Source organism: Nelumbo lutea, chromosome 1 (assembly GCF_056320005.1).
Source record: "Nelumbo lutea isolate HS-2025 chromosome 1, American lotus-T2T, whole genome shotgun sequence".
NCBI lineage: Eukaryota > Viridiplantae > Streptophyta > Magnoliopsida > Proteales > Nelumbonaceae > Nelumbo > Nelumbo lutea.
Genome location: NC_142684.1, coordinates 129,629,207 through 129,701,295, shown reverse-complemented (window position 1 = coordinate 129,701,295; position 72,089 = coordinate 129,629,207). Strand labels below are relative to the sequence as shown.

The following is a 72,089-nucleotide window of genomic DNA, read 5'->3' as shown; positions in this document are numbered from 1 at the left end:
ACTTTATTTTATGGAATTGCACCGACTTTTTGCCTTTTAGCTTTGCTTCTGGCGAGACAGGTCCTCAAGGAAACTGAAAAGAAAGCGCGTGGCCGCGTGGGGTGGACCGGTGGAGCCCCAAGGGTTCCACAGCAGCCTCCCTTTTGTGGCGGGTAGAAAATTCCCTTTTTCAAGGCCACTAAGGAGCTTCCACCTGTGCAGTGTAACCAATAGAAACCTGCCACGTTATAGTAGGCGCCTTTTCCTTTCGTTAACCTTTTCTCTCAACGACAAGTGGACAACATAGAAAGAAGACATGAGCAATGTTTGGTTGAGGGCGGGGGGAGAAAAAGGTGGAATACAGTTGGGCAATAGACCGTTGGAGAGTGTGGAGGCAAGTGGGTGTGGGTTTGAATAGAATTTGAATCCTCTAAAGTTGTATAATTCGTAATGCCACATCATCATCTCCATAGTATAGGTCCCACATGTCAGGCTGATGTGGCGTGTCATATTCCTCAGAGGATCCGAATCGGGTTGATGTTGGGAAATTTACATGAAGGTCACTCGGTTTTGGGATCGCTTGTACAGATTGTATTGTGTATGCATGGATTATGGAAAATTAATTCAATGACATCTGCAACGTACTTATCTGTCCTCCGCTCCCACAAAGAAAAAACCCATTCAATATATATATTCAAAATTTCAAACTTTAGCCCGGTTAAATTAATACATTTTGTAAAGAGAAAGGAAAGTTAAAGGACTCAATGACCATATATTTCGGCAGCAATTATTGACCCGACCCACTACCAGACTGAATGCCCTTAGCCGTTCTGAATTTGGGTTGGCAAATGGGAGCTGGCTCAATTAGTCGGACTCGGATCAGCTTCGGACTTATTCACATCCCACTTATTTGTGTTTAAAATAACAAAAGAGCTTAATACTTCGTTGCTTTTATTTATTATTTAATAGCTTGTTTTATCATAAGTACGGGATAACTAAATGTGTGTATAATTTAGTTTGAAGTTTATCATTCAGTTATCAAAAATTAAATTAAAAAAAAACTGGGTCTTGCATCTTTGTAATTGGCAATCTATTCTGACCTATTTTATTTGAAACCCACTATTAATTTAAGTTTTTTTTAATTTGATTTAAGATATTAAATGAGATCTTATTGGTAAATAATAATCCACTTTATTTGCTATTTACTATTTATCTAATAAATCTATTTTGAGTTATTTCTTTTTAAAAGTTAAATTAGGTTGCTTACTAAAAGTTAAATCAAGTTTGTAATTAATAAATTATTTTCTTTATTAATAACGATTGTAATTCTAACTATTAATGAGTATTGACAATGATTGTAAACTTCAAACTAAATTAAGAAATAATATATTCTTATTATGTATGTACTTAATTTGTGTATATTAATTAAATAATTTGTTATAGTTAATTTCTTTGGTTAATTAATGAAATAATAATTGCTTTTATAATAATTGTATTAATTATAATAATAGCATTAATTATAATTACTTATAATAATAATAATGTAAACAATTAACACTAATTATATATTTATAAAATAACTAATAGGAATTAATATAAATATAAAATGATTATATCCCAATTAATAATTGACATTATTAAAATACTTATTAATTATCATTAATTAATTAACATTCTAAAGTAATAATTATCATTATTATAAATAAGGAATAAATTATCAATAAGTAATTATAATCAGTAATTAATTTTTATTAGAAATCATTATTATTACTAATAATTAATTATAATTATTGATAATAACAATATAATTAGTTATTTCATATAACTGTATGAATTATAATTTCTAATAATAATTCTAATGTAAATAGTTAAGATTAAATATTTATTTTCAAAATAATTAATATGAGTTAATATAAATATAAATGATTATTTACGATTTATTAATTACCATTATGAAAATCATTATTAATTATCATTATGAATTAATAATGATCAATATTATCAATAATAAATTAATTTCACGAATTAAGTATTACAAATAATTATTAAAAGGAATTATTATCAGTAACTGGTTATTATCAGTTGATGAGGGGTAAGTTGGCCCGACCTCGCAACCGAGGTACACATGGACGCGATTAGCCACTAGGATGACAACTCAGCAAGGGAGCCTCGCCAGCAGCTCGGGAGCTCGGGATCTTGAGCACCTCGCCATAAAGGCACAACCAAAGAATTGAGGTGCAAGTTCGGGGCCAAAGAACTGAAGCGCCACATAATCGACTATAGGAGCTTCTCCAACGGACTCTGAATTCCTCGGGATCATGGCGTTTATTAACAAGACTCATCCTCACTTCGTCCGAATCGGAGGGAATTGATAAACCTTATCAACTAGCACATTGCTCTCCTTTGGAAATGGAACTAATCTTATCTACGCAGCCCAAAGATCCCAGAGACTTTTTGTAAGATTCACAACTACACAACTATATAAGGGCATCAATCCTCAAAGTGAATGTATGCGTGATTATTTGCTCACTAGCACTCTAGCATTCAAGTATTCAGTTCGCATCCATAATATAGTACTGACTTAAGCATCGAAGCGACCTCGCCGGGTTAGCCACCCCGGGTTCTCTTATCTATTATGTTGTAGCTTGGTCCAGCTCGCCACCTGACTGGCGTTCAAATCATCTTCCAGCTAGGAGTATCCAAATCGCACACTATCAATTGTTGCCGTCTGTGGGAACTGATCAAAAGGTCACCCCAATTTCAGTTGCAGTTCTATCTTTCAATTTATCTCAATGGATTCTTCCAACAACACCAGGAAAGCATCGAGATGAACGTCACTGGGGGAAAAGATCAACAATCAACCTTCCCCTAAGGTCCCATGGTATGCATCGGCTAGTTTACTATTCCCCTTACAGCTTCAGGGGTCCCGTCACTGTCCGTACCACAAGGCACTATGCAAGTGAGCGTCCCGCTTCCCCCAATGGGCGTAACTTTCTCTAAGCCATCTGTAGTCCCACTTGGAATCGAGCACTCCCAATTCCAACAAGCAGTACTACCTGTTCCAGTAGTATCAATAGTAGTTCCCACCACTGCAGCCAAACCAACAACCAATTCCACCCCGGCACCCAGGGTTGCGTTAGGGCCAGAACCAAAATCAGCCTGGAACTAGCCAGAACATCCAACGATCCCCCCATCGGGGTGAGGGGACCTTGCAGGTTTCGGTGGGGTCAGGCTTCACCCCGTGAGAGGAGAGATGGTCAGCACACTCGTCCAGTCTCACAAGGAAATTTTAGAAATAGGGCCGAGGATGTTCAACTCAACAGGGCCAATCTGACACAACACTCTCAATAGGAAAACTACGGATCGCGAGGAGATAACAACCAATGTAGAGTTCATGGGGCGAACTCGAGGTAGGATCCCTCAGTGCCTCATGATAGCCGGTGCGAACTCCACAACTAGGAGAACTCGGCAAGAAGGAATCAAGATCCACCTCGCGACAATGTCCGTAATGATGCCGATATACCAGATCAAATCGAGGTCAGCAGCACCAACGCTGAGCCAGTGATGAAGCAACAACGACAATGCTGCAAAACACATCGCTCCTCGGCTAGAAACAGTTTGCCAGTGAAGCCAAGGCAACAAGCATAGCGAGCTAAAGAAATGGAAGAAGTGAGCTCGGTGGCAATGAAGACTGCACTTCCCTTGCTTTGCTGGCCATCTCCTTTATCTCTCGAGCTCCTAACAATCCCGATGCCGAAAGACTTCAAGGTACCCCCGTTAGATAAGTATGAAGGGTCGTTTGACCCCAACGATCATGTAGATTCATTCCAGTCTTAGATGCACCTAGCTGGGGCTGACAAATCCTACATGTGTGTGGCTTTCTCCACCATGTTTAGGGGGATAGTCCAAACCTGGTATCGGAACCTCATGCCGGGCTCCATCCAAAGCTGGGCACAGTTTTCTGATTTGTTCACTGCGCATTTCATTACCAGTAAGGAATGCCCAAAGTTGCAAGAAAGCCTTCTAAACTTGGTTCAGAGGGAAGGAGAATCAATCAGAAGCTATATAAAGCACTTCAACGATACTTGCCTGTAGATATCGGACCTTGATCCAGTAGTCCAACTCATTGTGGCAAAGAAAGGAATCACCCATAAAGAGTTCAAGTGGCACGTGGTAGCCAACAAACCAAAAGATATCATCAAGTTCCTTAACTTGGCAGACTAATTCATTGGTACCGAGGAGGAGATCAACTAAAAGATTGGCAATCCACCAGCGGAAAAGAGGAAGAGAGAGAATAAAGGGCGAGCAACGATGTGCAGAAAAGAAAGAAGTTGGGGAAGAAGCAGGTCAAGAAGCCGATCCCCATCATGTGGGCACAACTCAGGTCGGCGTTCCAGGACCTCACCGGTGGAGAGAACAAACTATACACCTTTGAGTGCTAAGCGAGGAGAGATCTTAATAGCTAGTAAGGATTCCTCCTTCGTCAAATGGCCTCCCAGGCTAAGGGGAGACCCAACAACAAGAAACCCAAATGCCTACTGCCATTTCCACCGAGATCATGGACATAGCACGGAAAATTGCAGGAATCTCCGCGATGAGATTGAGGAACTTATTCGTCGCGAGTACTTGAAGAATTACATCCTACGAGAAGAGAGGGGACAAGTAGACCGGAAGGGGAACCAAAGGAGGAATGCCCCCGAGACTAGCAGGCAGAATGAGTAGCCACCTCGACATCTGCCAGAGGAAAGGCCAGTTCGTGGAGTGATCAATATGATCACCGGCGAGTCCATCATTGCTGGATGTACATCAACATCTGGGAGGACCTCAGTCCATGAATTAGAGAACGAAAGCGAAAACCCTTCAAAGTGACACTGGCTCAAAGAACCAATCTACTTTACAGAGGACGATGTGCATGGGATCTAATACCCACATGATGATGCTTTAGTGGTGAAACTAAGGATCAACAACTTTGAGGTGAAACACATCTTAGTAGACTCAGGTAGTTCAGCAGACATAGTCTTCAAGGAGACCTTTTACAATTTACAGTTAGAGCAGAGTGACCTGAAATAGGTAGATACACCCTCGATAGGGTTCAGAGGTGAAGAGGTCATGCCTCTTGGTCGAGTCACAGTACCCATGGAAGCAGGCACGTGACCAAACATTGTACGATTTGAGCACACGTTCTTAGTAGTCACGACTCCCTCCCCCTACAATGCGATAGTAGGTCGGCCTATCACGCACGTTTTACGTGCGATAGTGTCCACTTACTACTTATCAATGAAGTTCCCAACTAACTACGGGATGGGAGTTGTGCGAGGTGACCAGCTTGAATCCCACAAGTGCTACGTGGCTGCTTTGAAATGAAAAGCAAAGCTAGCAGAGGACGTCGAACTCGAGCAACTAGCAAAGTAGACCAACGAGCGAGCTATCCCGAAAGAAGAAATGATCCACATACCAATCTTTGCCGCCAAACCATCCAAAACTCATCAGATCGGTGCCTTGATCTACGAACCACTTCAAACCCAGCTAGTAAGTTTTTTATTTGAAAATTTAGATATTTTTGCTTGGTCTACGACAGAGATGTCCGGGATTGATAAAAAAAATTATAACTCACAAGCTTAATGCCGACCCTTTAGTCAGGCCAATAAGACAAAAGAAACACAACCTCGCCCCGAAATGTTGGAGGGTAGTCGATGAGGAGGTTGGGAAGCTCCTTGTGGTAGATTTCGTTAGGGAAGTCCATTACCCGAGTTGGGTGGCTAACCCAATTCTGGTGAAGAAGGCCAATGGCAAGTGGCGCATGTGCGTCGACTACACCGACCTGAACAGAGCCTGCTCGAAAGACTGCTTCCCGCTGCCCAAGATCGACCGCCTAGTGGACATGAGCTCAGGGCACGGGTTGCTGAGTTTTCTGGACACCTATTCTGGTTACAACCAGATTAGGATGGATCCTGTTTATGAAGACAAGACCGCTTTCATAACTGAGCTCGGACAATATTGTTAGAAGGTCATGCCCTTTGGATTGGTAAATGTTGGGGCAACATTTTAGCGCCTTGTAAATAAAGTTTTTGAGCCGTTGATCGGCAATAAAGTATATGTTATGTTGATGACATGGTCGTGAAGATCCATTTTTCAAACTCTTTGTTGAATGATTTAAATGATGTTTTTCAAAATTTAAGAAGATATAATATGAAATTAAATCCGAATAAATGCGTCTTCGGAGTCACTTCGTGTAAATTCCTAGGCTATATAGTCAACCGACATGGCATCGAGGCCAACCTAGAAAAAATAAAGGCAATCCTAGATATTATACCACCCTGGAAAATAAAAGAAGTCTAGAGGCTAACTGGCCGAATAGCTGCTCTAAGCCGCTTCATGTCTAGATCGACAGCCCGATACCTACCATTTTTTAAAGCTATAAAAAAGAGCAAGAACTTTGAATGTACTGAAAAGTGCCAACTCGCTTTTGACGACCTGAGAAGGTACTTAAGTACCACTTGGCCTGAAGAAGGGGACATGTTAAAACTATACCTCTTCGTAAGCGACGAAGTAGTTAGTTCGGTACTGATCAAAGAAGTAGATTGGATCCAACGACCCATCTACTATGTTAGTAAGGTTTTGCAAGATGCAGAGACTAGGTATCCGAAGATCGAGAAACTAGTGTACACACTGATCATAGCAGCCTAAAAACTTTTCCTATACTTTCAGGCCCTCACTATCGTTGTTCTCACCAACAAAACCCTGAGGCAGATTCTACTTAAGCTCGAGGTGTCTGGAAGATTAACAAAGTGGTCCATTGAGCTGAGCGAATACGATATCTGGTATGAGCCCCGACTAGCAATCAAAGTCCAGGTCTTGGCAGACTTAATAGCAGAGTGGACGTTCGGCGCAATGACCCCCGAATTGACTTAGCTTGCTCACACGATGGAAGCGTCAACCAGTGCGGCACCAAGCCTAGTCAGAGTGGTACCAACCTAGGATGAGGTGCCCTAAATCCTCCACATTGATGGCTCATCCAACTAGTGCGGAAGTAGTGCATGACTGATACTATACGGCCCAAGCGAGGTGAAGCTGGAGTATGCTCTCCGATTCGGATTCAAGGCATCGAACAATGAGGCAGAGTATGAAGCACTGATCGCCAGGCTGACCTTAGCAAGGGAAATGAAAGCAAAGAACCTTATCATATGCAGCGATTTACAACTAGTGGTCAACCAAGTCACTAGAAAATACGAAGCCCGCGGCCCAACTGTGGCAGCTTACCTGGCCAAAATCAAAGAAATCCTACATAGCTTCATCTCCTACTTTATCAAGCAAATTTCGAGGTCCGAGAACACTGAAGCCGATGCCTTATCACGTCTAGCGAGCACGAGCGATAACACTATGCGAACTGTGTACATAGAGGACTTACCTCAGCCCAGCATTCTTGAGGGGGCAGAAGAGGTCGCTCCCATGTTGCAAGCAGAACTGAGCTGGATCAACCTGTACGCTGGTTATCTACTCCATAGGACCCTACCTGCAGAACGCAATGCGGATCAGAGGGTAGAGCGTCAGTCAGCCAAGTACGTCCTCATAGACGGATAGTTGTACATGAGATCCTTCATGCTCTCCTAACTGCGCTGCCTGTGACCCTCAAAAGCTGAGCACGTACTTCGCGACACATATGAAGGCTTGTGCAATGGACACTTAGGGGGCAGAGCCCTTGCATAAAAATTGTTAAGGCAAGGCTATTATTGGCCAACAATGAAGGCAGATGCACTTGAGCTTGTCAAGGTGTGACAAATATCAGAGGCATGCCAATATCCACCACCAACTTGCTGTTGATTTGAAATATCTTACCAGCCCATGGCCCTTCGCGCAGTGGGGAATCGATATCCTTGGTCCTTTCCCACCAGTAACAGAGCAGAGGAGGTTCTTGGTTGTAGTCATAGATTATTTTACGAAGTGGGTGGAAGCCGAACCCCTGGTAACCATCACAACCTGTAATATATAGAGTTTCTTCTAGAAAAGCATAGTATGCCGCTTCGGACTACCCCGGGTGCTGATATCCGATAATGGAAAGAAGTTCATAGATGTTAAGTTTCAAAACTGGTGTGCTGGTGTGTCCGGAAGCGCGTCGTTAATCACCGCGAAACACCGGTTTAAACATTATAATTTTTACCATTTCTCAAACAATTACTAACGTAGTAAATGGGTGAGAATGGGTCGTATCCATAGAGAAGCAAGTGAAAAAATAATATATACTTAGATCCGGACAAGAGAATGCAATCGGGAATGGTAGAAAATACAAAAAAAAAATTATTAATGCTGAAATTAAAAATTTGAAATTAAACAAGACAATAACTAAAATTCAGAAATTAAAAGAGTACTAAAATTAACAAAAGAAATAAATAAAAATGATCCAGAATCCGGATCCGATGGCGGTAGTTGCAGATTGGCCAAATAGCTTGCAAAAACCCTTCCTGACAAGAACCGGGCTTCCGTCCTTTCTACAACCCTCGAACCCCTCGAGACACCTTAGTCTTGAATCGAACGAATTCAGATATGCAAAATAGAGAAATGAAGAAGAATTAAATCTAAAAGATTGCAAAAATAAAAATAACAGAAAAGAAAATAAAGACAAGAAAAGAATGGTTGATCAGATGCAATGGCGGTAGTTGTAGAATGGTTGAGCCGCTTGCAAGAACCCCTCCTGACAAGATCTGGGCGTCCTCCCCATCTACAACCCTTGAACTTCTCAAGAAACCTTAGCCTTGTTAATTGGGTGAATTAACCAACCCCTTCTATAGGGCCCTTGGGGTCCTTTTTATAGAGAATGGTGGATACAAGTAGGAATAGAGAGAAAGAGGGGGCGACAACTAGGTTTTATCAAAAATATGGGTGCCCTATGGTTTAGAATGAATGGTTAGGATGGTTCCATGGTGATCCTAAGGCTGAGAAGAAAAGGAAAAGGCACCTAATATTATGTAAGGCTAAGATTTAATGGATAAGGGCTGAATGGTGAAGATTAGAAGTTAGGTGGCTCCTAGGGTTAGAATGCTAAAAACAAAGTAACCAAGAATGGATGGAGGAGATTAGAAGGGATGGAAGGTGAGGACTTACCAGTTAGGGGAGTCTAGGGTTTGTTTAGAGTGAAAAGAATGGGTTAAAAGGCGCCCTAGGGTTGGCTAAAACGTGGGGAGCATGCTAATACAGTTGGAGGCGCCCTCCTACTTTCATTTTTTCACAAAAACACCCCCTTTCTCAATTGGACTTCACACCAAATTCCCAAAATCTGTATTTCAGCCATGAAAGCTTCTTAGTTTTGCATAGAATTTGCACAAAGACCCTCAGATGTCACAACATTGAAATTAAATGGGAAAATGACACAATTTGACTACTCTAAGACCGAAAATACCCCTGAATTGATGCCCTTAAGGCATCAAAATGCAGAGTTATCACACCCCCAACTTAAACATTGCTAGTCCCTTAGGAATGCAGCCTTAAAATTACACTGAGTATGTCGATCTTTCCCATTACAAGGTCATCCCTAACAAAATTAATCAAGCATCTTGATTCTAGCATTCTCAAACTCTGTATAGATCAATATTGGGCTTTAGGGGTAAAACTGTCTTATTTTGAATATTACCGAAACATGGCTTAAAAATCTTATTTACCCTTCCATTTGTTGTCTGTCTTGATAAAATGAGATTGATTTTAAAATCAAACAGGTATTATTCTTATTATTTCTGATAGCAGATTTCTACCCCTGAACTTATTATTTTTGTTACCTTTCACCGTTTTACGTGAATCCTAAAACATGCCTTAGGTGAAGAGACCCGGTTACTAAGTGTTAGGTAAGTGTCTTTGTCATTTCATTTTCTATTTGACGTGAATCTCGACACTTGACTTAGGTGAAGAGACTCAGTTACTAAGTCTAGGGTGTCCACTAACCTTTTATTCCTTTTTGTTTTTGCAACACTATTTAGAGTAGTCCACTATCTCTTAACAACGAGTAGGGTTTTCCTGAGGGGTTCAAGGTATACCACCTGGTCTTGAATCAATAACATAAAAAAAAAAAACTCTAATCCTAAAAGTAGAAAAACTAAAAATTATGTTGGGTTGCCTCCTAACCAGCACTAAGTTTAATGTCTTTAGCCGGACATAACTGGACCACCCAAACTAAAGGTCTCAACTCCTCTACTCTCAGATACTCCTTCTATGTATGGTTTAAGCCTTTGGCCATTGGCCTTGAACATGGTTTTATTCTTGGGATCAACTATTCTAACCACACCATGCTCGAACACTTTATGAACAACAAACGACCCATCCCATCTGGATTTTAATTTCCCTGGAAACAACCACAACCTAGAATTAAAGAGCCAAACTTTTTGACCATGTTCAAATGTTTTTCGAGAGATGTTTTTATCATTAAATGCTTTTATTTTGGCTTTATAAATGTGAGAGTTTTCATAAGCTTCATTGCGAAGTTCTTCCAGTTCACTTAATTGTAGAGCTCGGTGGGTTCTAGCTTGGGTTAGATCGAAGTTAAACTTTTTGATGGCCCAATAGGCCCGATGCTCTAATTCTATAGGAAGATGACAAGCTTTGCCGAAGACTAGCCTATAAGGAGACATTTCAATAGGAGTTTTATATGCCATCTAATAAGCCCAAAGTGCATCATCCAATCTGTCGGGCCAATCTTTTCGGTCTGGCCTAATAGATTTTTGCATAATACTCTTAATTTCCCGATTTGAAACTTCAACTTATCCATTTGTTTGGGGATGGTAAGGGGTTGCTATCTTATGAGTGATTCCGTATTTGTGGAGCAAAGCACGGAATTGTACATTAGTAAAATGTGACCCCTCATCACTAATGATTGCTTGCGGGCACCCAAACTTAGAGAAGATGTTCTTTTGAACAAATTTCATTACAACTTTGGGGTCATTGGTCCGAGTTGCTACCACCTCAATCCATTTTGACACATAATCAACAGCCACCAGGATGTATTCGTAACCGGATGATGGCGGAAATGGTCCTATGAAATCAATACCCCAAACATCGAAGATTTCTACAGTTAGAATGGGATTAAGTGGCATCATATCCCTATGGGACATATTCCTGACAGCCTGGCATCTTAAGCAATTTTTACTGAAAGCATGGGCATCCTTAAATAAACTTGGCTAATAAAAGCCACTTTGCAGTACTTTGGCCGTCGTTTTCTTCCCTGAAAAATGCCCCCCACAAGCAAGAGTGTGACAAAAATTAAAGATATTTTGGTGTTCAAACTCGGGGACGCATCTTCAGACTACTTGATCTGAACAGAGACGAAATAGCTCAAGGTCTTCCCAGAAATAGTATTTGAGCTGTGAGAAGAATCTGTCATTCTCATTCTTGGACCACCCCTCAGGAATTTTACCCACTACTAAATAGTTGACAATATGAGCAAACCACGGTGGTGTGCTTATGGGAGACCACCAAGAGGTGTTCATATAGAAAAGAGTAGTCATGCACAGTTTCACTCTTCTCAATTTGGATTCTGGACAAATGATTAACTATTATATTTTTAGAGCCCTTTTTATCCCGAATCTCAAAGTCAAATTCTTGTAAAAGAAGGATCAATCTGATGAGCCTAGGTTTGGCCTCTTTCTTAGACAACAAATTTCTTAAGGCCGAGTGATCAAACAACCACTTTGGTGCTCAATAGGTACGGGCTGAATTTTTCCAAAGCAAACACTATAACTAACTATTCTTTCTCTGTGGTGGTATAATTCTATTGGGATTTTGAGAGTTTACGGCTTGCATAATAGATCACCACAAGACGTTTATCCACCATTTGTCCCAAAACAGCTCCAATGGCATGGTCAGAGGCATCACACATGATTTCAAAGGGCAAAGACCAGTTGGGAGGTTGCAAAATTGGAGCTTTGGTCATTGCCCCTTTCAAGTACTCGAAGGCCTTAAGACATACGTCATCAAAGCTGAATGGGACATCTTTTGCTAGGAGGTTGCATAATGGTTTGGAAATTTAGGAGAAGTCCTTAATAAATTGTCGATAGAAGCCGACATGTCCAAGAAAAGAACGGATTTCCTTGACAAAAGTGAGAGGTGGAAGTATAGAGATTAGGTCAATTTTTGCTTTATCCACCTCGATACCCTGTTCGAAAACTATATGGCCTAAAATAATGCCTTCTTTGACCATAAAATGACTCTTCTCCCAACTAAGGACCAAGTTTGTCTCGATACATCGTTAAAGAATTTTTCGTAAGTGTTCGAGACATGATTCGAAGGAATCCCCAAAGACCGAGAAATCATCCATAAATATTTCCAGGAAATCATCCACCATTTCTGAAAAAATTGCCATCATGCACCTCTAAAATGTTGCTGATGCATTGCATAATCCAAACAACATTTGTTGGAAGGCGAATGCTCCATAAGGGTAGGTAAAAGTTGTTTCTCTTAGTCTTCGGGGTAAATGGCCACTTGGTTGTACCCATCTAAGAAGTAAAAATATTTCTGCCCAGTGAGTTTTTCTAGAATTTGGTCAATGAATGGCAAAGGGAAGTGGTCCTTTTTTGTGACTATGTTGAGTTTCCTAAAGTCGATGCACACTCGCCATCCCATGGTAAGTTAGGTAGGGATTACTTCACCTTGATCATTAGTGACCACGGTGAGTCCAACTTTCTTTGGCACCACTTGCGTAGGACTTTCCCAATTGCTATTTGAGATCGGGTAGATAACACCCGCATCTAACCTCTTGACTACTTCTTGTTTGACCACCTCTCTCATATTTGGGTTCAACCTTCTTTGCATCTCCCTACTAGGTTTGACACCTTCCTTTGTGTAAATATGGTGCATATAGATGGACGGACTAGTACCCTTCAGATCAACTACTGACCAACCAATAGCACCCCTATACTCCTTTATTACCTCAATTAGTTTCTCTTCCTGTCTAGGGGTTAAGTCTGTGGCTATGATCACCGACAGTGTTTGGTCGGATCCTAAAAACACATACTTAAGGGAGTCCGGTAAGGGTTTTAGTTCCACTTGCGGGGAGATTCCAGAGAAGGCATAGGTGGTTCACCCTTTAGTTTTGGTAGAGGTTCAACAGTAGGCCAAGATTGAAATGGGCGAGGAGACTTCATTAAGGCATTAGATTCCTCCGTCAGGTCATCTACTGTGACCAGATTGGTTTCTCTGGGGTTTCTTTCTACATTTATCGTACAATAATTCTTATTCTTTTTTGGGTAGGCAGAAGGACTTCCACACTCATACATGTCTTCACACTTTTCCTCCCTTTGAAAAGCTGAGGTTTCTTTAACATTTTCTTATTTTGGCGTATTAAAGGTTGTAGGATCTTGGTATTGGGGAAGACCTAAGGATTCATCTCTGGGGTTTGCAACCAGTTGACTAGGCATTGAATCATTTTTCCAATGCAGGTTAGCTTCCCTAAGCTGCATTATTTGGCTCTCTAAATTTAGGATTGACAGATGCTGAGCTAAAATCAGCTGTTGGAGCTACCAAAACCTATCATCAAATAAATCGGTTTGATAAGGCTGAACCGGTTGGGTCCCAAAGTAATCATTATAGTCACAATGAGCCTGGGTTGTGAACTTTAATTCAAATTCAGATTCGAATTAAAATTTAAATTTAAATTCAGATTTGAAATTTAACCTTAAATTTGAAAAGTTCAACAATTTCCTAATTGAAAATTAATTATTCAATTAAACAACTAAAAGAAAGGAAATTAAATAAAACAACAAATAATAATTGCAAACAGAAAATAAAACAACAATTAATTGTGCTAAACAAAATTAACAACTACCAAAAATAAATTCTAACAAACTAATTGCTAATCTAAAAATTAAAATGAAAATAAAATGATCAAAAATAAAACTATGGAAGAAATAGATAAAATAAAAGAAAAAAATACAAATCTAAAAAAAATTAAACTAAAAATAAAATAAAGTAAAGAAAAAATATGCTGAATTTTATTTATTTATATATTTTTCTTTTTTTAATAAAGAAAAACACAAATCTAAAATTTAATATGAAAATAAAAATACGCTGCAAAAAAAAATAAACAAAAAATTGTATTTCTTTTTTTGTTTTTTTATCTTAAATAAAAGAAAAATTAATCTAAAATTTAAACCAAAAAATAAAATAAACAAAAGAAAATTATGTTGCAAGAAATAAAATAAAATAAAATAAACAATTTTTTTTTGTTTTTTTAAGTCTGAAATAAAAGAAAAACACAAGCCTAATAAAGCAAAAAAATCAAACAAGTAAAGAAAGAAGAATAGATCTAGAAACAAAATTGAAGCATAAGGATTTTTAAAAAAAATTCAAAAATGAAAAATTATTTAAAAAATTCAAAAAATCACTATTCTACTAAAAAAAGGATTTTAAAAATTAAAAATTAAAAATAAAAAACAAAATGGGGCAACCACCTAAAACGCAATCCAATTTCTCTTCTCTTCTCTCCCGCAATCCCGCAATGCTCCGGTACCCCATCTTTCGCTATTCCTTGTTGCGGGATCAAAGATAGACAAGAATTAAACTAAGAGAACAGATCAAGTAATAAAATGAAAATAAAATAATAATGCAACAAATTTGGATAAAGCAAATAAAAATTTTTCTTCATTCTTCCCTGGCTACGACGCCAAAAACTTGGTGTGTCCGGAAGCGCGTCGTTAGACACCCCAGAAAACTAGTTTAAACATTTATAATTTTTACCGTTTCTCAAACTACTACTAATGTTGTAAATGGGTGAGAACGGGTTGTATCCATAGGGAAGCAAGTAAAAAATTAATATATACTTAGATCTGGACAAGAGAATGCAATCGGGAATGGTAGAAAATACGAAAATAAAATTTATTAATGCTGAAATTAAAAATTTGGAATTAAATAAGACAATAACTAAAATTTAGAAACTAACAAAGTATTGAAGTTAACAAAAGAAATAAATAAAAAGGATACAAAATTCGGATTCGGTGGCGGTAGTTGCAAATCGGCCAAACAACTTGTAGAAACCCCTCTTAACAAGAACCGGGCGTCCGTCCTTTCTACAACCCTCGAACCCCTCGAGACACCTTAGCCTTGAATTGAACGAATTCAGATATTCAAAACAGATAAATGAACAAAAATTAAATCTAAAAGATTGCAAAAATAAAAATAACAGAAGATAAAATAAAGATAAGAAAAGAATGATTGATCAGATCCAGTGGGGGTGGTTGTAGAATAGTTGAACAGCTTGCAGAAACCCCTCCTGACAAGATCTGGGCGTCCTCCCCTTCTACAACCCTTGAACTCCTCAAGAAACCTTAGCCTTGTTAATTGGATGAATTGACCAACCCCTTCTATAGGGCCCTTGGGGTCTTTTTTATAGAGAAGGGTAGATACAATTGGGAATAGGGAGAAAGAGGGGGGTGGCAATTGGGTTTTAGCAAAAATATGGGTGTCCTAGGGTTTAGAATGAAGGGTTAGGATGCTTCTAGGGTAATCCTAAGGCTGAGAAGAAAAGGAGAAGGCACCTAATATTATGTAAGGCTAAGATTTAATGGTTAAAGGCTGAATGGTGAAGATTAGAAGTTAGGTGGCTCCTAGGGTTAGAATGCTAAAAACAAAGTAACTAAGAATGGATGGTGGAGATTAGAAGGGATGGAAGGTGAGGATTTACCAGTTAGGGCAGCTAGAGTTTGTTTAGAGTGAAAAGAATGGGTTAAAAGGCGTCACAGGGTTTGCTAAAACGTGGGGAGCATGCTAATATAGTAGGAGGGGCACTAAACTAGGTTTAGTAGCTTGGAGGCGCTCTCCTGCTTTCAGTTTTTTCACAAAAGTACCCCCTCTCTCAACTGGACTTCACACCAGCTTTCCAAAATCTGTATTTCAGCCATGAAACCTTCCCAGTTTTGCACAGAATTTGCATATAGACCCTTAAAGGTCACAACACTGAAATTAATTGGGAAAATGACACAATTTGACTACTCTAAGGCCAAAAATACCTCTGAATTGATGCCCTTAAGGCATCAAAATGCAGGTTAACATGTGCCGAGATGGGGATTCAACAAAACTTCACATCAATGGCACACCCCCAAGCGAACGGACAAGCAAAAGTAACTAACAGGGTGATACTTCGTGGACTGAAAGCTTGCCTAGCTCGAGCAAAGGGATTGTGGGTGGACGAACTAACCAGTGTCCTTTGGGCTTACCAAACTTTTATCAAGACCATGGCGGGTGAGACCCCCTTCATCCTCACATATGGTATAGAGGTGGTGATCCTGGCAGAGATCGAGGTAACCACATTACGATTTGAGGAGGAAAAAAATGACGACGAGCTCCATACCAACCTAGACCTGGAAGAGGAGGTTTGAGACCTGTCCTATATTTGGATCGCAACCTACCAGTAGAGAGTATCTCGATACTATAACGTCTGGGTCAAGAAGCGGCAGTTCCATGTCGGCGACCTGGTTCTCCGAAAAGTTATGGTACCTAAGCCCAGTGTAGGTATGTTCATACCAAACTGGGAAGGTCCGTACCGAGTAAGTCGGGTGTTCGGGGAAGGCACGTACAAGCTCGAGACTTTGGAAGGGAAGTGAGTACCTTGAGAATGGAACAGTGACAACCTAAGAAGGTACTACTTATGAGTCCACCACTCCATGGTGAAATTCCTATAAGACCATGGGACCACCGAACTGGACAAAAAGATGACGAGCTGGAGAGAGGACTTTGAGTCATTCCTAGAAGCCTAAGGGCCATGGTGCCTAACTGATAGAAGATCTCAACACTATAATAAGTCCTAGTCTCCTCTTCAGCATAGGCAAACAAGTCCTAGTCGCCTCTTCGACATGGGCAGACAAATCCTAATCGCCTCCTCGGCATAGGCAAACAAGTCCTAGTCGCCTCTTCGACATGGGCAAATAAGTCCTAAACGCCTCATCAGCATAAACGTGACAAGTCCCAATTGCCTCTTCGGCTTGGGCAAGTGAGTAGCCCGTGCATGGACAGGTTTGTACATACCCTACAGTGTCCATCCACCTCGGCATACAACAATACTGGGTTATTCCTGCTTGGAGTCCAGCTCGTTAACTTGACACTTCGGGATAACGAACACTTAAAAAAAATTCAGGATAACTAACACTTAGGAAAATTTTTTACACATAAAAGGTTCTGTGGATCATTATGTTTCATTAACAAAAAGTTCCAAGTACATGGCAGAAAAAAAAAAAAGAAGAGAGAAGAACAACTACAACTGAGCTTAGAGGCTCGGGACATACACTATGTATGTGGGGTCCAAGAAAAGAGGCAAGAGGCATCAATCATCTCGGGGCTCTTTACCCCTAGTAGCAGTGTCAGTGGGCTGATCAGTCTCCATGAGATCATTGGTGGCATCACCTCCCTCATCCCCTTCCACAGTCTCCTTGCCGAAGAGGTTCGCTCTCCTCCTCCTCGGAGTTGGGGTCCTTAGCTACCTCGAGGGCCATCTCCTCGGTGATCTATGATGTGGTAATGGCACTGAGGTCGAGGTGAGGAAACTCATGTTGGGTCAACCGCCTGTTGAGTTTGAAGCCTTTGCGGTAGCTTTCCGTCTCAATCTCAAAAAAGAGCTCTCGTTGTTCCACAGAAGACTTATACTCCTCGACGGCCTTAATCTTCGCCTCCTCCATCGAGCGAAGCATGATGTCAGTCCGCTCCTTCACCAGCTCCTCGAGGTTCTGGACTCTCTCTTAAGGGTTGCCTCACGCTCCTTCGGCTCCTCCTTCTCCGCCATCAGAACGGTCAATAATTCTTTCTGAGCTCGTACATCCCTCAATAATTTGTTGTTCTCACTACGAGCCAGGTTTAGATTGGAGTGAGCCTTGCGAGATGATTCCTTGGCTTCGAGAGCCCGCTTCAAGTTCATCTCGGATTGGTAGACTTGGGCATGGATCGAAGAGTTCACCTGACAAGAGGAGAAACAAGACATAAGTACAGAGAAAAATCTAAGAATAGAAGGGTTAAAGGTTGGTTACATACCACCATGCAGTGTGTCACCGCTCTTCCTCCGAGCTGAGTAGCTGGTAGCTCGGCCCACCGAGTAACCTCTTCAGGGAAGACTGCGTCTTTGCTCTTGAGGAGACCAAGCTTCGGGCTCAAGATGCTCCGAGTTGGGATGCCACTACATGATGGGATGGCCTCCTGCGCTTGTTGGGCCTCGGAGGATGTAGTTTCCTTAGGCAATTGGCGTGGGGAATCCCTATCTTGGTCCTCCTCGACCAAGTCAATTACCAGGGGCTGTTTGGTGTCAGTTGGAGGTTCGGAGGAGGTGGAACCAACACCCAAAGTGGGAATCTCCTCTTAAATATGGGCTTTCTTGGAGGCCCTCTTTTTCTTCTTGCTCTTCTGCATGCCTTTGAAGAGCTCGTCGGCAGAGAAGTCAGCCATGATAATTGCAACAAAGCAACAAATAGAGTCAGATGCAATATTATCGAAGTAAAACAAAATAAGAGAAAGAGTACAATAGTTAGCGACCTACTAGGAGGACTTAGGTCAGCCTGCACGAGCTTCTCTTGGTTACGAAGTTCTTGAACTTCAAGCCTAGCTTCACCCAAGCCTAGACTTCCTCCCGCACTTTTTGTTCAGCCTAACGCTGGGGTCTTGGATGGCAGGTCTCCAGTGAGTTGGAAAAGGCCACCCTTCCGCATTACGAACTACAAAGTAATGTCTCTCCAGGTCGGGACTTTGTTGGGGAGCTCGTGTAACAACTTGTACCTAGGGCATAGAGACATGTAGTATATGCCTATGCTCGGGTAGAACATAGCCAAAATTCTTTTTGATGGAAAGGATCGAGGAAAAAATGTCAAGGTCAAGAGGTCAATTATAGTCATGAAAAAGGGAGATGGTACCTACAATATTATGAATGGAGTTCAGGTGGAGCTGTTCTATGGCAATGTCAAAAAATTTGACGATCTTGACTATGAAAGGGTGGAGTGGAAAATGAAGGCCAGCTACATATTGTTCCTCGAAGACCACAATCTTGTCGTGACTGTGATCCCAAGGAAATTGGCCTAAGGGGGTACTATAAACAAGACCGTTAGGAAGTTTATAGTGGTCAACCAAGGATAGGAGCATGCTCATTGTCATTGTAGACAGACCGAATCTGTCTAGCAAGAGACCTCGGTGTAAGGAGGAGGCTGATTTGCTAGAAGCTTCTCGCTCTTGATGAGGTGAGTTTACCTCGGACAGATTGGGGTCCTCATCCTATGCCGAAGTGTCCACCTCGACAGGATGAAGCCCCACAGTCTGTGCCGAGGTACCCACCTCAGCCCTAGCGGACTCACCGCTCCCATCTAGAAGGCTATCTAAACTAAGGCCAGACATAATGAATAAAAAGGAACCAACGAACTTGAAGTAAAAAGGGGCAGAACAAGGCAAACTCACCAAAAGACGAAAGAGGAAGCGAACTACTCCGGATACAAGACGCAAGATGGAGAATGGATGCGCGACCTCAACTCTCGAATGCACTTTAAAGGATGAAGAAAAGGGGACCTGGGTCCCCCCTATTTATCGCCACCATATCCAGGAACTGATGGTTTATATCGATGCGATCCTATGACTCTCGTGAAAACCAGCCACACTCCCTTCGAGGAGAGATTTTGGTTGAGCGCGGTTTTTGGCGTCCGTGAAGTTTATAAACCGCATCGAGTCCACACGTCCTCGACACTCGATCTGGTTTTTTTCCACTGAGCCACATGGGTTACATCGGTCCGACCAAAAAATCGGGAGGTGAACCAAGAAGAAATCAGGCCAACCTGCTTGTGCTGACCATGAACTCCCCTTACCGGGGCTGCAACCCTTGGCACGGGGAGTGGGGGGCAATTGATGAGGGGTAAGTTGGCCCGACCTAGCAACCGAAGTACATGTGGACACGATTAGCCACTAGGATGACAACTCAGCAAGGGAGCCTCGCCAGCAGTTCGGGAGCTCGGCGTCTTGAGCACCTCGCCATAAAGGCACCTCGGTACCTAATCCAGTTTGGAGCCAAAGAATTGAGGTGCAAGTTTGGGGCCAAAGAACCGAAGTACCACGTAATCGACTCTAGGAGCTTCTCCAACGGACTCTGAATTCCTCGGGATCATGGCGTTTATTAACAAGACTCATCCACACTCTACCCGAATCGGAGGGAATTGATAAACCTTATCAACTAGCGCATTGCTCTCCTTCGGAAACGGAATGGATTTTATCTATGCAGCCTGGAGATCCTGGAACCTTTTCGTAAGATTCACGACTACTCAACTATATAAGGGCATCAATCCTCAAAGAGAAGGTACGCGCGGTTATTTGCTCACAAGCACTCTAGCGTTCAAGTATTCAGCTTGCATCCATAATATAGTACTGACTTAAGCATCAGAGCGACCTCGGGTTAGCCACTCCAGGTTCTCTGATCAATTATCTTGCAGCTTGGTCCAGCTCGCCATGCGACTAGCGTTCAAATCATCTTCCAGCTAGGAGTATCAAGATCGCCCACTATCATCAGTGAGTTATTATTAGTGAGTTATTATTATTAGTAATTAATAGCTAGAATTAATTAATTAGAAGTCATTAGTTATTATTAGTACCCCTCTATTTCAAAAAGTTGACTCATCATCATTGTCATCATCAATGACAACAACTTGATAAATACATAATTTGATAAAAATAGGTAAATATCATTAATTTATTTTCTAATCTTCTGGAAAATTGAATAAGAGAAAAATAAAATGGTTAGCATTGCAAATGAAAAATTATTTGGATTTTTGCAAAAAACAATTATTGAACATAAAAAACCAATTATTCAAAATAAGTTTGTTAACCAAAGAGTAATTAAAATTATTCACTAAATAATAATTTTAAGAAATTAACATTAATAATCAATTATCTATCTGAATTAAAATGGGTAATTTTATCAAATAATTTTAAGTAATTAAATTTTGCTATTAACATTTTTTTATAATAATCAGTATTATTAATAAATTAATAATATATTCTTATTATGTGTGTATTAATTTTGAAACCAGTAATATTAAAGTACTACTACTACTACTACTATCATTATTATGATTATTATGATTATATTTTTATTATTATTAAGTAATTAATTTGTTAGAATTACGATTTTTAGTTAATTCAAGAAATAATAATTTCTTTTATAATTGTTTTAGTTTAACAATATTGAACAATTGAAAGTTTTATAATTTAACTTTCACTAAATGAAATATTTATTGGAGAATAATAATAGTATTTATTATAATAATATTGTTAATTATAATTACTTATAATAATAATAACAATAATGTAAATAATTAATACTAATTATATATATGAAATAATTAATATGAATTAATATAAATATAAATTGATATGAGCGAATAAGTCATATGAGTGAATAAGGGAGAACATACCATGCAGGTTCGAACTCTCGTGGTCGGTGTGATCCTCAGGTCAATGGTTGCCCAAGTTGGTGGTCATAAATATTTTGTTTTTTACTTTATTTAAATTACTATATTTTGTTTTTTACTTTGTTTAAATTATTATATTTTGTTTTTCTTTTAAAAATTTATTAATTTTTAAATAAAACAAGTCGGATCAGATCAAATATGAAGACCTGACTTACCGTTAGGATTTGAATTCAAATTGAGTCCTATAAGATCCGAACGGATCAGATTTGACACGAATAGTGTCGGATCATATTCAAGTATACCCTAATTCAAATCCAATCCAATCTGTTTGCATCCCTATATGAGATCATTCATAGCTCATCTTTATATTTAAATCCTGAAATAAAATAATATTTTTGCTATATATAATGCTATATAAAGACTTGAAAGTAAACAATAATTTAATAAGATATTAATCTAAAACTCACACAATGTATTAGATAATAATAAGACTAATTTGGGCAATGTTATTGACTTGTGATTGTCAATTTTCCATCCACCATAATAATTGTTGGCATTTTTTAAATTTTTAGTATTTTTAGTATATAAAATGCCCCTATTCACACTTGGCAACATTTAGCATTCCTTAATTTTAAAGACTTATCTCCTTTTTGCATTTAAAATGCTCCTATTCACACTGAGTTTTTAACTACAAAACGGAGATAAGTCCTTAACATAAGGAATGCCAAATACAGCCTTATTGGGATGGTAAAATCTTTGGGTGATTGAGAAGTCTGAAACGTATTACATAAGTTCGAGTGTAAAAGCAATCCTTTGCAAAAAGAAAAAAAAAAAGAAGGTAAAATTGCAAAGACCCCCTTGCACTATAGGGTCAGTGACAAAAACTCTGCACTTTTTTTGCAATAAAGACCCCCCGAACTATTGTGTTGCGACAAATACTCCATTGGCCATTAAGTCAAATGATGTAAGGCATTAAGCTACTAAAATACCCCAATAAACTTTCTCTATTTTCTTTTTCTTGCCATTCTCCCTTAAAACCTAACTGACCCAAAAATACCTTTAATCTTTGTTGTAAAAGGAAAAAAAATGATTTTCTCACTAGTGATCATAGTTAGAAAAGGAAAAAATCTCCGATAAGTTTATAAGCCTCTTTTAATGGTTGCATACATGCTGCACAAAGAATGCAATAAGTGTAGTGCGGAACATCTCATCATTCACGCAATAAAACTTGAATCCTGCGAATTGTTTTATTTTAAGAGAGAAAAAGAGAGGAAGGAGATGAAAATGAGATGTGGGGGGAGTGTCAAGTGTGCGTGTGAGACTAAACCGACTAGAGCTACTGTCATGGTCTCATTCTCACCTCTATGACGTTAAAACAACTACAGCCTAATATTTCCATAAAAGAAGATATTAACAATATAACTTACAAAAATTCCAAAATGGTTCTCAAAGGGGGTAAAGAACACAACAATCTAAAACATGATTGCTTGTCATTTGAACCTTTCAATCAGGTATCCTCATGTTGCCATGATTCAAAAGAGAAGTGAATCTCTATATAATTTCTGTAGAACGATGTGCATTTTTCGAGATATGGAATACCAACCATGGCTCCACCAAAATTTTGCTCCTATGTACAAAAAATGGTCTAAATAGTTAGATTAACAAATGGCAATTAAATTTAGAGAACTAATATTCACATAGACACTCATAATATATTTATAAAAAGAAAGCACTCATAATATATGAATGTATGTAAATCACCTACTATTTCAATAAACAATTAGTTACATGGGTGTCGTGGTGTTTATCTGAAGATGGAGTTGATTGTAGGAGGTAGCTTAGCCACTGTAGTTTTAAATAGAAGACTTGGAGGGTATGGCCTATTACCAAGATTGTAGGAGGTAGAAAGAAGACTTTTATCATTTAAAAATAGGTTACCTATATTTATTTTGTATTTGAGTATGCCTGAAAGTCTCTTCAAGGATCTTTCTCTCTCTCTCTCTCATATGCATAAAAGTCATTCCCTATCTCTCTTCCTCAACCCTATTATAAAGATAAAAGTCTTCTTTCTACCTGCTACTTTCTACCAAGCCAGAATGGCACTACAGTTCAATAGGTGTGGGCCCATGTAACTATGGTTTTTTGCATTATATAAATACACTTATTCAAAAAGTGTACTCTCTATCGCTTCTATGATCTCATTGCAATTTACCATATCAACAAGTTTTACTTCTCCATCCCTATTCTTCATCATTAATCACTCTAAACCCCTCCAACCCAAAAATCCCATCACCAGATCAAAAAAATTTGTAGGATCCCCTAACCTGTCCTACGTCAGGTAGCATTCATCTTGGACCAAAGGGATTCATAGTAAGAGTTCATCCAACATGTAGTTTGCAACATAACAAGGTTGTGGAATATGCTCCATGAAAAGGTTAATTTTTGTCATAATTTGTGGATAAACCATTGTTTCCTTATTTGACTGAGTTGTCAATCATGTGTATTTATCTCTTTAACCATAAACCACGTGTTTCAGGCTTTTAGCCTTCAAGTTTAATATCCCATATAGTATTCATAGTCATAAAGAAGGTTAAATTACAAAAACTTTTGCTTTTATTTATGCAACTACATTGTTTTATTTGAAGATGTATCAACAAAACAAGGTCGATACACAATCCACATTTTGCATCAATTTTGAGTAAATGCAAGGAAAATACTCCAAGAGGATAATAAAGAGGAAGTTTACATACCACACGTGCTATTATGATTGAAATTTAGTGTCCTAGTTGGTGAACGCATTTGGTCTCCTCCTTGCTTACCTCATTCAATAAAAGATCCGCCTCATTGATATTGTACCTGCTTGTCCAAGTTACAGTCATCTGAGTGTCAACTATCAAGTATAAAATATACACATCATTAGTGGTCCATCACATTCTTACCAAATTAATAGGACTCCAAGAAATAAAAGAAAATGAAAAAAAGTTGTTAGTATCAAGGAAAACATAGTCCTACTTTGTCCTTTTATTAGTGGGAGAATTAATGGGAGCTTATTCAAAATATTTTATAACAAAAAAATGCCCATGAATGCCATGAGAGAAAATCCAGTTTGTGTTTGATTGAATAATCCCAAGTTTAAGTAATAAATAAGAAATAGGAATTGGTATACTTCGTTCCATGCTTTGCCTTGGGTCAAGCATGGGCAAACTGGTGTCTTTGGATTTGCAAAAGCTACTGCATTTGAAATTGCCAACAACTTCGACTATTTCATCAACAACAATACATTTAAAAACTAGTTAGAATTGAGTCTATTGGGAAAGAAAACATAACCAAATAATTAGTTTATTGAGGAAGCAAACAAAACTCTTAAATCAGTAAACAAAGGAATGCAACATTATTTTCTGTGTGAGTTTTAGATAGTGTCATACACTACATAATCCACTAGTGAATAGTGTAAAAAAAGTCAAATAAACTCCATTTGAATAGTTTGCAAATTGGCACTGCATGCACCATCACATACAACTATAAAAGTTACAAAAACATCATTCTTATATAGTACAAGTGGGCTTATTATATGGATGAAGGGCTTCATAATCTTGCAAATTTAGGCCCATGAAAGTTAAGCCCAGCTCTTCAATGAGATGTTCTTAGGGGCTAGGAGGCCCAAGACCATCTAAGACTTCTAAGTGAAACCCAGAGAGCATGATCCTGAGCTGAGCTTGGAAAAGCACGATTGAGCTCAACTCCTTGAAAACCCAAGTTTTGCATCAGAAATGCATGGTAATAGTAAGACAAATCAAGGTAGGACCTACCTTAATAGGTGTAGTATACAATAATGGAGGGGAAACTCTATTGTTTTCTGCATGACAAAGAGAAGCACTAAAACAATTTGGAATTGCAATACCCTTTTATTAGAAGGAGTATTAGAGATAATGAAAGCATAATAATCAAAGTATCTAGCAACTTTAAGTCTTTAAAAATTAATTTTTATGCTCAATCAAATTAGATTACTCTTTTTAGGTGAAAAATAACTACCATGCAATTTGTTCACCTGAAATTTACAGGAGAAAAAACTCCAATGTAGTCATTGTTTGTTGGGCTTGGAGTGCCATACCCTATAGTCGCCCATTCCGTATCCCCCTCTATAACAAAGGTGAAACACTGCATTAGTCCAAGAAGCTATTATGGATGCTTTGCAAGTGAAAGAAAGAAGAGAGAGAGAGAGAGAGAAAGAGAGGGTTTCAAAGCGAAGATGGGGTGAAGCCCCTCTTCATCAATCTACTGCTCTAAGGGGTTTGGTCGAGTTCTTCTCGATGGAAGCTCCTTTGGTTGACTATTTTTACGCTTAAACCTTCATCAAATCGAACCATAGACAAAAAATCCTTGCCGTAGATGAAGAAACCCATGCGTTGGAGAACATTCAATGTAACTATTCATTCCCTTTTAACTCCAATGTTTTCAGGTGTAGGATTTCATTGGCCTGCAGGTTTTGTTTCCTCACCTAACTTCACACTTTCTACGAGTCATCTCGTTCGCTTATTGCTAAAACGGGGAGTGAGAGAGGAAAAGAGAGGCAGAGAGAGGATGAAAATGGACAGCGAGAACGAGAAGGTAGATAGGGAGAGTGGGAAGAAGGGTTGAAGAAAGAAAGACCAAAAGAGAAAAGTAGTCAAAGGATAGAGAAATAGAGTATTGACACTTTTCTTTCATGCAATGAAAAAATATATATTTTTTTCACTGGGATTGTTCATACGTGCAAGTCATTGATTTAAAGTGAACTATAATACTACAACAATAAGAATCCAAATAGAGAAAGGGGAAAGCACTCCTTTCACTTTATATATATATATATATATGTATGTATGTATGTATGTATGTATATAAGATGGTGAGCAATACCAGCATCTAAGGGACGGTGCTGCTCATTACCCATCGTTGATTGTGCAATTCTACATATAATATAATATATTATGGGTAGTTTGTTTCTATCTAATTCCTACTTGGTTGAGGAATGAGAATGAGCATTTAAAGACTCATCAATGCTAGTAGTTAGAATTTAGAAAGTGATAGCTATACTATTACCACAGTAAGAATGATCAAATTTTGGTTGGGACTTTTGCTTGGGAAGGGAGGTTGGCACTATTACTGTTTGATTATAATACATACAACCATCAACACCAATTATCATATTACATGAGAGTTGGCTGAAGTGGCTAACTCGTTTGCTCTTTGTCTCCAAGAATCTGAGCTGGTGTCAAGTTAATTGGTTGTGCTATCATTTTTATACTCAGGGCTTTTTAGATGAAGCCTAAGAACCCACTCTTCTTCTCTATTTAAGCATGCCACTTGCTTTACTCTTCTGTACGTTGAGCTATGAAGAGAGCAAAGTCCAATTTCCTTTGTTCCTACCCTTCCCATCAAACACACTTATCACATCACATTTTAGGTAACATACATATATTTCCTTCTTTCTTTCTAAAAACTCTTAGAGTTTGAGTGACCTACGTTTCATTTTATAAGTACTTCAAGTTTTAAAATCTCTATAATGTTTGATTCACCCAGGCTTTTGTACTTGGTGCTTACTGTAATTTTTGAAATGTGTGACTATAAATGCCTCATTTCTATACCCAATTCTTTGATTGTAATCATATTGATGTAGGTCCTTTTAACAAGGGTATAACTTCTTTTCTTCATCCTTTGCCATCATTTGTTTGTATTGGGTCTTTTCTAATTCTAGTTTTAGTTTTTTCGTTGATGTTGTTTTGTTCATTGAGATTTGGTTGTTCTACTTTGATGCTTCCTATTTTTAGAATCTAGGCTCTAGCCAATTCTGAGTTTTCTTTATGTTCTTCCTCAAAGATTATAACTTCCTTATAGCCTGCAAGGTGTTGACAGTTCTCAATTCTTATTGAAGTTCATGCACTATATAGCATTGTTCCAATTCTTCCATCTTCACATCTTTCACAGTTTGTATTTCATTGTACAAATCAAATTTCTCTATGGCTCTATGAGTTCTCTATTTCAGTCCTTGAAGCCACATTCCCTCTTTTTATGTATTTTTCTTCAATTGAATCTAGTTAAGCTTAGAAGTTAGAATGAACCATAGTAGTTGCTTAATATTTTTTGCATCTTTTCTTTTGCAATAACTAAAGGCCGATTGAGAAGCTTTCTTTTACTAATAAAATGAGAGCAAAAAGGTTGTTGTGTCTGGTCTTAGGAGTTTTGGCATTTTGAGTGTCTCTCTGGTGAATGCAGAGGACCCTTACAATGATTGATCTATTCCTTTGTTCTCTCCATTCCTCTATTCTTCTAATCCTAACCGAGTTAACCAACATCATCATTTTGGTCCCAAGGCAAGCACTCAAGTATGAAAAGAATATAAAGTGTGAAAAAGAAAAAAGATGATTTCATAAATTAAAGAAAAAGGTAAAATAAATTAGAAAATGGTAGTTTGGGCATTTAGAAAACTTTAAACAATCATATGAGAATCTTTTTCAAAGTTAACTGATGGAATGCTAACAGAGGGGGGTTTTGTATAATGGCCAAAGTTTGGGGGGTCATTGTCACAAAAAAAGTGCAGGGAGTCTTTGCAACTAACCCCATAGTATAGGAGGGTCCTTGTAATTTAGCCAAAAAAAACAAAAAACATATAGTTGGGAGTCTAGGACTAACATTTGTTAATGCTCTATTTGGAAATTGCATTTGGGGTGAGCTGTATTAACTGAGCCACTTTGGTTGAGCATCCATGTTCAGGATCAGCTGCTCAGAGTAGCTTCATGTTACAGTCGAGATTCTAATGACCAAAACACTCAAATTGGCCTTCCAAATTTTCACTAGACATAGCTTCAAAGGTTTCCATGTGGGTCCAACTTGGAATGCTAAAAGCCATGTCCTAAGAGTTGGGATGGAAACATGGAAGGTTCAGGGAGGGTTTTGTAAATTCTAAACCTTACCCACCTCCCTAAACCTCTCAACTCGTACCCACCTCAAGATTTGTAGGGGCTGGATTTTAAGAATCCAACTCTCCCCGACCCTACTCTCCCCATATTCAAGGGTAGGAGCGGGTTGAGTTTAGAACTCACATCTAATTTCCTATTATTTATTGTCATATGAAAGTAATAATTAAGTAAAACAATGCAAATAAACAACAAAAATTTCAATTATTTGATTAAGGTATTAAAAAACACATAAATTATCCATTATCCTTCATGTAAAATTTTAAATATTATTAAATTCAAGACCTAGTACATAAAGTTTATATGCTTTCTAACAATATGCGGATTGAGGAGGGTCAGATTTAGCCTAGTGCCATACCTTATCCATACCCATACAGGTTGTAGAATCCCAAAACCAATTCTTCAAACAAAAAAACCCACCCCATCAGAGAGGATAGGGGTGGGTACCCACCACGTAGGATAGGAATTTCCATCCCTACATAGGAGCCCTCCCAAACTAGCACTTAATCTCTATCAATTTTAAAATCCAACCCGAAGGATGAATCAATTTTTCTAAGTGGATGGTTCACCGATTCACTTGTTTTGTACTTGCATCTCTCATGTTTAGCCTGTTTTGTCACTTAAATCATCTATATGTTCTATAATACATTGTCCTATTAAGTGAAGTTTAGTCATATGCCACTTTCTTGAAATTGTTTTACCATGACTTTAAACTGTAAAATAAGAATAATGGCATAAATTATAACAAACCAATCGAAGTTTGAAATAACTGAGGGGGTTTCCACCAAATATCGATCCTATTGATATTTTGAGCTTTGCTTACAAGTTGCATAACACTCTTATATTGACCATATTTTGCACTTCTCTTTACCCATTTGCACCAAACTTCCATGTCCCTAGTAAACCATTTTAATTTCCTCTTTCCATTGCTATAGTTCCAAAGGCTAGAGGTGTCTTCATTTAACCAATCTAATACAGTTTCAGAGTCTCCTTCTATGTTCATTGACATTTAGATCTTTAGCCCTTTGTACCCCTTCCAGAGCTGCTAGTATTTCTACCCTCAGGGAGTCTCCAACTCCAATTGGGCCAGAATACAAAGCTATTATAAACCCTTTTTCATCCCTTAGTACTCCCCCTATTATAGAGGGCCCTAAATTCCCATTCTGCTGCTATCAAAGTTCAGTTTGATAAAACCGAGAGGTGGAGGGATTCAATGGAAACTTGAGACCATCCTAATTGAAGCTAAATTTGCAATTTCCTTCCACTTTCTAAGCAAACCATCCATTGAGAAATCTGCAAATATATCCAAAGTTTTAAGCCATTGAATTACCATTATGTGAGTCACCTATAGAATTGCTTCCTTGCTTCTTTCCTTTTTTGAAAAAAATCCTTGAGTTTCTTTCCTCCCAAATAGTCCAACATATGGCTGCCCTAACACATCTCTACATAATCTTCATCCTTTTTGTTGGCCAGTTGGAGGGAAGGGAAGTAAATAAGCTTTGCACACTCATTGGAGGATTCCACATGCACCCAAACCAATAAGCAAACAAATCCCAAATATATTTTGCAAATTAACACGATATTAGTAAGTGAACACTAGACTCACCATCAGCTTTACAGAGGACACACCAGTGAGGAGACAAAACATCTATTGGGCTTCTTTCTTTGAAGCAAACCACTTATGCATATTCTTTCCAAAAAGGCTTCCCAACAGAAACTCCCAACCTTCGGAAGAATAGACTCACATCACACATTTTTAATAGGAAAAGACAAACCAAAGGGAACAATTGGTTGTGCCAGGGATTTAAAAAAGGAATAAATAGTAAAGTAACCTGAAGGAGAGGGGGTTGAGATTCTACTATCTACCTTTGCCAATTCTAGAAAAACCCCCTTAAGGATAGATAACAAAGACAAGGTACTCTCTATTTTCAGAATCCCTAATATCTCTTCTCAAACCTAAGTTCCAACCAAAGCCAAAAGTCAAATTAGAAGGTACAAGGAAAGAGGATACTGGTCTATTCTTAAAAGTAGAGATAGTAAAGAGTGCTAGAAATTAGTCTTTTAAAGGACTATCTCTAACCCAAATATGTTCCTTAATGAGATTACCCGAGTGTAAGTCATACCTGATCCATGGAGAGAATAAAGGCAAAATAGATTGGATTGCTTTCTAGGGTGATGCCCTTGTAGTCCTAGCTAGAATCTTAGAATCCCATCCATTCTTAGAAAGCCCATGAATACTACCCACTATCCTAGTCCATAGCTTTTTTTTTCTAGTGAGAATCTCCAGAACCATTTCCCTAGTAGTGCCAAATTTCTCTTCCTTATATTCCCAATGCTAAAGCTTCCATCTCTCTTGCTCCTGCACACCACTTCCTTATATTCCCAATGCCAAGGCCTCCATCTCTCTTGCTACCACTTCCCACCCAACCCTATGGTCCCTTTTCTCCTCCCATGTCTCCCAAAGGAAATATCTCATTAATTTTTTAACTTATTAGCCACTCTACTAGAATTTTGAAGGTCGACAAATAATAAATAAGCAAGTTAACTAAGACAAACCTTATTAGGGTGATTCTCCCCCCAAGAAAGATGTAATTTTTCTTCTAGGAGGCAAGTCTCTTTTCAAATCTATCTACAACTAGAGTCCAGAACCCTCCTTTCTGAGGATTATCTCCCAAAGGCAAGCCAAGGTAGTTTATGGGCCAATTAGACATTTGCACACTACAAAATATCTATACATTCAAGTATCTCCCTCTCCCCCCATATTTACTCCTACTATACAACTTTTCTCAAATTCACTTTAAGATTTGACATTTAATCAAAGAATTATATAGTGACCTTCAAATTTCTAATCCAATCCAAATTTTCTTCTTCACAGAAAAGTATTGTATCATCTGCGAACTGTAAGTGTGCGAGTGGTATGTTCTCCCTTCCAACTCTCTAACCTCTATTTAAGTTTCTAGAGTCAACTCTAGAGACTAATATCCCCAACACTTTTGTAATCAATGTGAACAAAAAAATGAGAAAGGGGGTCTCCTTGTCTTCTTCTTCTCATAACCGGGAAGAAGTCCTAATGCACCCCATCACCAAAATAGAGTAGTGGCAAGTCCTAATGCACCCCATCACCCAGTTGCACTACTTATCTCCAAACCCCAAATTAATCGTTACCTCCAGCAAAATCGACTAATTTACCAAATCATAAGCTTTTTCTAAATCCAACTTACAAACCGCCCCTTTTTTCTTTAATCTTTTGAAATCCTCAACACTTATTTGTTATGAGAATTTATTTAGTTATCTGCCTCCCCTTGACAAAAGATCCTTGGTTATTAGCTATAATGGTAGAAAGCACCTGTCTAATTCTAAGGGACAACACCTTTTGAATAATCTTGTATAGGCTATTTACTAAGCTGATTGGCCTATAGTCCCTTGGATGGTTTTCTTCTCTCTTATTGGGAACCAAGGTAATGAAGGTGGAATTCAACCCTGGGTTTATCACTCCTCTCTTATGAAATTACTCAAACACCATCATCAGATCCTCTTTCAAAATCTCCCAACATTCTTGATAGAAAGCTATTGTATAGCTACATGGTCTTCGTTCCTTTGAATTATCCATGGAAAATACTGCCTCTTTTACCTCCTCCAAATCAAAATTTCTCTCCAAACACTCTCTTTCTTCACCCCTTAAGTTTGGTCAATCCAATCCCTTAATCCACACCCTGATTATTCAATGGTCTTCTAAAGATAAATATAAAGTGATATGCAAAGGCTCTAGCAGTTTCTCTTTGATTTGATAAAGTTGCCCCTTCAATTTCCAAGCTTAAAATTGAATTTTTTCTCCTTCTACCATTTGCCACTACATGAAAGAATTTAGTATTCCTATCCCCCTCTTTAAACCACTTACATCTTGATTTTTTCTCCAATTAATTTCCTCCTTAAGAAGATAATCCTCTTATTGTTTCTGCAGCCTCCATCTTTGTTCCTTATCCTCTTCTGTAAGACATCCCCTCCCTTCAAATCCAAATGCTCAATTTGTGCAATTACAATTTGTTTTCTTTCTTCTACCCTCCCAAACTCTAAGAGATTCCATTCCTTAATTTTATCTTTTAGATATTAAAGCTTCTTATGGAACCTCATTCCAATCTAACACATCCCCTCCTGCTCTCAATACACTCCATTGTCTCACATATTTTCTTTTTCTCTTTTTTGGAATCCAAGATAGAAGATAACTTTTCATTCAAAAAAGGCTATTTATAGAGGAAAAATCCCAAAAAGGAATGGCCCCCACAAGATGTAACTTATTGATCTCGTTCCTACAGGATTACTCTAGCGAGATCATGCAGAACGATGCTCATAAAAGTGAACCAGAAAATTGGCTTGGCCACGAGTGAATCTCAGACAATTCCCATCCACCTATTTGGATGGACCAGAATAATGTGTATGATGTTGCTTTTTCAATTGGGTAACAGCCAACTGATCTGTTTATCCCACTACCCGCCTTCACATCAAGTGGCAATACAAGACATAACATGATCGAAATTCAGTTGTTATGTTTTCCGTTGGTAGGCAGAAGAACGTGGCTAGCACTTGAGCTTGGTGACAAACTACAAACAGGTTCTAGGAACAAATACATGCAATACTGCAATATGAAAATCCTGACTTTTTTTAAATAAAGACATAGTTATAAATTAGGTGAAAGTGGATAAAAAAAGTAATTGTTCAACCGTTCAAGTATCATAAATACCAGGAACCCCCTTTTCATCAATTAACCTAAAATTTTTTTATTAGACTAACCATTGCTGATGTCATACGTTTGCCAAGGCATAGAAGATTGATGACCTAAAAACCATCTAATTCTTAAAAATTTAAGATTAAACACACTGGCCACTATGTAAGAAAAATGCTAGTTTACAACGATTAAGCTGGCCAATTTAATGTTCTTAAGTAGGGCTAGATCACCTTCATGGTCATTAACCACATTCCTCAATCAAAACCAGAAAAGTTGGATACAGAACTGTTCTTCCATAGTAGCATTTTATTGTCAATCCTACATCACTTTGGTATTCTCCTCAGTAGTTTGTACATGCCAAATACATTTTTGTGCTGCCATGAATGTGGGATGAAGAATGACCGGCACAAAGGAAGTGAAAGCTCCCTGTCCAGGAAAGGTATTTCAGCAACAACCTGAAACCCACACAGCAATCATATAATCATAATCATGGGGGAGGTATTGAAAGAAGAAAATAGATACCCTTCTCAAACAGGTATTTACCTTCCATGTTGAAAGGTCACTTCCACAAAGGGTAAGTTCGGTTTAGTTGTAATTCAGTGAGGAAAGTACTGGCATCAACATCCCTGAGCTGTAACCTCAGATTAAATAAGAATTGAATATATGGGAAGATCATTCACATAAGAGGACCTATAAGACAAGAAAAATCAGAATTAAGGGCACAACTTGAAAAGTTTTGGTTGGGTTAGGGCCAAGTGAATGTGGACAACTTAGTAATTTGTAACTGTCAAACCATAGCCAAATCCAAGAAGATCAGTTAACCTAAGGCAAGCTTGGCCAAAAACTCACTAAATCATAACCCAAAATAAAATAAGATGGACCAGATTGATCAGGATGCAATGAGATGTGTTGTTTAGGCCTTGATTTTTGGGACAAGGAAATTCAACATAATTAAAGCAGTCAATAAATGTACCACAAAATCAATCCTAAAAAAGCATAATATATATGCCCAATCCAATATGCACCATGGATGAGGGTGCAACTTCCATTCTAAACTCAAGTTGTTTAGCGGCCCAGATTCAGGTCAAACCAACAACCTGGAGAGTGAAGTGTGCAAAATAAATGAATGGTCTCAAAAGGGGGTGGGATATTTACATATTGCTCATCAGATGCCTTGTTTTTGTTATTGAAATAATGTGATGCAGCTGCAGTACCACCCAAAATAGAATTGAATGGGAATGGAAGGAGGCCTTGGAAGCCATCATCTAACCAACAAACTTCACCAACGTAGCCAAGGATAAAGAAGGATGATGGAAAGCAATGTCATTCACTACCAATTCAGACCAAAGAACCTGCAAAAAAAATCAGATATATGAGAATATATATCCTTGATAATATCAACATTGCATGGAGTGCTTACTTGAAAAATATCACATCTCAAATGCTTGTAGACATTCAAAGGTGTAAAGTAACCATGAATCAGGGAGAGTCTGCGGCTATGAGAAGCACATAATATGAGGCTAAGAACTAGAGGTCCAAAGGGCATTTGCTACCTGTTTAGGCAAGAAAAGATCTAGCAACTCATTAATGACTCTCCAGGAATTTTCATTGGAATAGTCCTTGTCCATGAAAATATCTGGAGAACTCTCAATGACAGCTGTTGTAGCAACACAAATAAGTGGATATATTGGATAGAGGAACCTGCGCTGTTAGTAAATCAATATATATATATCGAAGCTTGATTAGGCTCACAAGCTTCATTGGGCTTGAGCTTAACTCGAAACTTGGTTTAGACTGAGCCAAATCAAGCTTTTCATAAGCTGAGCTCAAATAGCTCATGAAAAGCTCAATTCATGTCCACCCCTACACAACAACTTTCTGGGGCTGACCCAGTTTAGGGTATTCTCATATAAATACCCTTCTATCTTCTTGCACAGAAAGTAAACCTGCATCTTGAGAGCCAAGAAAAGAAACCCGAAAAATGTGTGAGATATGGAGAGAGGGAACTTTGGGTGTACTGGGAGCTAGGGTTTGTTGAGGAAGGCTGTGGACACTGTAACTGTAATCTCTATTGTTTTAGTGGATTTCTTCTCTTCTAACTCATGTGGATGTAGGATACCAAACATGTAATTCTCTTTCTGTGCTTTGTGTTCCTCTCTTGTTTGTTTTCTTTATGTTTTCTCTACTTGCCAATTGGTTTCTTGTTCCTGAATTTGTTAGTTTCACAACAATAATGATATAAATGTGCATCCACCTTGAAGGCTTTTAATGTGTTTGACTAGTTCCTTAATAGATAATCAGGCAGAACGTTACAACTTCCAAAATTTAACTTCTTTCATATGCTAATTCTTTGAAGTGCAGGCCTCTTCCTGGTTGTATTTTATGGGTTCATTGCTTTAATTAACTATGATTGTTGAGCTCAACCTGTTCAACATTTTCTTTTCTTTTTTTTTTTTCTTTTGGACTCTTGTGTTCTTGATTTACAAGATTGCCATATTTCAATAAAAAAATATTATTAGATTAGATATGCTACAAGATGCTTATTTAGAACTAAAATGAAACATCCAAGCTCCAAAAAGGCAAAGAAAAAGAGGGAAAATGTTGTCATTTTTCTAACCTTTCTTCTTTGTGGGGCTGCAAAGACATTAATGCTAGCCAAATGTAGATGGGTGAGACTACTGTTAGGATAATTCAAAAAATGGGGCCAGTTGGGCCATGATTCAGTTCAGTAGGAAGTTATCTTTCAAGTCACAATTAGTTCTAGCCTTTTAGAGTCAGTTTCCATCTTGTTGCACGTGTCATTTGTTTGTTTATTACTTGGTGGAAAATTCAGCAAGATATGCTGAATATGTTATCATGGAAGTTAATTAGTTATTAGTTTAGGGTCTATTTAAAGAGTTCTCTGTGCCTTTTGGAAGCAAGAATACAGATTGAAGTTGTTGTCTATCGTTTTTTTCTCTATCAGATTTTGCCTCTATAATGTTTAGTAGCTTGCTCTATTTTGTTTAAAATTGTTTATCACAACCTAGTTGTGAAATTGCCATAGAGACACAACAACAGTTTACAGGAACTTATTAGTTTACAGATGGTATCAGAGCATTATTGATCCAGAAGTTGGGCGTTCCATTTACTTCAGATATAGTAGAAGCATGGCAGGTAATGTTGTGAATGGTTCATTGGTTGTTCTTATTTTTTATGGCACTAACTATCTATTTTGGAGTATTAATATGAAGACAATATTTATGTCAATTAAAGCCTAGGATATTGTAGAAAATGGGTTTGAAGAACCTGATCAAATGACAACAGCTTAGTGGAATGAATTTAAGGAGAAGAAGAGGAAAGATGCCAAGGCATTGTCATTGATCCATCAGGCCATGGTGAACAACATCTTTCCAAAAATTATGAATGCCATCACTTCAAACAAAGAATGGGATATTCTCAGTATCAAGGTACATGTAAGATACTTACTATTAAATTGCAAGCTCTCCGTCGTGAATTTGAAAATCTATTTATGAAAAATTTTAAAAAAATTCAAGAAGTTTTTAATAGAGTTAGTTCAATTGTGAATCAAATTCAGTTATATGGAGAGGAATTATTTGATCAGAAAGTTGTTGAGAATGCGTTAAGAAGTCTTCCATCTAAATCTGATGATGTCGTTGCTTCCATAAAAGAGTCTAAGGACTTATCTTGTTATTTTATGAATGAATTAAAGGGTTCTTTGCAAGCACATGAACAAAGACTAAATAGAGTTGCTGATACACCATCAGAGCAAGTATTACAGATGAAGTTGGACCCTAAGAAATGGTCTGAAGATGCTGGAAGAGGTTATAATGGAAGAGGTTGGGGACGTGGTGGATTTAGAGGAAGAGATAGAGGCAAATCTAAAGGCCAACAGAGAAATTCAAATGGAGGTAATCAAGGTTCCAACTCTGTTGCATGTTCATATTGCAAGAAAACTAATCATGCTAACAAGGATTATTGGTATAAGAATAACAACAATTAAAATAGGAATTCACCACAGTGTTATTATTGTAAAAAATATGGCCATATTGAGAAAAATTGTTTCAAAAAACTAAGGAACAAGCAAACTTTCTTGAAGATAAAGAAGAAGATCGGCATGAGAGTGAATGACAAAATTATTTCTCTCATGCCTTATTGCCCATGATGGAGTAAATGATGATACATGGTATTTGGATAGTGGGTGTAGTAATCACATGATTGGAAACTTAATTTATTTTGTTGAACTTGACGAATCCATCAAAAGACAAATGACAATGGGTGACAAAAACCAAGTTCAAGTGCGTGGAATTGGCATTGTTGTTATCACCACTCTGATTGGAAAGAAACTTATTAATGATGTAATGTAAGTTCATGGTTTAGCCCAAAACTTGTTAAGTTTGGAACAATTGATGAAGAAGGGTTACTATGTTGTTTTTGAAAATGGTAGTTACATGGTATATAATAAGAATGATAAAAAGTTGATGTTTTCCATTAGCATGACAGAAAATAAGATGTTTCCAATTGTGTTTTCAAAAGCTTGCAATCAATGCATTTACTACATCTAGTGAAGATTCCATGGTCTGGCATAGATGGTATGAGCATTTGCATTTTGGTGGGTTACATGTAATGCATAAACTGAATATGGTTGCTGGTCTTCCACTTGTCAAAAATGATGGAAAAGTGTGTGAAGCATGTGTATATGGGAAACAACATTGTGAGAAGTTTCCAGTAGGAAAATCATGGGGAGCAAATAAACCATTGTTATTTGTGCGTGTTGACATATGTAGTCCTATGCAAACTGCTTCCTTCAGCGGGAATAAGTATTTCATTTTATTTGTTGATGATTACACAAGAATAAATTGGGTATATTTGATGCAAGAAAAATCTAAGGCCTTTCTATTTTCAAACAATTTAAAGTACTTGTTGAGAAACAGTGTGGAAGTTCTATTGTTACTTTACGTACTGATCGTAGTGGTGAGTTTACTTCCAAAGAATCTAAGGAGTTTTGCAATGGCATGGGGATTCAAAGGTAGCTAATAGCTAGTTACACATCACAACAAAATGGTGTGGCTGAAGGCAAAAATAGAACCATTATTGAAGCAGCAAAAAGCATGCTACAAGATAAAAGAGTTACCAAATGAATATTGGGCTGAAGCAGTAGCAACAACAGTGTACTTGATAAATCGATTTCCCACAATAGCAATCAAAGGTAGAACTCCATATGAAGCTTGGACAGGAAGAAAACCCAATGTAAGTCATCTAAAAATTTTTGGTTCTATAGCCTATGCATTTGTACATTCAAACCAAAGGAGAAAATTAGATACAAAATGCATTTTCATTAGGTATGAGGAGACAAGAGGATACCAACTCTATGGTCCTATCCCCAAAAGATTAATCATAAGTTGTGATGTGATTTTTGATGAAAATAAAGCTTGCAATTGGGAAACTAATCAAAATGTGCCTTTATGTATTGAACCAAATGAAGCTTTTATTGAACATATGCATGATGTAACACCATCTGATTCTCCTCCTTCAACCCTTACGAGGAAGATGAAAAGACTTGATGAGATACATGCTTCTTGTGAATTTGCTTTATGTGCTATGGAACTTACTTGTTTTGAAGATGTAGTGACAAAAGAAGAATGATGTAATGCAATGCAAGAAGAGATAAATGTTACCGTAAAGAATGACACACAGGCATTGGTTGATTTACCTCATGGTAAAGAAGCCATTGGACTGAAATGGATATTCAAGTCCAAATTTAATTCAGATGGAAGTCTTCAAAGGCACGAGGCACACTTAGTTGTGTAAGGGGTATATGCAACAACAAGGTATCGAGTTTTTTGAAACTTTTGCACTAGTTTCTAAAATTGATACTATTAGAACTGTTTTGGCCTTGGCAGCCCAAAAGAAATGACAAGTATTTCAGCTTGATATCAAATCAGCCTTTCTCAATGGAGAGCTTGAGGAAGAGATATATGTTGAACAGCCACAGGGATTTGAAAAGGCATGAAGCATAAAGTGTACAAGTTAATGAAGACACTCTACAGGCTTAAACAAGCACCAAGATCTTGGTACAGTAAAATAGATAGGTGTTTTATAGAAAATGGTTTTAATAAGAATGCTAGTGAACCTACTCTTTACGTAAAAATTCATGGTGATAATATTTTGATTGTATGCTTGTATGTGGATGACATGATTTGAACTAGGAATTCTCTTAAAATGGCTAAAAACTTTAAGGAGGATATGATGCATAATTTCGAAAAGTTAGATTTGGGGTTGTTGCATTATTTCCTTGGAATTCAGGTTGTTCAACATGCTAATGGAATTTTTATTTACCAAAGGAAATATGCTATGGATATCTTGAAAAGGTTTGGCATGTTAAACTGTAAACCTACCTAGACTCCTATGAATGTAAATGAGGAGTTTTCTTTGACTGATGGTGTTGAGAAATGTGATAAGAAATATTTCAGAAGCATGGTTGGAGGTCCATTGTTCCTTACTCATTCAAGATCAGATATAATGTTTGCAATAAGCATTATTTCTAGGTTCATGCATAATCAAAGCAAACATCATCTTGGAGTTACAAAAAAGATTTTGAGATACATCAGTGGCACACTCGACTTTGGCATACAATATACAAGGGTCACTAACTTTAAATTGGTCTCTTTCTGATAGTGATTGGGCAAGTAGTATTGAAGACAAGAAAAGCACCACAGGTTACCTATTCAGTCTTGGTTCAAGAGCTATATCTTGGGTAACAAAGAAGTAATCTACTCTTGCACCTTCAAGTACAGAAGCAGAGTATGTTGCTATTACTACAACTACATGTCAAGCTATTTGGCTACGTAGGGTTTTGGATGATTTGAATGAGAAGCAAAATGAGGCAACCTGGATACATTGTGGCAACAAATCCACTATTACTCTCACAAAAATTCCAATCCATCAAGGAAGAACCAAACATATAGAGATTTGTCATCATTTCATTCGAGAACTTATTACAAAAAAGGAAGTTGAGTTAAAGCATTGTTGTACTGAAGATCAAGTGGAGGATATATTTACAAAGGCACTAGTTGAACATCGGTTCAAAAAATTGCATAACAAATTGGGGATGCAAGCTCTGCCCCCTATTTGAATTAAGGAGGAGCTATGCTAGGATAATTCAAACCGTGGAGCCAGTTGGGCCATGATTCAGTTCAGTAGGAAGTTATCTTTCAAGTCACAATTAGTTCCAGCCTTTTAGACTCAGTTTCTATTTTATTGCCCGTGTCATTTGTTTGTTTATTACTTGGTAGAAAATTCAGCTAGATATGCTAAACATGTTATCATGGAAGTTAATTAGTTATTAGTTCTAGGTCTATTTAAAGAGTTCTCTGTACCTTTTGGAAGTAGGAATATAGATTGAAGTTGTTCTGTCATTTTTTTCTCTATCAGATTTTGCCTCTATAATGTTCAGTAGGTTGCTCTATTTTGTTTAATTTTTTTATCACAACTTGGTTGTGAAATTGCTATAGAGACACCACAACAGTTTACAGGAGCTTATCAGTTTACAACTACAACCAGCAGGTTTGGGACATATTTCTTCTTTGCAATTGGCAGAATCCACAAGAACAATAGTGCAAGTATGAAACAAAAGTTGAAATTGTTAAATCCATTCCTCAAATAATACAATGGCCCTTCAGTCCCATACAAATGGCTCTCATCATCTCCTACAACATTATATACCAGTAGATTGAGAACTAATGATGTCCATCTTCTGTAGTGATAATCAACAAGTACTGAGAGTGCCTGGAATAAATCCAAATTGTTAATTTCACAAGTATGTCAATATTAAGAACCAAGAAATTTTTGTTTTCGCCCTAATCATACTCTTATAAATATGAAAATCTGCATAGGGCACAAGAAATGCACTCTAGAAGAGCTAAAGTATTAACCAAACTTACAAGAACAGTAACAAAAGTGGCCAAACCAATAAGAAACACTAGTTTGATTTCTTTAACTAATGAGTAGCATGTAATTGAAAGAACAACTAGTATTGAGAATGGCCAGTCAAGGATCACACTAGAAGCTGAGACTAAAATTGCCATGACAGGTCTCTGAAGAAGAAACCGTACTAATGCAAGTGTGATAATATACATTGAGAATGAACTTGGCAAAAAACCTGGAAAATGCAACTAAAATTGGCATCAAATTTATGAGTGAAAAAAGAAAAATAAAAGAAAATAGTCACATACATGTGGTGAAACAAAGGCATGAAATTGCATAAAGCATAAAAAAATTAACTCATTCCTGTGGTAGAATAATTAAAACTATAAGAAACATGCATTATACTTCTTTGGAGCCCAATCCAAATTCCACTGATGTAAGGCTGGCACTTCGAGACCTCAGATTGGACTTAGAATAGGAAATCAAAACCAATATGATGTTTGGTTGACTGGTTGGGCTTAGGTTAAGGCCTTATAAAATCTGCCCCTATGTAAAGCCTGAAAAAAGTACATTATTTCCATATGTTTATGGATACAACAATGTCAATAAAATAATTGTAAGATTAGGATATAAATATATCCAAGAAAAATGAGAAATGAGTTCAAGCCTCATCAAGCCCATATACTCCCTTTTTTTTTTGATAAATCCCATTTACTCCCTTTCAGCCTACAAAGGAAATAATACAATACCACTTCCAAGCCAAATCTTACTTAGGTCAAAGACAAATCAACTACAATTAGTTTGAATTAGGGTAGAGATTGAATAAGTTAATGTGGTCAAACTTGGGATTGCTTTCCAATATGTTCTAACTGTACCCTGACAAGTAGCAAAAAACTAATCCACAAGGATGAATAGAGCAATCTCAAATAAAATAAGAATAAAGTTGAAACACATTACTTGTGCTAGCAAAGTAACAACCACCGGTTAGGCATAACATTGCAAGTGTATAAGTAGCAAGGCGCTTTCCATATTTCCTGGAAAGTGCTACTACCAAAACAATCTCTGCGATGGCTGAAATGAGGCCAAGGAAGATTCTTACTACAGAGAATACTCTAACATGTAATTTTATCAAAGAATGGTATAAGAACTTCAAAAGAATTCAACTATTTCAATAATAAAAGTGCACTTTGCACAGAATTTGGACAATTATCTACGTTTTCAAGGTCAGGACCAACAATTAAATGGGCCCAACCAAAGATATTTTCAATATCAAAAGTCAACACAGATAGGAATCTTTGACCATCTGATAAATAAACTTCTTTGAGAAATTTATGGGAAATTTCCCCCAATAAATCCATAAACAATAATATCAAGTTGTGCTTTGATGATTGTTTCTAACCTCATAGGTTCTATGTTATTCCATCCTGAATATCTACATGCCTACCAAGTCCAAAAATATATCTTTAATTGTGCTTAGATACGTATTCAGTTACTAGACTCAAGGTTTCCCCAAAGAAATATGGTCCAATCTAAGTTATCATTCTATCATAACCTTAAAACCCTTAGGCATTTACAGGAACAAAGAAAAGGATGAAGAAGCTTATAGTTATCAAGGAAAATTCACCAATATGCCTAGAGGACATGTTTCAAAACACACATGCCTAGGGTCCACCACTAGGGTGTAATGGTAAAATCTCGGGCTGGCATAAGTGAGAATACAGTAGAATCAAGAAAAAGAATGTATAGATATGACCGAATAGAGCAAAGTGAGAGCTGCAATGAAGATATATAAAAAGCAATGCTTCAGTGGTATACAGTAGAATGAAGAAATATTCCATCACATTCAATCACTTCAAGTGTTGAGGCTAATAAACTATTTTCATAACATCGACTTACCTAAATATATAACACAATTAATTTTTGAAAAAGGATATATATTTGTGGAATGAATGTCTCCATAAGGAGTTTGGAGAGCCTGGTGACTTGTACTTATATGATGCTTGAAATGGTCAGACATATTTGTTATGTCACTATCTCCATGTAGGTAGTTATATGATCATGTACAATGCATGACCATCTCTTATTTGAAAAAGAAAGATAATTTTCAATGTATATCATTCAAAACCAAAATGAATTACTGCAGGACATGACACAGGCATGTGCCATCTATTTGCAGACCAATCCAAATGGTCACCTGCATAGATTGAGCCAAATGATCCCTCCACATTGCTAATGCGGTGAATTACACAAAAGAATAGGTTAAAATATGGAATTCAAATAAGAAGCAAACGATGATTACAAAAATTTTGTCATCTGGTTCTGTAGATGAAATGTAAACTCTACCTTAAATTTAATACTAGAAACAAAGATAAATTACAATAGTAAATAAATGCAAGTGACCAAACTGATCAACATTATCATTTAAATTATTTTATATCCTAGAGAAAAATGTTTGAAAAAAATAAGCAAAGGCATGAGGCAAGGGGCACCCTTCAGATCTGTAAGGTATAAGGTTTAAGCCTCATGAGATCTCTTTTTCAAAGGAACAATGAATTAAAATGAGAAAAAAAGTATATTGGGGTGTATTTTTTATTAGCTCTAGCCCCCCGCTGTTCCTATTCCCAGAGATATGCTTTAAAAAACTATAACTTCATTTTTATATGGGAAAACACATGAATGTTTAGTCAGAAAGCATACAAATAAAGCTAAAACGGTGAAACTGCTTGAATTAAATTGTGTCCTTTTTTTTATTTATTTGCAAATTGCAATAATGAAAAATGAAAAGAAGTGACATTTGATAATCAATTAATATCCAAAGTAATAGAAGCTATGGTAGAAATACGTTTGTGTAAAAAATCAACAACTACTGATCTTGGGAATGGTGTTAGGATGAGAGTCACAGTTTGAGAAAAAATGTCCTGAACAAGGTTCGGTGCATGATTTGAGGTGTGAGCCTTGAGGGGCAAGACTCACATGCTGACTGCAACATGTCAGATATGTAAATTCATGGTTTACTGAATAACTAAAGAAAGTAAGACCAATGCCATAATTTACATTGGCCAAGCCCCACATTCAGTATCGGCTGGGAAAGTCAACAAAACACAACAGCTACAAATAGTGAGTTGTATAAGTGCTTCATTCGCCAAAAAAAAGGTAACCCCCTTGTATTATGACCGTAAAACAAAGACCCTTTTCGTTAGTCTTCCCCGACCTCACGATACACGAAGAACAACGGCGGTAATTCCCATATGCGAATGGAATCGTGAGAGAAAATAAAAAAGAGAAGCAAAGAGAAACAGAGGTCGAACTGTGTTCGGCTCACCTGCGTAGGACAACAAGCATACGACCAGTCCCAGGTGGACAAAATACAGAGCATATTACATTTCACTCAAAAAAATAACAAAATACCCGAGCCCGAGCCGGCCCTCATAAAAAGCCCGAAGCACGGGCCCGACCTAAACTTGCTGAAACGAATATTTTACAGGATAAACAAAAGGGGAAACTAGAAGAAAAGTCCCAGATAAATACAAGGGGTTTATCAAAATTGTTTTGGAGCACCGCCATGGAAAGAGAAGTTCTAAAGGCGGTAGTACTGAGACGGCATTGGAACTTGCAGATACATCTCCAAAGTAAGGAAAAAGAGGGCTTATGGAGAGAAAAGAAACGCAAAGTTGAAAATACCCGCAAAAATGAGCCGCACAAGCATATGGTTAGTGGTACTGAAAACCGAAGGATGAACAAACCTGACTCTAAATCAGGGAAATTATTGAAAGGTCGGCCAATGGACAGAGATAAGAGCAAAAAGAGGGAGTAGAAAAAAAAAATCAACAATTGAAGGAAAGGGAAAGGTGGGGCGAGAAAAAGCAAGCAACGCATTGGTTCCTGGTCTTACTGGTTCTTTGAAGGTCCAGAAGAAAAGTCCCCAGAATAATTTCGTAATAGGCTAATAGCATACAGAGAGAAAGGGTGAAATTAATAATTTCGTAATAGAACAAAAGGGCAAACTTAACAAGAGAGAGAGAAAGGACTCAGCGCCAGAGAGAGAGACGACTGATGGCGCCGATGCCTGAGTTTGCATTTGATAAATGAGCCTGAGCTGAGATTTTGAGAGTGAGAAGAAGAAGTGAGAAGATGAATAATGAAAAGAGAGAGAGACTCACCGCCGGAGTTCATTGGTGGCGCCGGTGAGAGTGTTCGCCGGACTCGCCTCTGAGAGTGCTCACCGGATCCTGTCTTACTGAGAGTGTTTGCCTGTGAGAAGTGAGAACTAAGATTCAGCGAAGTGAGAATGAGACGAGTGAGAGAAGAGAGGGGTTCCGAACCCGGCCCGAAAAAAAATCGAGTCAGGTTTTTTGGTTGAAGGTCAAGCGCGCGGGCTCAAGTCTTTATTCAAGTCCGTTCGGCGGCTAGGCCTGCCCGTTGGGTTACTCGGCGCATGGTCTATTCGTGTATCGTAAGATCGAAAAAGATGAATAATATTTTTCTGGTCCAAATAAATATTATAAATAATAGTATGGGAATTAAAAAATATTGTAACAGTTTTTTTTCGATGAAAGGCTGATGGAATGAAATCTCGTTTCCCCTTCCAATCGTCTTAAAACCACAGTCCCTTGAGTTCTCCTAGGTTCCAGTACTCCCTTCTTAACAGTTTCCGTTTTTCTTTTTTCCTGTAATTGTGAAACTCCTTTTAAAAAATAATTTGAAAATAATAGTTTGATTTTGTATAGGTTTCCACACAAGGTGAAAAAGTTCGTCCAATTAATATCAATTTCATATATTACAACAGATTCAACTAGAAACATAAAACTATGAAAGTTCAAACCTCAAACGTAATTTCATGAGAAATGATGAGGGTGGATTTGGCCTTCCAATGACATTATGACGTCTGGCATTTACAGGCAGTTCGTCATAAAAAGCTCAATATCGTGTAGATTGGCACCTTACAGACAGCCCACCACCAAACAGCTCGGCTACTCACAAGCAGTCCGCCACCAGGCAACTCACCACTTACGGGTAGTTCGCCTCTTTGTCAGACAGACCACCGCATGACAACGCCGAGCAGCTCACCACCGTACCCCATGTTTTATGGGATTGTGACTTGTAACGGCTATATTAGCTCACCCACTCTCCGATTCAAGCGAAAATGGGCAACCTTACCGGTTGGTAGCTTTCTGCCCACCTAACATGAAAGCAGATCCCATTACATCGGGAATCCAGGAACTGCTCCACCAAACCCACGAGGACTCCAGTATATAAAGACCTCACCCCCCAGGGGCAAAGGGAGGCGAGAAAAATGGATGGTAACCCCTGCTCTCTAGCTCTCTAATATCATTCTCAACTTGCTACTAAGTGTTAACTTAGCCATCGGAGTGACCTCGCCAGGTATACACCCCTGAGTTCTTTGATTAAGTTCATGCAAATCATCTCCAATAGGGACTAGCCGGTTCAGTTCCCCTCATTGCTGGTAGCCAGATCAGTTCCTACAGGGAGCATCTGGGTTGCACTACGCCAGGGAACTCCACTTCAACCTCCGAGTCATCAACCACTTGGGAGTAGACGAGGTGACAAGGTACTTAGCTAAAAAATGATACGTGACTAGAAACAGTTACATCAATTGGTCTGTTTGTGGGAATACGCTACAAAAAGCTAAGTTCTCATCCTGCAAAAAGCTAAGTTCTCATCCTACAAAAAGTTAAGTCCTCTTCTCCCAGAAAGCTAAGCCATCAATTTTTAGAAAATGAAGCTCTCGCTTTATAGTTTCCCTTTTTTCATGAACTCAAAGACTGTGCAGGGAGCTAACAGACTAAGCAGGTCTACCAACTTTACTTTCAATTCAGATAAAACCTCACCAGTCCTCTTCGCGAGGTCCCCTCTACAAATACGAGCTCCTCGTGGCTTCCGCGGGAGTTGGCAGCAAATAGACTACATGGGCACCCTTGCTGGTCAAGCCTTCCAAGGCTCCCGTGCAAACTGGCGACCTAAAGTTAGTGGTACTGCCCCCGAAAGTTGAGTTCCTATTAGATCCTTGTAGGAGTGGGTGATCGGCGTCACGAGGCTGATACAGCGCAGTCATAGCTCTAAGGTGCCCACTTGATGGCTTGGCCCAGGCACGACCTGGCGACCTGACACATGCGCCGACCTGGCGACTTGCAAGACATTCTCGTCGACGGATTCGGAATGTATATCCAAATACTCCCTACGATCCTTGGAAGTTGGCCCATGTGCCGAGCGATCTAGAGGGTGGTCAACGTGCATGGCGGTTACCTCCAGGAATCTCGAACCACTTAGATGACATCGTAGAAATCTTGGATATGGTGCATGAAGTCCACGCCAAACAATGTCTGTATAAAGGCACCAACCCCCGAAGCAAGTAAGCAAGTTCTAGCTCTCGGACTATGATTCTTAGCTCGCAGTCTACTATGAGAGTACTAACTTAAGCATCGGAGCGACCTCACTCGGTTAAAGAGCAACGAAGCTCATCAATCCAGCTCAGCACCTGGTCAGCCCCTCGCCTCACAGGCAGCCTTGCACCTGGTCAGCCCAACACCTCACAGGCAGCTCGGCACCTGGTCAGCCCTGCACCTCACAGGTAGCTCGGCACCTAGTTAACCCTGCACCTCACAGGCAGCTCGACACCTGGTCAGCCCAACACCTCACAGGTAGCTCGGCACCTCACAGGCAGAGGCCTTGGCACTACATAAGACTTAGTCGCATTTTCGACATGGGCAAAGTTCAGGACTGTACTATGATTCGCTCCCAAAGCCTGAGGGCTACAATACTACTCAAGGCCCAGTCGCTTCTTTGGCATGGGCAAAGTTCAGGAGTGGACTATGAATCGCTCCCATAGCCTAAAGGCCACAATACTACATAAGACCCAGTCGCCTCTTCGGCATGGACAAAATCCAAGAGTGGACTATGAGTTGCTCCCAAAGCCTAAGGGTTACATTACTGCACAAGACCCAGTCACCTCGTCGGCTTGGGCAAATTCAATGAGAGTGGATTACAAGTCGCTCCTAGAGCTTAAGGGCTAAAGTACCGAATTGGTAGAGACCTCGGCACCTTACGGGCAGCTCACTTCCAAGCAGCTCCTAGAGCCTAAAAAACTGAATTAGTGGTTACGAGCTCATCGAATTACAAGCCAAAAGGAGAAATCTGCTCCCTTTGCCGAGTTACTTTCAACTCGGGAGTGGGGGGCAAATGATTAGGGCAGATTTGGCCCTCCAATGACATTATGACGCCTGACACTTACAGACAGCCTGGCACTTACAGGCAACTCGCCACAGATAGCTCGCCACAGACAACTCACCATCGTGCAACTTGGCACCTTACAGATAGCTCGCCACCAAGCAACTTGGCTTCTCACAAGCAGCCCGCCACCAGGCAGCTCGCCACTTACAAGCAGCTTGCCTCCTTGCCAGACTGACCACCGCATGATAATCCCGAGGAACTCACCACTGTACCCCGCGTTTTGCGGGATTATAACTTATAACGGCTATATTAACTCACCCACTCCCCAATTCAGGCGGAGATGGCAACCTTACCGGTTTGTGGCTTTATGCCCACCTAACACGAAAGGTCCCATACTCCCATCACACCAGGAATCTCCACCAAACCCACGAAGACTCCAATATATAAAAACTTCACCCCCAAGGAAGGCGAGAAAAATGGATGATAACCGTATTCTCTAGCTCTCTAACTCTTTAATATCATTCTCAGGTTACTATTACGTGCTGAATTAGCCATTGAAATGACCTCGCGGATTTTCTGATTCGTTGTGGATTGCGCTATGGTAGGGTCAACCTAAGTGATTGACGTGATTGACCATTTGGGAGGTGACGAGGTGACGAGTTAATTAACCAAAAAGTGACCAGAATCGATTACATCAAGAAACATATAACTCTCAAAGTTCCTGCAAGAATATAATAACAAGATACTTGATGAAATAGACTGAAATAGATACCTGTATTCCCAAGTCTGAAACCAGATTTGTAGCGAAGGAAATTAAGGGGTTCCCAATAATTGAGAACTTCGTCGAGTCGTGAATGATGTTGGAGGTGGCGCTCATGTATCTCAGTATCCCCAGAAAAACCAAGGGCAGCACCCAGGTCAGACCTTTGTCTTCTTCTCTCCCATCTGATTTATCCGGTTTGTCGAGCTTGGAATAAGACGAGGACGACCCAGATGGTTCACCGTCGAGAGGACGTCGCTGCCGCGTCGAGAGAGCTATTAAAGCTACCTACTTTGTTGACCGAATTGTTCACAATTTACAGATCAAACTTCAAACGTCACGAGAGAGAAGAAATCATGAATGTTCTTGTTCTCGTTGCCTCGGAAAGAGCGAGAACCGATAAGCAAAACAATGAGTACGAACGAGGAACTAGGGAGTAGGGAGAGCTTGTCTGACTTCTCCGATCTCCATCGCTCTTTTCCTTCGTTTCTTTTCGATGTGAAAGCACTGACATTCCAAGGAAGCAACTAGAGAAACTGAAAAAGATGAGTCTTTTCGTTCAGAACTTCAGAATTCAAATTCAAGGGTGGGTGCTAATGGGTGGGCGAAAACCACAATGTGACCAGAACGAAACCCAGGCCCAGCCCAGATTCAACCGCTAACATCCACCGGTCCTAAGTCCTAACCAGTAATTGGTGTAAACGCTTCTTTGGACGTCAGATTGGAATCTAATGATGCAAACCTTGTACGGTTCCAGTGGATCTTGCATTCCGAGAAATACATCTAACCGTTGGTTGAGGTACTTACTACAAGAATCCAACGACTAATAACACCTCTGTCTTACCTTCGGCCCTGAGTTAATAAATGGTCTCATTTATTAACCTTCCCTGCAGAGCAGCAGTCAACCAAAGGTTTCCTGAATCGTTTTTTGTTCTTGGGACTCTTGGGTTTCTTCTCAAGGCTCAAGACCCTGAACTGAAGCCAATCCACTGAAGAAAATGGCGTTTCACAGGGGCGATGCGGTTGAGATTTGCAGCACGGAAGAGGGTTTTCTGGGTTCCTACTACGCTGCGACCGTCATCTCGCCGGTGGGGAAGTCTCGAGTCTTGGTGCAGTATCAGACTCTGCTAACAAGCGATGAGTCGATGCCGTTGAGAGAAATCATCCGTGCAGCCGAAGTGAGACCCACCCCTCCTGACGTTCAAGTCTCTGATTTCTCTGTGTTCGACGAAGTTGACGCCTTCCACAACGATGGCTGGTGGGTCGGAAGGATAACCCATATAGAAGGTCCTCTGTACTACGTCTACTTCTCCAACACTGCAGATGAGATTGCTTACCCCTTTTCGCAGCTGAGGGTTCATCAGGAGTGGAAGAAGGGCAAATGGGTTCCTTCATTGAAAAGGCGTTGAGCTCTTTAACCAACCTCTCTCTCTCTCACTCTGCAACTGCTCTTCTTCTTTTGGGGTGTTTATATGGTTTGGTCGTGAAGTGGGTGATGTATTTGATTTTAAGGTCTTTTCAAATTTCATGGCTTACTTTTGTAAATAGTAGAAAACTCGAAACTGCAACATTTTGTTCTTGTTTGCTGTTCGATCGAATGCCTTCTTTCTCTAGTTTACAATCTTAATCGTGATTTGTGGTCTTTGATGAATATATCGATTGAGAAAAGTTGTGGGTGACGGACTGGTGGTTCGGATGGAAACTACAGCTTCCGGAAACACTTTTGCTGGACCAATAAAAAGCCTCCACGCAGCAGCCGAGCCTCTCAATTGAAAAAGTAACGAGAGTCCAGATCGAGTGAATCCACGAATCACGTTCGACCACGTCGACCAGGGGAAGGACGTATTCGACGGTTCAACCAAACTTAAATCGGCCACAAAATGACAAAAGGTACATAAAAGGAAGTCCAAACCACATTTTGCATTTCCCCCGCATGCTTTTCCTCCCTCCACCGAACCCTATCCACACACCGGTGACCATACCACGAGGGCGGTATGTTTCTGGCTGACTCTTCCTCCTCCTCTTCTTCTTCTTCTTCTTCTTCTTCTTACAAGGGACTTCTTGTGTTAACAGAAACCAACCACCGACCTGGACAATCACCGGCACAACCATACTCAGACGAGATATCTAATTGCATGGGTTGACTCCACCGATCTAAGGGTTCTATGAGATCGATCTGTCTGATGCATTCGTTAGTTCATACAATGAAGATCTCTATGGAAGGCCAAGCTAGAGCAGGGCACTTGAGAAGGGAAAAAGAGACTGAGCTAATTAAACTTAAGTTTATACAAGTAAAACTGAAAATACAAGGAGTTAATTGACAAATCTGCTAGCAACATTTATCAGTTCTTCCCAAAGGAAAATCATGTCCCCCTTTGTTTTGGGTAATGGGACCCTTGGTTTCTATGTTTTCAAGCAGGAAAATTGCCCTAAACGTAGAGGGATCCAGATTACAGTAACCATATAACTAGTTCATCAGTTGGGTTACAATGGGAAAATGAAAAAAAAAAAGGAGAGTATATTAAATTGTGAAATTAGTTATCAAACCAATGAATTAAATCTTTAAATTAAGAAATTTCTCCATTGGTCTGCATTTTTGTCTATGTAGAAGAGGGTAGGAAACAAATCTTTTTCTCTGGAAATACAATTCAGTGATTCAGAGTGGAATTGTTTTCTCAAAAAAAAAAAAAAATCCAGTTAGTTTGACAGCTGAGCATTGGTATTGTCAAATACTTTCGCTAGCTGGAACAAGTTACAGATTTACAGCGAGTCTCAGTGGCTCTTCCTGAGATACTTAATACGACATTACTCAAATCATCTGCCCTTCTACCAGGCAAAATGACAGTATTTGGGCAAACCACCCAAGCTCCTCTCTGCAACACACTCACCATTTGAGGACAATCTTATCTTTGGCCTTTTCTCGGTTAAATCGAGCAGTTATAATATCTCAAGCTACAGATCAATAGTTAGTCAGTCTCATTGACAGAAATAGTGCAACCCGTGCTCAGTTGTCTGCTGAAGGATGAAGCATTCACACTTGAAAAAACAACTGGAATTTCAGCAATCACGATTGCAGGTGTTGGGGGCACAACCACCATGTGCCGATATTCAGAACTGGTCACTGTTTATTGTGACAAGTGACAACCCAGAACCCAGGTGGGTGGTTTCTGTTGACACAAAAAACCCTTTGTAAGAAGAAGAAGAAGAAGAGGCGGCTCTCGCTGTCGCCACCGATGGCCACTGGTTCGGGTCACTCGTTGTGGTATGGTCGCCGGAGTGTGGGTAGGGTCCGGTGGAGGGAGGAAAAGCATCTAGGGGAAATGTAAAATGTGGTTTACTTACCTTTTGTCATTTAATGGCTGGTTTAAGGTCAGTTGAACTGCCTAACCCGTGTTAACAAGTGTTTGACTGTTAACGTTATGCGTCCTTCCCATGATCGACGTGGTCGAACGTGATTCAAAACAGAATGCGGACTCATTAACGGTAGTCTTGGATTCCAAATGAGATTTCAATCCTATTATGACCTGTTGTTGAGTTCCAACTTCTAACCCCAACGACAGGTCTCTTTCTTCCCCAGGAAATCGATCAACCTTTGAAAACCCTTATACCCTCCTCCCTGAACTGCGAATCGTGAACCCCGGCGGTAAGGCCATCTTCACTGAAAATCAAGAAAGCTTGCACCGATATTTTCAAATGGTCATAACAAGGTATATCTCCCTCCAGTCTCCTTATCCTCCTCCTCCTTCCACAGTAAACCCCCCAAGCTTTCTCCGACATAATCAACTTCTCTTTTTCATCTACTTTCTTACTCCCAAATTTTGTTTGAACGTAAAGATTGCTGCTTATTTTCTTTCCATGGATCGATTTCCTGAATGCATCTAAATACTCCCTGTTTTGGGTTGTAGCTAATTCACTTAAGTTTGTTCAAGGTTTATTTGTTCAAATGCAAGCTTGCGCAACTCACTGGATTAATTTAGTTTCCTCATTTATTTGTAAGAAATTTTTTGCCTGCTTGTTTTATTGCTGACTGGTGTTCATTATTAGATTAGAATGAAATTTATAGTTAAGCATATGAATTGAATGTGTATGTATTACTTTGATACCCAGATCCTGAATATGTTGAGGAATATTTTGTCAACGATTTCTTAATTTGTAAATTTATTATAAACGACATATGGTGGTCTCTTTTCTTTCATCTTCTTTCTATTTTATATATTATATTTTTTCTTGGTTTTGGCATTTCATTTGGTTTCCTCTTAAATAGATTAATTTACTTTTCCCTGTTCTTTTTTCTTTAACTACTTCTAGCGAATATTAAAATAATGATGATATTTTTGCTCCCTAAGTCATTTCGCTCAAATTTGGAAACTAGTGTTCTATCTACTATAATCCAAAAGATTCAGACAAAATGTTTACATTCTAGTATGGAGACTAGTGTAAAAGCTTTGTGTTGCAAATCAAATTTAATGGCAAAGATATTTTCCACATGAAATAATACAAACTCACAAATAATGTTGAAGTTTTCTTGCAGTGGAAGAGATATATTATAGGAAAAATGTTAAAACAGTACCATATATATCAATGCAAAATAACAAATGGAAAGGTTAGCAACATGCTAAAATAAGTCCTAATTGTTGTTGAGTTTGAATTTCCTTGCTTTTTCTTCAGTAAAATGTAGGAATATGTTCATTTTTTTCTTTAGAATTTATATGGTGGATTTACTATTACTGAATATTGAGTATCTTGTTAATTGTTAGAGAAATATAAAGAATGAAGGGTGCAACTTTCTTTCTTGATGCAACCCAATAACATTTGATGGAGAGGTTGAGGACCCAGATCATATTATGCAAAAGCCAAAGGGTGGTCCGACTTAAGGTATTCAAGGATGATCGATTGAATTGAAGCATGAAGTTAGAGCATTAGAAGAGTGGCTTTAGGTTTTACATGTACAAGTTGAAGATTTTCGTAGGGAGATTGAAATTGTTAGGCCATTAAAGATGTATTGGTATTTGGAATTGTTATTCTTTTTATTTTATGTAGTTGTTGCATTTATGAAAAAAATGGTGCCTATTAAGTATATACTAGTGGATGTGATGCACTGCACGGGATTTATTAAGCAAAAGATAAACAATAGAAATGTCATTTACTAAAATACCCTTATAGTTTCATGGATTTACTAAAAACCTACCATATAGTTAGCATTTTACTAAAACACTACTTATAATTTGTAACGGATTTAAACAATCTTCCATTAGATGATAGTGGAAAATGATAGTGTTGACCCTAATATTCATTTAAATAAATTTTAAGTAAAAGAAATAGAAATAAAAATATCATGTTACCCTTAATAAGACACGAACAACTACCCTGTTGGATATATTTGGCTAATTTTGTTTTTTGTATAAAAAAGTGTTAATGGTATTTTTTGGAATAAAAAACCATGGGTCTAATGGCAAAACAAACACTCCTTAATAAAAGGTTGATTAAGTAAATAAGTTGTAAAATATATGGGATATTTTAGTAAAATGAGATTTATAAGGTAGGTTTAAGTAAATATGTAAAACTATAAGGTGTTCTAGTAAATGACCATAATAGAAACACATAAGAGTATACAATTCTTTTATATTTTTAACTTTTTAAATAATTAATAATTATTCATATTTTATATACTACTTTTAATAAATTTTTTAAATACAAAAATAACAATAATTAATTTCAGTTAGGTTTATTCATCAAACTTATGAAATCGACCAACCCGATCAACATGACCTGAGTTGGTCAGTTTTCTAGTATTTTATGTCGGCTTTAGTTCAAAAAATTCTCAATTCGACCTAGTTGGATCAGTTTCACTTTGGCCATTTGTAAACCAACCAAAATCAAAAGACCTAACCATGTATATATATATGTATATATATATATATATATATATATATATATATATATATATATATATATATATATATATTTTATATTTTAAATGTAATTTTTAATATGAAAAAGTGACAAATTTCCCATATTTCTTAGTTTAAAATGTTTCATTTCATAAATCTAATTTTTAAAATTATTTTTTAATAATTGTTTTGAATGAGGTGGTTAGGCTATGCATGGAAGTCTCCTTGATGGACAAGGAAAGCCGAGTGCAGGAGGTAAGCTAAAGGCTAGGGCAAATGAGGTGATAGAATGATTATCTCGTCATGAATTGGACCATTGTTTATAGGGAGGGATCCCCAAGGTCCCAAAAGGAATGAGCCAAAAGTGTTTGGTTCCCATTAGGAAAGAGAATCTTGGATTTGGTGTCAGTCGTTAGGGAACACTGCTAGAGTTTCACCATGTGTCTTATGAGATATCTCAATGACGAACTTTCCTTTCGTCTGAGGATTCTCATAATACACGTGTGCTACTTTCTTTCCTGACCCTTTTAAAAAGACGTGTCATGGGTGGCGTTACTATTTAGCTTGTACACCCTCATTAGGTTCATGGGGTGTCTCGTTACGCGCATTATTTAATGACGCACGCGTTTCTATTATTTGTTTCTGATTTGCGGTGAGTCAGCGCTCTTTGCAATTCTGTGATGACTTTAAACGCATCACAAGTCCGTGCGGGTCCGGAGCTCATCGTGGTTCTGTGATGGATTTAAACTCATCGCAAGTTCGCGCGGGTTCAAAGTTCATCGCAACCTGTTTCATCTATGAGTTCATCACAAATGTGTGATGAGTTATGAACTCATTACAGATGTACGATGAGTTATGGACTCATTACAGGCATCCACATAGTATTAGTTTGACACCTCTATTCTGATGGTCTAAGTGACCACCATGTACCTACAACTGCACTATAATTTTTAAAATTAAATTTAATTTTTAAGTTTAAATCTTTTGATCCGATTGACCTTTGTGAAAACCAACCCAAATCGATACAACTTGAGTGATTCAGTTTTCCCAAAAGGTCAATCGACTTCAGCTGACCAACTCCCCAACCTGACCAGGTCAATTTGGTTGGCCAAATAGCCTACGACCGGTCCGAACCAACTCATGAACACTCATAATTTTAGCTAAATTAATAGTCTTATCTCTGATAAATAACAATATTTTAATCTCCAGTAGTTATTAAAAATTTATAGCGACAACACACAATAATTGAAAATATATTGATAATGAAAAAAATACAAAAATACAATAAGAACTAAAAATATATTAACTTTGTCAATAAGTAATATAATCTCAAATAATAGTTTAATCTCTAAGAAATATTAATTAATCAATAAGTTATAACAAAAATACAATAAGTACAATAAATTAAATTTAAAAAATTTAATAATAGTAGTTTAATCTCCAATAATTATTGAATTTTTTTTGTTAAATAAAAAAACAAAATAAATTTATACATAATCATTGAAAATACATTTATTACAAAAAATAATAAATAATTACTAAAATACAATAAATATTAATCTTAGTATATATAATTATATAATAAATATAGATTAAGAGTTTAAAATTATTATTAATAAATATTAATGTTTTTGAAATTTATTTTCTCAAATTATTGCTTGATATAAGTGAAATTAGTTATTTACAATATTATGTAAAAATATTATATTATTATTAATTTCAATATTATGTTATAATTACTTTTCTACTTTTTAGATTTTTTTAAATTTATTACATAATTTCTTTATTTTAACTATTTAAAATCTATTTATGCTAAATATTATGTTATTTAAAATATTTGCTATTTAAATACTTAAATAATATGTAAAATATTTAAAATTTAAAATATTAATTATTTATTGAATTTAATTATCTATAAAATCATAATTTAATATTAATTATGTAATATATTAAATTATTATTAATTTCAATATTATGTTATAATTATGTTTCTACTCTTAAAAAATTTTTTAAATTTATTAAATAATTCTATTATTTTAACTATTTAAAATCTAGTTATTATAAATATTTAAATAATCTATAAAATAATTATTTTTTTGTTATTTGAATTTTATTTATTTAAAGCTGTTACTTATTATTAAATATTTGAAAATCATTTAAATTGATAATCTAGAAAAACATAATTTAAATTGTCAGTACATAATTTGGTGATGTATTTTGTAAGAATATAAAATTATTTTTCGTGTTTTTAATAAATATTTTAAAGTTATTATATAATTTTGTGAAAATATTTAAATAATTCTTAAATTTTTTAATCCAAACTTTCTTTAGATAGGTATAGATGAAATGTAGGGGAGAGAATAAATAGGAATTATAGATAATTTAGGAGAGAAACTCTCTACTAAATTAGAGATAATTTTGGAGATAAATAGGAATTAGAGATAATTTTGTAGAAAGTGGGGGAGGTAGTTTAGGAGAAATTTTAGGAGAAGAGATTATTTAGGTTATGGGAAAGTGCATCTCATTGGTTGTTTAATCTAATCAAGATAAGCAATGATTATTGTTTTATATTTTTAAAACAAAAAAAAAGAAAAAATACAAAAAAATGAGAAAATAGATAAATAGCTTTTCTCAAAGGAGAGATATGATGATATGGACGAACCAGTTTTAATATATATATATATACAGAGAGAGAGAGAGATTTAGTCGGTAGGGATTTGGAGTTATTCAACAAAGCAAGGTTTTTAAAACTGACCTAGATAGTGAACTGACAGGGGTTTGGTTCTCGAGTCAATGGTTCGACCATTCGAATTGAATGATTGGTCTGTTCTGACCAAAAAAAATTAAAAAAATTAAAAAAATGATCAAAACCGTTGAATGGTTCGAACAGTTCAACCGTTCGGGTCAACGGTTTATCGACCAAATCAATGTTTTTTGGAAAAAATCCGATTTTTGGGGAAAAACAAAATTGGTCACCTGACCGGTTCCCAATTTTTCCGGTCCGGTCCGGTTTTGAAAACCATGCAACGAAGCATATTCAATATTTGATGCATTAATCACATGTGTATGTAGATTTGACCAAGGCAGATGTCACATAGGGGCATTTTAACACCAAAATAATGAAGTGCCTATTTTTGGCCTTTTAACAATACAATTATACAAACATAACTAAAGAAGTGCAAATCTCCATAGGTATTATATTGATAAAAGGAAGGGTGAGAAACCCTCCAAAAATTTATAAGTGTGACTATAAATATAGGCAAGTTTTCAGTTTTATTTAAACAGTATCTTGAATCATAATCACTTAAGCTATGTGTTTGGTGAGAAACCCCTTCCTTTTCCCACTTTTTTCTTAAAACCATACATAGCTTTTGGGCCTATTTGGTCCATGAGAATGGGGCCTAGAATCAGAATTAGAATGACATTCCCTGATTTGAGGGAATGGTCATTCCCTCCCTGATTCCAATTTTAACCAAACGGACCCTTATTTTTATTCTACCTACCTATATTTACATATGCCATTGTCATTAGAGTCATCCCTATAAAATTTCGTTTCTCTTTCAGTGGCGTATTTACACAGTTCCCCACCCCTAAAAAATTATTTTCATTAGTTTAGGGAGTTCATGGTTCACAGTTTAGGGAGGAGTATATAAGGGGTTTCAAAGATAGTCGGTTTTCTGGAGAAGAAAGAGACCTGTGTCATTGGTGTTAGAACTCAATGACAGGTCTTAAAATAATTGAAATCTCATTTGGAGTCCAAGACTGCCATTAGTCTGGACTCCCGTTACTTATTCAATTAAGAGTTAAAGAGTCTGGGCTGCTGCGTGGAGACCTTTTATCGGTGGGGGCTAGCAAGATGCTAGTCCAAGGGATTAATAGATGCAGACTCCTTTTGTTGCTATTAAACGGTCCGATGGATGACAACGTCACGCTTTCGTTGTGGGTGATGGATTGGTTTTTCAGATTCTGTTTTTTTTTTTTTTTTTTTTTCCTTTTTACATTAAATAAAATATAAAAACCTCTCCTGAATTTTCTGACAATAATAAAAGCCCGGCCTTTAGTTTCATTTTAGGGTGTTTTTTAAGCTTCTGATCCTTTGAGTTACAGACTGAATAAGGTCTAAAACTAATATTTACCGACATTGAAATAAAAAAGATGAGGTATGAATAAAAGGCGAGAGAAATGGAGGGCAAGATTGGGAGTTTGAACGAACACCAAGCAATCAATGCAAATTGTCCATCATTTTTTAGAATCCATGGCTCTCCCACCTTGTCCTTCTTATCCAATTTCATGAACTAGGTTACATCAAAACCCTCCAATTGCCTAGTAATCAAACTATTATTATTGTCTCTTCAATGACAGAGAGCAAATCCTTTTCTTGTAGAATTACAGAAGAAAAATTCAAAGAAATGCCAAGTGGGGAAGCTAAAGAGGAAGAAGGGAAGATAAGCACAACATCTGATTGTGCAGTGAGACCAGATCACTCATCATCCGTAGCGTCCTTCTTGATGCGAATGACAACATGATAACACCATGAAGAAGATAATGACCGAAATAGAATTCAGACCAGATGAAAAAATCTGATAAAACCATAAAGAAAGAGACAACCGAAATCGCAGGACTCGAAGGAGAAGAACTTCAATAGGAGAAAATTATTTTCATGAACTTGTCTTATAAAGGGACGATGGTTACAGTATATATACAAGTTACAGAGCAAAAAATAGTAAGTGGAAAAGAAAGTAAGTCTAACGGTCACCTCTATAATTTAGCACTTCTAATTATAGAGGATATTATACACTTTCCTATTATAGAGGATATTGTACACCTTCCTATTATCATACTTAATTATTATTCCCTCTCAAGTTGGAGCATGAGGATCCGAAATGCCCAACTTGTAAAGAAGAAATTGAAATTGATGCTTGCCAAGACCTTTAGTGAACAAATTTGCTAACTGTAAATGTGATGGAAGATAATGCGGTAAATTTTTGCCAGAAAGCAGCTTCTCACGTACGAAATGACAATCTACTTCAATATGTTTAGTCCTCTCATGAAAAACAAGATTGCTTGCAATGTGTAAAGCCACATTGTTGTCACAGAAAAGACTAGTGACTCATAACTACGGTATTAATAATTCACTCAATAATCTCCGCAACCAGATTACTTCACTAGTAGCCATGGCCATGGCTCTATATTCCGCTATTGCCGAGGATCTAGACACTGTGGGTTGTTTTTTGCTCCTCCAAAGAATAGGGGAAAAACCAAGCTAGAAGTACAAACCGGTTACTGATTTTCTAGTCAGAGGACAACTTGCCCAATCTGCATCGTAATATCCTCACAATACCATATCATTCTCACCATTTAGCAATATACCTTGCCCTAGACGTCCTTTGAGATATCTCAGAATACATACTATGTCGTTCCAATGTTCAATTCGAGGTTGCTAGACGAATTGGCTAAGCACATGCACAACATAAGTGATGTCGGACTTCGTGATTGTCAAGTATAACAATCATCCTACCAATCTTCAGTACTGATTTGGATTAGAATGAAAACTCCCATTGTCGTACTCCAAATGATGAGTTTGCTCAATCGGGGTGTCTATGGGTTTGCATCCAATCAGTTCAGTTTCTTTCAAAATGTCCAAAATAAACTTGCGTTGATTTAAAAACAGTCCAGTAGTAGACTGGGCTACTTCTATTCCAAGGAAGTATTTCAAGTTTCCTAAGTTCTTTATCTTGAAGCAACTATTGAGATACGCCTTGAATTCTGCACACGTTTCTGAACTGTTCCCAACTAGTATAATATCATCAACGTACACTAAGAGACCAAGAAAGATGTTTCCCTTTCTGTATAGGAAAAGAGTACTTTCCGCAGTGGATTGCTTGAAACCATACTCACGCAAGGATGCTGTCAACTTTGCGAACCAGTTTCTAGAGGCCTATTTTAGGCTGTATAGAGACTTTTGTAGCCTACATATTGCATTTGGTTTTTCGGAGCTAAAGCCCAGTGGGAGCTTCATGTAAATTTCTTCTTTGAGGTCACCATGCAGAAAAACATTGTTTACGTCCATTTGATGAAGTTCCCATCCTTTTGTTACTGCCACTGCTAAAAAAAAAAAACACGAACAGATACATGCTTTGTTACTGGAGTGAAAGTCTCTGTATAATCCTCTTCCCATTTTTGAGTGAAGCTTTGCACAACTAATTTGGCCTTGAAATGTTCAATGCTTCCATCCGATTTGTACTTAATTCTGTAGACCCATTTGCATCCGACCACTTTCTTCCCTGGGGGCAAACTCACAATTTCCCATGTTTTGTTTTCTTCCAAGGCCTTAACCTCTTTGTCCATTGCCTTAATCGTTCATCTTTGACCGCCTATGCATAACTGGTTGGCTCATCATGAGAATCGATGGCCGCTAAGAAAGCTTTATGAGTTGGACTAAACTTACTATAGCAAATGTAGTGTGTTAGGGAATGGGCCTTACCTACAGCCACCTTTCGAACTGAGTTCACGTTGGATGGTGGTAACAATGCGTTACACACATAGTCTCTTAAATACCCGGGTAGTTTTCTTTCTCGTTGAGGTTGCTCCTGTTGCGGAACAGATTGTTCATTTTCATTTCTTTGTGGTGTGCTCATTGCAGTTTGGTCAGACGCACCTGTTCCTTAATGTTCTTCCGAATTTGCTTCTTCATCAGTTGTGTGGACGCCTTCCTCATTTGTGCCCATATGCTGGTTGCCATTAGCTCCAACAAGACTTCTCTTATCCCTAAACGACTTGTTTTCATCTTCCACAATCACATGTTCCCCCTCACTTGGAAGTCATTCTCCTCCAAGCGCCTCATTATTGCTAAAAGGAAAGACTTCTTCATAAAAGTGTACATCTCGGGATGTAAAGATATCTCCTTTCTCCAAATTATACATTTTCCATCTTTTATTCCCATACAGGAATCCAACGAAAATACACTTCTCGACATGTTCTCCAAACTTATCATTTCCAATGCCTTGCCTTTTGGCATACACAAAGCACTCAAAAACTTTAGTGTGAGAATAATTGGGTGTTTTTCCAAACAACCCTTCAAATGGTTTGTGGCCTCCTAGTACGTTGCTTGGAGTGTAGTTAATTAGATGAGTTGCTGCCATAATACACTCGCCCCAAAATTTCAAAGGTAGATTGGCTTGGAAACGTAAAGTTCTTGCCACATTGAGGATGTGTTGGTGCTTCCTTTCTACTCTCCCATTTTGTTGCGGTGTCCCAACACAGGAGGTTTGATGAATAATTCCCTGGCTAAGAAAAAATTCATTGAGAGTCCCTAAAAATTCTGTTCCATTGTCACTACAAACCATCTTGATATCAACTCCAAATTATCTCCTAACCATAACACAAAAGGACATGAAGATCTTTTGAGTTTCTGATTTATCATGCAAAAGATACACCCACGGAGTACGTGTAAAATCATCCATGATGGTTAAGAAATAATGGGCTCCTGAAAGAGATGGAGTATGATACCGACCACATAGGTCGCAATGTACTAATTCAAATGCACGTGAAGCTTTATTGTCGCTTAAAGGAAATGAAATTTGTATCTGCTTCACACGATGACATATATCATAGCACTCGACACAATTATTATTACGGTTGAAACCACACACTCCAGATAAATAGGATAATTTTTTGTTAGAAAGATGTCCTAGACGTTTGTGCCACAACTCCCCTGTATTCTTCTTGGTGGCCATTGCATGAGCACTATGTGTGTTTTGCAAATAGTATAGGCCATCATTGAGATCACCCAGTCCAATCAGCGTCTGCCGGGTGGGGTCCTGTAATACACAAACATTCAAATAGTAAGTAATAGCATAACCCATATCTTCACTTAACTTTCTTGAAGATATCAGATTACATTTAAAATCTGGAACATAAAGGACATCTTTCAATTTGATATGTCTGTCAATCATGATGTCCCCTATTTTATTTACTTTCAAAGAATCTCCATTCGGGATGACGACTCTTTCATCCCTTCCAGCCTCTCGAACATTCTCAAAGGCTTTAAGATTACTAGAGACGTGGTGTGACACACCACTATCAATAATCCAATTTGATAAGCGGACCAAGGAAAATTTCTTACCAAACAGTGCATCATGGATCATGTTTTCTGAATCGCCTGTACCCAACATAGACATTAAACAATCAAGTTGAGCTTGTGTGAGGGACGACATTTGTACAGTGTTGCTTGATGTTCCCATTTCTTCAATGATGGCACCTGCTCGGCCCTGGATGGCATTGGTCGTTGCTCCTTTGCCTCCCCAATTTCCATTGCCCCGTGCTCGACCACGGCCTACTTTACTTCTGCTTCGATTCCTCTAGTGTTTCCGGTACCCAATGATTTCAAAACAGCAGGATTTGTCATGACTAGCTCTGGCAGTGAGCACAAACTACGGGTAGATCAGCAGAGTCTCGCCCTTCTCTTATCCGACTCCTTTGATCTAATTTTCCTTGGCTTGCAAAGGCAGCAACTTGTATCCTTGGATCTTCCCGCTGCCCTGCTTTTAATTGCAATTCTTCTCTTGATATCATGGCAAAACAGCGAGTGAGTGAAGGCAGTGGGTCCATGCTTATAATGTTTGATCTGACAGTACCATATTGATCATTGAGGCCCATAAAAAAATTATAGACTTTTTCATTCTCCCTTTCTTCCAGTATATTGATCAACGTTTTACACATCGATCCGCACACACAAGTGTCAATTTTAGTATACTGGTCTAGCTGATCCCATATTCCTTTTAGTTTAGCATAGTAATCTGTGACACTTAGTGACCCTTTCCTGAATTCATTTAATTTCCCTTTCAATTGATATATTTAGGGACCATGTCCTTGATGACATCTCTGTTGGACTTCAGTCCACAACTCTCTAGCATCATCAAAGAAAATTACAGTGTTTTGTATGCTTTTGTCAGCACAATTAAAGATCCATGAAACAACCATAGCATTGCATTTATCCCAAGTATTCTTATCAATGTCATCAGCCTTAGCTCTCTCTAGAGTCCCATCAATGAAACTCAATTTGTTTTTAGATTTTAGAGCTCTTTGAAAGGCATTTTCCCAAATATGATAGTTTTTTCCATTAAGAATGATTTGGCTTAAAAGCATACCTGGACTGTCAGAAGAGCTCAGATAATACATAGACGTGGAGTCACTGATCGATGGGATCTTGAAAGAGGTGGATGAGTTGCTGCCAGTCATTGCTTCAGACATGAGGTTACTCAAAATACCGCTGGGTTGAATGAGTGGTTCGGCACACACCGAACCTCACTGTTACGAGTCACACAACTCCTATTCTTTGATGGACACATGCCCTCTGAACGGATCAATGGTGAAACTCACCACGGCTCTGATACCATGATAACACCGTGAAGAAGATAATGACCGAAATAGAATTCAGACCAGAAGAAGAAATCTGATAAAACCATAAAGAAAGAGAACCGAAATCGCAGAACTCAGAGAAGGAGAAGAACTTCAATAGGAGAAAATTATTCTCATGAACTTGTCTCATAAAGGGACGATGGTTACAGTATATATACAAGTTACAGAGCAAAAAAATAGTAAGTGGAAAAGAAAGCAAGTCTAACGGTCACCTCTATAATTTAGCACTTCTAATTATAGAGGACATTATACACTTCAAATTATAGAGGATATTGTACACCTTCCTATTATCATACTTTCTTATTACAACAAGATCACTCATTGCTCTGGTTTCTCTCTAAAACAAATTTCCCGTTCCTTCTAGAGCAGCCAAAGAATCCGATATGAAATTAGATTTTTTATGACAAACTTCCCTTCTTCCAAATTGAAGAAAACACGAAGAAGAGGAGGAAGGCTGCTTGCTCTTATAATTTTGGTAGCCTTTGGAATTTTCAGCGAGCCATCTTTTGAGGAGTCTGGTCTTGGGTGGAGATAGAAAATTAATGGCATTAGTTTTCGATAAAGTGGGTTCGAAAGTGCTAAGAGTGAAGACGAGGAGAGTAAAGAAGACTATATGACCACAAATGGACATTGTCGGTTGAGCTTTGCTGATGAGGAGGTTATTACTCCCGTATCTGCTGTAACCAAAAGATTTGAAGGATGAAGAGGTGGGCAGTTTTTTCTTCTTGTGAATGTATTTTTTGTGGTCATTGCCATTGTCGTCGTCTGGGAAGAACACCAAGAGAAGACCTAAACCCCAGCTTTGGTTGTTGCTCTTGGCCTCAATAGAGATGCCCATCTCTGTCATTAACCTCCTCATTACCAAAACAAAACAGCAGTTTACATAGATCCCAAGGACAATTTAGTGAATCCTTTATGGGTTCAGCATCCTGCATCCTTACAACAACGAAAATAATTTGGTAGAAGCATTGTTGGCATTAGAGAAAGAGTGATGTGGCCTAAGAGAGATCCCAGTTGCCACAGCATTGTAGGGGTGGTGAGAATGGTGGTGAAGGCATGCCCAATTGTAATTGCAAAGAAGGCGAATGATGCTGAGGCGAAGAGGCATTTGATGTTGTCGATGGATGGCAAGTTGTGCATTAACATCATTGAGTTCTTATCTAGTACTGGAGGTGGCAAATGCCAAATGATCCCCCACAACATACATTGACTTCTCGCTGTGCTTGTTATATCTGGTACTGGAGGTGTCCAAGAGCAATTGATCCCTTTAGTTTATTTATTTTTTAATTTTTTTGGTTAAAATTTCTCCCTACACAAGAAAATCCTGAGGACAGATTATCCAGAATTAGTTGCACTATGTAAAACATCTGAATCCCAACTCTCTAAGATGTGTTATTGCTTCAAAGACATCTACTTGGGCACATTCAGTGGCACCAAATTCAGCTACGAATCCACTACAAACAAGGCGTGTAGTGTACAACAGGACAGGTTACATGGTTCAACGGCACTTCCTTCTCGCCGCTGCTCTTGTACGACAATGACAGAAATATCTTTGCTTATCTAGGGCTCTGCTTTATTTCTACTATAGAAGAGTAAAAATGGTAGTTTTGCTGAAGGGTTTTTACGAACACGCACACAGAGGGAGGTTGATTCCTTTCTAGTATATATGGGACTGGCGATAAGAGAACAAATGAATGGATAGGGGAGGTTCTCTACAAAACTGCAAACTTGTAGGCATGAAAGAAGGGTAATAGCAAAAGTGAAAAGCAAGAAAAACAATGAAGAAATAATAGAGAGGAGAGAACAATGAGTTGAAATTGTGTGATTTCCAGCTTCTCATTAGTGTATGTATTTATAGTAAAAGTGTTAGAGTTCGATTAGGAGAATGATTGCACACTCCTAGTCATAATACAATAATTTGAGATAATACAAATCCTAGAGCCTTCTCCAGATTAATCTCCTACTAGCTTGGGTTAGACCTTATCCCTTGGAGTTGGATCTCTATCCAACTTCTTTTCCTTAACACACCTCCCTCAAACTTGATGTTGATGAAGAAACGTTAAGTTTTCTGTGGAGAAGCGCATGACAAGAACATGAGAGTCCCTTGGTAAATATATCAACAATTTGATCCTCAGTATGGAGATGACAAACAAGAAACTGGCCAGACATCACCCGTTCCCTAATGAAGTGGAAATCAATCTCCACATGTTTGGTACGTCCATGATAAATGGGGTTGGCGGCGAGGTATGTGGCACTGATGTTGTCACAAAACAATGTAGGGGTGAGGAGAGAGAAACACTGAGTTGTTTAAGTAAGGATTGTAACCATACTACCTCTAAAACAACCTCAGCAAGAGATTGAAATCCAGATTCAACACTAGATTGTGCAACTGTAGCTTGTTTGTGGGCCCTCCAAGATATCATATTTGGGCCAAAATACACTGCATACCCTCCAATAGATTTTTTGTCGTCCTGACTTCCTGCCCAATCTGCACCATTGAAGGCTGAAAGTGTGAGATGAGCAGCTAGTCGAAAATGAAGTCCCATGTCAATCATTCCTTTGAGATATTGAAGAATTCTTTTAACAAAGGTCCAATGTGTGTCAATGGGGTTTTGGAGGAATTGACAGGCACGATTAACTGCAAATGCAATATTGGGTTGAGTCAATGTGGCATACTTAACTGCTCCCACAATGCTTTGATACTCAAAAGAGTCAGATAAGGGGGTGCCATCGAATTTGGAAAGCTTCTCATTGAGAGCAACTGGTGTAGAAACGGGCTTTACTCCATCTAGATTGCACCGGTAGAGAAGATCATAAATGTATTTGTGTTGGGAAAGCATGAGTCCAGTAGAGGAGCGACTCACTTCGATCCCAAGAAAGTAATGAAGAGCACTAAGATCTTTGATAATAAAAGCATCAACAAGTGAAGAAATTAACTGAGAAAGGAGCTGAGAGTCATTAGAGGTAACAATAATATCATCAACATATACTAGAAAGAAAATGATGGCACTTTTTTGACTTGTAGGTGAAGAGAGAGGAGTTGGCATTAGAAGTAAACCCAAGCTTAAGTAATTGTTGACTTAGCTTCTAAAACCAAGCACAGGGTGCTTGTTTCAACCCATAAAGAGCTTTCTACAATCGACAGACATGATTGGGAAAATAAGGATGCTCGAAGCCTTTAGGTTGCTAAAGATAGACTTGCTCTTGTAAATCACCACGGAAAAAAAGCATTCAAGACGTCTAGTTGTTCGATTTCCCAATTGAATGTGAGAGCAAGAGATAGAATAAGCCTAATGGTAATCGGATTAACCACCAGGCTGAACGTCTCCCCAACATCAATGCCAGGCTACTGTGAATAACCTTGCGCGACTAATCATGCTTTGCATCGTTGAATGGAACCATCAGGGTTAGTCTTGAGATGGTACACCCACTTGCTACTGATCACATTCATACCAGAATAAAAGGGGACTAGCGTCCATGTGTGATTTTTGAGGAGAGTGTCAAACTCAGAGCTCATCGCTTCTCTCCATTATGGATATTTGGAAGCTTGACTAAACTGGTAGGCTTGATGGTGGAGGTATTTAGCTGAGAGGCAAAGGTTGTAGGAAGTGGGTGCCGAGTCGAGAGATGAGCATTGGCACGACTGCTGGTAGTTTGGGAGTGGGTCACCATTGGATGGGTGCGGTGTGGTGGCACATGTTGAGTAGTACGCAACAGAGAATCGATCGTGTGCATGTGTTGCTGAATGGGATGAGCATCAGAAGAGGATTTTGGAGCGGATGCAAGCTGTGACAAGGACTGCGATGGGGAGGGTGATAGTAGTTGTTCCATTGGAGAAGACACGGAGGATGGAACTTGTACTGAAGAAGTAGTAGCAAAGGGAAATAATTGCTCATTAAAGACAACATCCCTACTTACAAAGACACGGCCAGTGGGTAAATGTAAACACCTATACCCCTTGTGTGAGGAACTATAGCCAAGAAAGACATATTGAGAGGATCAAAACTCAAGTTTATGTTTATTGTATGGTCACAAAAATCAATAACAAGAACACCCAAAAACTTTTAAGTGAGAGTAGTAAGGGAATCGTCCAAATAATTTGGCACAAGGGGAGATATTAGAAAGTATTGGTGTTGGCATCCTGTTGATAAGGAAAATAGCAATCTGGGCAGCATCATCCCAATGGGAGAGAGGCATAGAAGCATGAGACAATAGAGCAAGAGTAGTCTCAATGATGTGACGATGTTTCCTCTTAGGAGCCCCATTTTGTGTATGTGAATGGGGGCAGGAAACATGAGTTATACCATGTTGAGCTAGATAGGACCAGAGTGAATGATACTCGCCACCCTATTCAGACTGAGATTGTTTGATTTTAGAAGAAAACAATCTTTCAACATGTAATTGAAATTGAATAAATGTTGGCAATGCATCAAACTTATTAGCAGTAGGAAAGAGCCAAATGAACTTACTATAGTCATCTATGAACAAAATATAATTTCTATAACCATTAAATCTAGTGGTTTTTGTGGGGGATATGAGAATTTTTGTGTGGAAGCCGATGGCTCTTGAAAGCTTACAATCATGACAAAAAGAACTAGACAATGAACTATTAACTGGAAGTTGAAAATTAGACAAAACATGCTGAACAACTCTAAAAGCAGGATGACCAAGTCTTGAATACCAACAGGAGATTGAAGCCTTTTCTTCAATATAGGATGAATGTTGAGGGCTACATGAGGATGCACATGTACTAGGTGGGAAGAGTTAATAAAGTCCACCCTTATTGAAGCCGTGCAGAAGGGTGTTCCCCAAGGATCGATCCTTAACAAGAAAGAAAGAGGGATGAAATTCAAAGAAGCAATCATTATCTTGAACAAGCTAGTTTTCAGAAAAAATATTTTTGGCAATGTTAGGAACATGAAAAATAGCTTTTAGATTAAATAGCCGATCATTATAAGTAAAGGATGAGTTACCAACATGTGCAATAAACAAACCTGTTCCATTCCCAATGTGAATCTCATCTGAGCCATTGTACTCTAAACAAGTTTGCAAATTATTCAAGTCTGGCGTGAGATGATTTGTGGCACCAGTGTCTGGATACCATGCTGGATCGAAAGTACTAGGTGCACCCCCTGCTTGATACGCATTATAGAGAGGTTGACTTTGCTCACCGGTGTATGAGATATCAAATCTTTTGTTGCAGTTGAGTACATGACGAATAGGTTTAATACATAGTTGGCATCTCAATTCACCATTGGAATTAGGAGGTCTGAAATTTTGATAATTGCCATTGTCTCTCCCTCGACCCCTGCGGCCTCTTCCTCGTCCTCTATAATTATTAGAATAATTGGAATTATTCTAATTCTTAAATTGAGAAGGGTTACCTTGTTGGCCAGAGTTGTTGTTATTGGTGTTGGAGGGATGAGACTGAGACTTAGCAAGATTAGTTGAGGGTTGAAACAGAGATTGAACTGAAAGATGTCTCTGTTGAAGCTATACCTCATGGTTGGAAAGAAAACCTTGTAGATCGTCCACAGTGAGAGAACTAATGTCGGGACGAGTTGTAAGAGAGGTGATAAATGAATCAAAATCCGCACCTAGTCCGCCTAATATGTGAAATAACAGGCCACGAGTGGTTATGGGTTCTGATGCTGTTACAAGTTTATCATATAGGCACTTTGCCTTTTGTATATATTCGGTGACGGAGGAATCACCTTTCTTCAATGTCATTAATTGAAATCTCAACCGGAGAATTCAAACAGGGGAAGGGGATGCATAAGCATTCTCTAATGCTTTCCAGACTGGTGAAGCGTTTTAGTCCAACAATTTGACTGATTATACTTTCAGACAAAGAGGAAATAATCCAATTGAGTATTAATTTATGGGTTGATGATAGTCTTGGATGGGTCGCTTAGATCAGGGATAAATTTTGTTGGACAAGGTAGAGATCCATCCACGATGCCTTCAATTTCATGTAGACTGAATATGGAAAGAAATTGTGCTTTCCATGAGAGATAATTGTCGCCACCGGCTAGTTTGATTGGAAGAGAGTGAGAGATGTTTGGCATTGTAATTGTGCCAAGACTTGATGTAGAAGGTGAAGTAGAACCGAGAGAGGGAAGAACTGAACCGGTGTTGGACGACGAAGCCATTGGCTCTAGTACCATGAAAGAATGATAATAGCAAAAGTGAAAAGCAAGAATAACAATGAAGAAATAATAGAGAGAATGATGAGTAGAAATTGTGTGATTTCGAGCTTCTCATTAGTGTATGTATTTATAGTACAAGTATTAGAGTTCGATTAGGAGAATGATTGCACACTCCTAATCATATTACAATAATTTGAGATAATACAAATCATAGAGCCTTCTCTAGATTAATCTCCTACTAGCTTGAATTAGTTCTTATCCCTTGGAGTTGGATCTCTATCCAACTCCTTTTCCTTAACAAGGCAACAGGAGAGAGAAAGAGAAAGAGAGAGAGAGAGAGTAGCAAGAGACGTTAAGCGTAAAGAACCACACTAATCTCGCCATGATCCAGGAACGAAGAAAGATGAAAGAGTATAATTGTATGTAGAATAATTTACAAAAGGGTAGAGTGGGTATTTGGAAATATTAGACTTATCAGTTTAACGTTTTCCGTCTAGGTTAGTGATGGAAGGGAGGTATTTTGTCTAGTTTTTAAAAGATCAGGAGAAGTGTTTGTTAAATTGAAATTAAAGGGGAGATTTTTATGATTGTAAGAAACTTCAGGGGAGGTTTCTCTATTTTATTCTTTTACATTTTTGGTTTAGTGATGTAACTGTTTGGTCTGAATGGATCCACATGTGATATTTAAAAAAAAAATTAAATAAAAAATAATTAAAATAAAAATTGGCCAAAACTATTGTCTGGATCGAACAGGTTGATAATTCAACCGCTCGGATTAGCGTAACACTGACCAATTTAATGGTGAGAACATAAGAGTTTGGGTTAATGGAACTAGTACCTTGACCGGTTTCAGCCAAATGTTCCGACCGTCGACAGTTTTAAGACCTTGTTTTCACGCCATCCCACTACGTCCTCTCCGTTAAGGCCTATTTCAGGATTATGTTTTTAGTCCAAACCCGTACGATCTGGGCCCACATCAGGCCTGCATATGAGATGGGCTGGGATTGAGCTCAAAACTTATCAACGTTGATGAATGAATTTTAAGACCTAGAAAGTCTTCTGTGACTGAGAGTGAATGAATTTTAATTGATGCTAATGGGCCATGAGCCCACGACAAAGAATTCAGTTCTGGGCCTATGATGGCAAATTTTCAATGGATTTGGTCGCCCACCATGTTCGTTTAGTTGTATTAAAAGGATCACAACAAAACATTGGATAAGGGCAAAGGGAGGGTGGAATAATTAATCTCATCTTCAGTGGATTTTGATAATTTGGTGTTTATGTTTGGATGATCTTGATGGGGTTTTAGTTGTCTCATTTTCATTTGTTGCCCACTGGTTTGTTAGATCTCTGTTGCATTCATGTCGATAAGTCAATCTTGTGTCAGCTTCATGTAGGGCTGATTATGGGCCCATATGTTCCGGGCTTCCAAAGAGAGTACAAGGGCTATGGGTCAAGATTGGGTTGATCAGGGCATAGGCCCCTCCCATCCCATTGTTGAGCCAGCGTTGGGCTTGGTAGGTCTTTTGAGTTCTTCCTCTCTTCTTTTGGTTCCCTTCTATTAATGACTTAATGTTAATGAGTAGGGCTATAATCGGGTTGGATTTCGATTATTGAAAGACCAAATTCAAATCTGATCCAAAACCCAATAGGATTTGTGTCTTTGCGTAAATGGATCACCCCACATCCGAATTAATCAGATTGGTTA

At 38.1% G+C, this 72,089-nt stretch overlaps 1 protein-coding gene, 1 long non-coding RNA gene and 1 pseudogene across 2 annotated transcripts; 2 read left to right on the top strand and 1 right to left on the bottom strand.

Moving 5' to 3' along the window:
* Positions 1 to 33,182: 33,182 nt before the first annotated feature.
* LOC148877529 (alpha-1,2-mannosyltransferase ALG9-like) lies at positions 33,183 to 45,325 on the bottom strand. The gene is made up of 6 exons (XM_088942096.1): positions 45,134 to 45,325; positions 41,931 to 42,044; positions 38,182 to 38,274; positions 34,203 to 34,399; positions 33,591 to 33,737; positions 33,183 to 33,502 (listed from the first exon to the last, which is right to left on the bottom strand). Exons 1-4 carry the CDS (start codon positions 45,144 to 45,146, stop codon positions 34,386 to 34,388), a joined length of 234 nt encoding a protein of 77 aa, XP_088798222.1. The 5' UTR covers positions 45,147 to 45,325; the 3' UTR covers positions 33,183 to 33,502; positions 33,591 to 33,737; positions 34,203 to 34,385.
* Positions 45,326 to 49,827: 4,502 nt separating this feature from the next.
* On the top strand, positions 49,828 to 50,512 carry LOC148877528 (protein AGENET DOMAIN (AGD)-CONTAINING P1 pseudogene; annotated as a pseudogene).
* A 1,629-nt stretch (positions 50,513 to 52,141) lies between these two features.
* LOC148877527 (uncharacterized) lies at positions 52,142 to 53,995 on the top strand. Its single transcript, XR_016107019.1, has 2 exons — positions 52,142 to 52,628; positions 53,679 to 53,995. It is a non-coding gene; the product is annotated as an uncharacterized LOC148877527 (long non-coding RNA).
* Positions 53,996 to 72,089: the final 18,094 nt, after the last annotated feature.

Excerpts from the sequence above, each read along its gene's own strand:
- LOC148877529 (XM_088942096.1), bottom strand. Across the intron at positions 38,275-41,930 it reads TTGTTACTTTGCTAGCACAA|CTTCATATGGAGTTCTACCT; the intron begins GTAATGTGTTTC and ends TTCCTGTCCAAG.